Raw genomic sequence first — 72,089 nt, 5'->3', positions numbered from 1 at the left:
GTTTCTGGCCGTGATCTGGGCCTTGGAACATTTCCGACCCTATGTCGAAGGCTTACACGTAACCATTTACACTGACCACAGCAGCCTCAAGTGGTTGATGTCTCGACCAAATCCCTCTGGCAGGCTTGCTCGGTGGTCTCTTCGCCTTCAAGACTTTGACTTCAGCATTATCCACAAACCTGGAGAACGTAATAAGGTGCCCGATGCCCTTTCACGTAATCCTCCACCAGATGTGGGTGCCCCTATTGATCTTCTCCCTCCCTATGCCGTGATTAGGAGCATGGACCTTCGTGCTCTGCCTTCTGTAATTGTTTCGGACTGTCCGCATGTTCGTCAATTGCAGCTTGAAGACCCAGTCACAGGCTCATTGCTCAATCAGCTGGAAAGTGACCAACGAACTGGGGAGGATATTCAAGATCTGGAAAAGTACGTTGTACATGATGGTCTCCTCTATTTCCTCGACCCAAAAACGAAATGTGGTCTCCACCCTCTCAAGCAGCTTAAACTGTTTGCTCCTACTACACTCCGTGGTTATCTGCTCAAGTATTACCCCGATCATCCTACAGCCGGACATCTGGGCATTGCAAGAACGCTGGCACGCTTGCGTCTCAGATTCTTCTGGCCACACACGAACTCTGACGTGAAAAAGTATGTGGTCTCATGTTGTTCATGTCAAGCCACTAAGCCAAGTCAAAGAAAAACAGCAGGCCTTATGGTCCCTATCCAGCCACACAGACCATGGGAGTACGCTGGGGTGGACTATGTTGGCCCACTGCCCCGCACACAAAGAGGGAATGCTTATATCCTTGTTTTTGTGGACTATTTCTTGAAATGGATCGAGGTGAGCGCTGTGAGAGAAGCCACTGCTCAAGTTGCTGCGAACAAGTTCATTACTGATGTAGCATCCAGTCGAACTGAGAAGGCCAGAACTGATGGTTGTTGAATGACCTTTATTATTCCTTGCCGTGTATCAGACAACGAACCAACATAAGAGCTAAACAAACAAATAAAACAATTACCATGTTATTCATGTAACACTATTTCACCGCTCATTACGCTGGTCTAACCATTTTTTATTAAACTATACAATACATGTCATGCAGTTCACATTATTCAAATTCAATCATGTATATTACAAACCTTGTTCCCCTGTCGACTGTAGCTAGAACCATTGATTTTTATACAGTTTAACCGTGTCCTTCTCTCCCTTTTCTCCATTAGCATTAGTTTTCCGTTTTCTTCCGTCTTCTTGTACATCAAGCTAGTTACCGTCACAACGTTCACTTCCGGTCACACAGGAAGTTACCAAAATAAAAGCACATACATTAAATTCCGTGTACATGAGCTAACTTTACATATCCGCCGTTACACTCCCACCAAATTATTTGCTGTTACAAACAATATAAAACACAAATAATTTCTAAACAGGTAACTTAACAATGATAATACCTTTGTATATGCAACAACTAATATTCATTGCACTTTAACTTCTTAGAACATCTTGCTTTTCACAACTTCACAACAGCAGAGCCAATTTATGAACTGGGCGTTCTACTGTAGACATCTTATGTAAACGTTCACCCTTTTTACTAAGGTTTCTGTCTGCAAAGGTTACTTTGACCTTTCTCACAAGTTCATCTTCATCTGTTATGGTGTCCACAACTCTACCAAGTCTCCATTGGGATCGTGGCAGTATTTCATCCTTGTCCATCACTATGTCACCTACTTGCATATTCCTTTTAGCAGCATGCCATCTCTGCCGAACCCCGATGTTGTGAAGATATTCTGTCTTCCATCTGCTCCAAAATTGTTCTGTTAGGTATTGCACCTGACGCCATTGCTTCCGAGCATACAGATCCTCTTTAACAAACTGTCCTGGAGGAGGCAAAGCTGTTGTGGTTTTCATAGTTAGGAGATGATTTAGAGTTATTGGTTTCAAACTGTTTGGATCATTGAGATTGTCTGTCGTCAACGGGCGGCTGTTTACTATTGCAGCTGTTTCATAGAGAAAGGTTCTGAGCGATGAATCAGTGAGTCGTCTCTTTGCGAGAGCAAGTGTGGCATTGAGGACGTTTCTCACAGTCCGAATTTGTCGTTCCCATACTCCACCTGCGTGACTTTTCTTTTCTTTTCTTCCTTGTTTGGTTAGGAATGGGCCGAAAACATCCATACCACAGTATGTAAAAGGGGGAGAGTGTTCGACTCTTTCTGTGGGGAGATCTTTCATTTTTTGTCCTTCTGGAGTTCTCCTTTGTCTCCGACATGTCACACACTGACGGATGTAGTCTGACACCTTCTGACTTAACTTAGGAATCCAATAACCGCTGGACTGTATTTCGCTCATTGTGAAGCTCTTTCCCTGATGATTTGTTCTTTCGTGACAGTGAGCGATTATGAGTTTTGTAATATGATGGTCTCTTGGAATGACAGTTGGATGTTTGAACGTGTTAGGAAGTGATGAGTGCTGCAGCCTTCCTCCCACCTTGAGCACATTGTCTTGATCCAAGAAAGGATCCAAGTTGTACATTTTGTTGCTCTCATGCCTTTCCTTTGCTTAATGTCTTTATCTCATCTGAAAATGTTAGTCCTTGTAAGTTTTTGATAATCACTATTTCAGCATTTTGTCTTTCAGTTACAGTGCTGAGTGACTTTGATTTGTCTCTGAGTAGGAAACGTTTGAGACGTGCTATGGCACTGACAGCGTGTGACCAGGATGAGAACTTTGTGAGACGGTCTCAGAGACGTCTGTGTTCTGTAGTTTGGCTGTTGAATGTTTGCACTTTTCTCACCTCTGGATCTCCCACCAAAAGTTCAATGGACTCTTTAGTTGGGGGATTTAACTTCTTTTCCCGTAAGAATTGAGGGCCTGTGAGCCAGTTTGATGATAGCAGTTCCACTACTGATGTGCCTCTTGATGCTATGTCAGCGGGGTTTTCACTTGTTGGCACATAGAACCATTGCTGTGGTGCAGTGTTGTTTCGTGTCTCACCTTCAGGTCCATTATCATCAGTCTCTTCAACATCAACCATTTGTATGATGTCATTCATGTATGTGATATAGTCCCCTTTGTATTTTTCATCACACATTAGTTTACTGTTGAGCTGAGTCTGCTCTCGGTGAGTTGTCTGTTATCTGGCATCTGTGGCTTTTCTTTAAATGGCAATGGCATTTCATGATGTCCCTTTTCTGTTTGTGTTATGCCTTGTTCAAGTTTCTCAAGAAACCTAAGGTCGCCTTGAGACACCATCTTCTCGTTTATTTCGTTTTCTTTAAAGTCCTTTTCTAGTGCACATATTGCATCTGCAGGAGTACATGGAGGCATTTCTTTAACAGTTATTCTGTGACAGAGACTCCTTGTTGTCTCTAATGCATTGCATGGCACTGAGTTGCCAACTATGCTCCATCCTAAATCAGTTTGGATGGCATATGGCTCATTGTCTTTGCCTAAGATCACTTGTCTGGGCACCAGAGCTTGGGGACAAGTATAACCAATCAGGAGACTCACCTCACAACCGAGGAGCAGTGGGATCTCATCTACGATGGACGACAGATGACTCCACAGTTTTGCCGTGTCACATGTTGGTATGTGTTCTCTATTTGCAGGTATGCAGTACTTTGTGTAAGCAGTTGGGAGCCTTAGCACTGTTGCTGAATTGTAACCTCTCACTAGAAGATCACACACCTTTCCGCTGCTTACTACTGCGTTTTTACCCATCATTGTGGTTAGTCTGAGTTTTACAGGGCACACATTTGCTTGCAGTTTCTGTGTTACATCCTGATCTATAAAAACAGTGTCACTCTGTGTGTCTAGTAGCGCATAGACTAGTTTTTCCCTTTGTGGATTAGCAGCCGTTGAGACCCATACTGGGACTATCATGGAGGTACTGACTGTGTGTTCTGCTCTAGCGACATTTAACGCCATGGCTGTTGCACTTTCAGATGAGTTCCCTTGTGTTGCGTTTTCCGTACTCACTTGATCTTGCCTTTCTCTTTGCAGACTAATGCTGTAGTTCTCATCGTGAAGAAAGGTCGGGTGTCTCTTAGTGCAGGTTTCACAAGTGAGGCGCCGTTTGCAGTCCTTAGCACTATGACCTTGCTTTAAACAACCATAACAATGCTTATTATCCTTTACATGTTTCTTGTTCATTTCCAGGGTCATTTGCAGGAAGTTTGGGCACTTTATAAGTGGATGCGACTCTTGGCACAGTGTGCCTGAAGAATTGTTGCGCGTTTCAATCTTTGCATCTCGTTCGGTTGTGTTAATGTTGAATACACTTGCCTTGTTTCTTTTGACTTCTCTTGTGTTTCTTTTGTCATCATTTGTTTCCGTGGAGCGAAGTGCATGTATGGAAGTGACTGGGTTGCATGCTACTTCTACTTCAAGTGAGAGAAAGGAGGCAAATTCACTGAAGCTAGGAAATTCACCACCATCCATGAGTATCTTTGTTACATGCCTCTTCCATCTTGTGTTTATCCAGTCAGGCAGTTTATGCAACAGTTTCTGATTTTCTTCACAGTCATTGAGTATTTGCAGTCCTTTCACATGAGGCATGGCAAGTGTGCATGCATTCACAAAATCAGCAAAGTTCCTTAGCCCATCAGCATCTCTCGACTGCATTTTAGGCCAACCAGATAACTTCTCTCTAAATGCCCTTTGTAGCACAAATGGCTGACCATAACTTTGGTTTAACTTTGCCCAAGCGTCGTTATACGCTTCTTCATCATTTCTGAAGAAAGTCCCTTCAAGGCACTTACGAGCTGAGCCAGTTACATACCTTTTTAGATAGTACAGTTTATCTGCTGCTGACATGCCAGTTTGTTCAATAAGTGACATGAAAGTGGATTTCCATTCAATAAATTTTATTGGCTCACCACTAAACATTGTTGGTTCTGGCGTGGGGAGTCTATTTATTCTTATGCTGTCTTGTACCGCCTGTGCAAGCTGGCTGACACTAGGAGGGGCTATTGGTGCCGGTATGGTATATGATGGTACAGTGTGTTTGGGTGTGTGCTCTGGGTTCACCTTTTTCATCTTAACTGAATATGCATCATCAAGTTGTGATAACTCTCTGTTGTAGGCGTCCAACCTGGCGCGAGCGGCTTCCACATCCCTTTCCGCTTTCAGGCGTTCCAACTCTGATGTTTGAACTGCCATTTGTTTCTTATGCTCCTCTTCTAGAGCCTTTATCTTTTCCCTTTGTCTTTGTTCCTCTTGTACAATCTTGTACTCCGCTTCTTTTGCTGCTAGTTCTGCTGCTGCATCTGCTCGTTTTGAAGCAAGATGTGAGGCTGAAGACAGTTGGCTACGTTTCGATGCTGCAGTTGAACCATAGATGGATTGGGCATAATCATGTTCTAATAGTCTGCGTAGACGTTTTATTTCATATTCTGCATCAAAATCTCCATCTACACCGCTTATTCTTTCCAGGATGACTTTCATAATGTCATGAGTAACTGCTTCACATGCATCGGTTTTTCTTCGTATGTCTGATGAAGGTGCAATGTGACTTCTCATTTCAGTGTACAACTTTAGCAGCTCATCTTTTCTTTGCTCTACATCATCTGCAAGATCTGCCATTTCTTTCTCTGAAATGTCCAACTTTAATCTTTCTCTTGTTTCTCGCACTCGTATTTTCCATTGTTCATAAAGAGTTAATAGTCTTTTTTCTTTTTTACTTATCTCTTCGCTCTTTCTGAACGCCTTGGAATCGCAGAGTCACTTTGAGCTTTATCTTGCAGCTCATTTAATATTTTTTCTTTGTTTGCAAACTGTTCATTAATGTCTTCTTCTGAATCCTCCATTTTAACTTTATTTTCCTTATGCCTTTCACCGTTATATTCTCTGACCTGCTTCTGCCATCTGCTGGACGTTGTGGGAATTGCCGTTAAACTTTGAGCCCTCGTGGTGTAGTAAAATGGCGGCGGACAAGCTCTTACTGTAGCATCCAGTCGAACTGAGAAGGCCAGAACTGATGGTTGTTGAATGACCTTTATTATTCCTTGCCGTGTATCAGACAACGAGCCAACGTAAGAGCTAAACAAACAAATAAAACAATTACCATGTTATTCATGTAACACTATTTCACCGCTCATTACGCTGGTCTAACCATTTTCTATTAAACTATACAATACATGTCATGCAGTTCACATTATTCAAATTCAATCATGTATATTACAAACCTTGTTCCCCTGTCGACTGTAGCTAGAACCATTGATTTTTATACAGTTTAACCGTGTCCTTCTCTCCCTTTTCTCCATTAGCATTAGTTTTCCGTTTTCTTCCGTCTTTTTGTACATCAAGCTAGTTACTGTCACTTCCGGTCACACAGGAAGTTACCAAAATAAAAGCACAAACATTAAATTCCGTGTACATGAGCTAACTTTACATATCCGCTGTTACAACTGACATTTTTTCACCTCACCGCCTGCAGCGTTCACCTCACCGCCTGCAGCCGTCCCGCTGCCGTCAGGTCCAGCCTCTGGTCCAGTTCCGCCTTCACCTGGTCCGGCCTCCGTCTCTTCGTCCACGCCTGGTCCGGCCTCCGGGACATCGCCTTTGCCTTCGTCTGGTCCTGCCTCGTCTGGTCCTGCGGTTGCCACACCGTCATCGGTTCCAGCTCGTCCTGTGACACCTCGCCTCTGCCGGCCGCTTTCCAGGCCCCTGATTGGGCGTCATGGCGTGTCTCACCAGCAAATAAAGCTGCTGTTTAAGTTCATGTTTTGTCTCCGAGTCCTGCACGTGGGTCCAGCCACTGACAGCCACACAACTCATTGTGACACTACTATGATCTGAGACGTCGCACAGTCTCTTATGAAGCTGGAGACCTCGTCAGGGTAAAGTCGCACCCAAAATCAGATGCATCGTCCAATTTTTCTGCTAAATTGGCCCCCCTTTACACGGGTCCCTACCGCATCTCCAAGAGGATGTCTGATGTGAATTACTGTCTCACCACAGTGGACACTGGGGAGAAAGTTGGAGTTTTTCATGTTGCAAACCTGCAACCATTCTACACCTGGGCCTCAGCTTTATCTGGCAAGCATGCAAAGCTAAAGGCTGCAGCAGCTTTGGATCTCAATGTCCCGGACAGCAGCTTGCCTCCTGCTCTTTCAGTCACAGGCCGCAATGACTGTGACGCTGTTGACACAACCCCCATTGTCTCTAGCGACACCCCTGCTGAGACTGACTTTGACTGTACTGACACTGTCCCGCTTTTCGTGGACCAGAACTCTTTCCAAGAGCCTGCTGACATTGCTCTGGAGACAGAGGTTAACAGTTCACATCCTGCTGACAATGGGTGTGCTGTTAGAGGTTCTTATAACCTCAGACCAAGACGAGTTCCTAGAGTCACCGCTGACTGGTCGGTCAATAGGTGGACCAACCCTTTTCATACTGACAGATTTGACCTAAAGTGACCTTATTTGCTTTTTGATGTGTTTTATGTGGTCTACTGTTGTAACAGGACCGTGGTTTGAGTTTTCTGCAATACATGTTGGTAATGTTTTCATGTTTTCGTGCTGTGTTCCTGCTGATTGTTGCAGTTTTCGAAAAAGAGGAAACACAATGTAAAGAAAAAAAACACAGGGAATTTCATTCTGTAACTGTCCTGGCTACCCTAAGTTGTTTTTTTTCTATAACATTTATTTAAATGGACATTCACCATGTGGGACACTGTCATGTATGCCAGTTTGTCAATTTTGCACTGTACATTTCCCTGTTTTGGTTTTAACATCTTATCCTGCTGACCATGTATGGAGGCTGGTTAAGTCTGGCCTGTACCTTTGCTGTGTTCGGCTGGGGACAGCCTTTGTTTAACCCGGGGGGAATATGTAACAGTCACAATGGTGTGGTGTCCCTTTAAGACACTCAGGTCGAGGGTTGATGGTGTCATCAGTTTGTGCCATTGCACTCTCTCTCTCTGTGATTCTCTGGACATGTGCTTGCACGCTAGTGCATGAGGAGAGACCTTTTTCTTGTTTTTCTCTTTGTTTACAACGCTTGGGTTGTATGAACGCTGGGCATTATGTTGTTGAGCCGTTCAGCCGGGCTTTTATATGGTTTATATGGTTGTTGAAGAAGGCGCCTCTGTCAGTGCGCCCCAGGGCAGCTGTGGCTACAATGTAGCTTGCCGTCACCAGTGTGTGAATGTGTGAATGACTGAATGTAGTGTGAAGCGCTTTGGGGTCCTTAGGGACTGAGTAAAGTGCTATACAAATGCAGGCCATTTACCATATTAAAGAACCACCGTGGATTACCGATACCAGCGTGGGTGTGTGTTCTTCCGACTAGCCTGCTAGGTGTTTGGCCGCCTCCTCTCAACCACGCAGCACAACCCAACGTTACAAGGCCCTTAGACAGGCAGCCAAAATCATCAACGACCCCTCTCACATTCTTCACCCCGCATTTCAATGGCTCCCCTCTGGGCGATGCCTCTGCTTCATTTCTTGCAAGACTGAGAGGAGGAGAGCCACCTTTGTTCCCAAAGCCACTCTGCGTTTCAACTCCAGCCGATAAGAACATTTCCCACATCCATAAACTACACTCTTCTTACACTACTGACACTTTACTCAGTATGTAGTATGTAGTTTATCACTTTTAGTCACTTACAGATATTTATTCACCTTCAGTCACTTTAATTTTAAAACTGTGTAATTTTATAACTGTATATACTGTGTATTCTGTGTATTTATTTTTTCACTCCTATTGCCTGTTCTTATTGTCCTTATCTTCAATGTATGCTGCTCGGTTGTTTGTTAATTGCCCCTTGGGGATAAATAAAGTCTTCTGATTGGGATTCTGATTCTGATTAAATCTTGGAAACCCCAACACACCCTGTAATGGAAGGAAATGAGGTGACCCTTAATTGTACAAACAAGGAAACTCAGTCAGAACACATAACTGACTTCTAAAAAGATGGTGTCTCTATCGGTACCTGGTATCAAAGCAGCATGACCATCAATAATATCTCCGAGTCAGATGAAGGACTCTACAAGTGCAGCATATATGGAGCTGGAGAATCCCCAGAGAGCTGGTTAGCTGTTCTAAAAGGAAGCACAGGTTGTTTATTTTATCTTTTTAAGTATATGCCTGTGTGTGTGTTTTATATTCTTTAACATGTTCATGTTAAATATATTATTTTCAGCACCTTACACAGTGACTGATCTTTCACAGAGTCTCTTCCCTGAAACACTCATCCTGCTGTGGACTGTTATCTCTGTATTACTGGTGGATCTGCTGTTGTTGTTGGTGGGCCTGCTTCTTCAAAACAAATGCAAAGGTACAGAAACCATGTCTCCAGTACACTGTAAAAAAGAAAAAGTTGAGAAAACGTAAACTTTCAAGGCAACATGATGCAAGAGGTTTTTGAGTTTTCTCAAGTTTTGCCAACTCTTGTTGACTTAACTAAGATTTTCAAGTTCTGCCAACTTGGATCTACTTGTTCACCTAATTAGGATAATCCTGTAAGTCTAACAAAGAAATTCTGGCTTCAATGCCATGTATTTTTGCCTTCACCAAACAAATATATTCCTGTTGAATTGACATACAATTATTCCTCCAATGTCATGTATTCCTAAATTCACCAAACACAGATATTCTTGTTGAATAATCATACAATTCTTACTCCAGTGAGTTAAAAATTTACCTAGATAAATAAAGGAAAATGTATGCTGTTATCGTACTTGAAAAAACACTCAAACAGATATAGAATAAAACAAAGCACAACTGAATGTTATGTAAAAACGTATTTATTTTGTTCTACAGTGCTTTCAGCATATTTCAAAAGGTCATGGGTAGTGGGGTGAATTTCTGTAACAAAAAAAAAAAAGCAAACAAACAGAAAAAAAAAAACGTGTTGCCAGTTTCTTTTGGGTGCTTTGAGCACCCCAGCAGAGACATTAAAATTCCAGAGTCCAGAACCAAAAAACAAAAGTGTCCAGCAGCTTAGTCATTCATGCTCACACCCTGACTGTCTTGTAAAAGCTTAACTTAACTATTGCACACTAAATAGGGTAGTGCAACAAACAATTGCCTATGTACCCAGACATTGACATTTTACATGGGCTTACCATGATGAACTACAGAAGTTAAAAGTTATTAGAAATGTTACCATCAATGAACAGCAAACTATCAGGTAAAATACCAGTTCTATGCTTCAGGTGGAGTGAAAAACACTATAACAAATCTTTTAAAATCCTACAAGACAAAATTCCACCATATATTCTCAACAATACAGATTCATCTGACTAAAATTTACATTTCAAATAATCACTTATCCACTTCACCTTCATATTGACCAACCAGGTCAAAATGAATGATTCTGTTTTGACTGTTCCTTCATTTCTCCCTTCTTCCTTTCCTCCCTCTTTCCTTCACTTATTCCTAATTAATTTTAACAGTTCAAACACTAAATATGCAACTCTATGTAACAGGTGAATGATTATATAGAGGGAACGGGGCTGAACTACTGTTTTTTTTAACATGACTCTACAATGCATTTGAACAGGTTTAAGAACAAGTTAAACTCATGTCTGGCTTCCCCATTAACAGTCACAGCAAAAGCTTTGTTTTTAGAGACCTTATGTGCTGTGAGCATCGAGAGCCACCGAGCTCAAAAAAGATGGCCTGAATTGCTTCAATGTTGAGGACAGGTATGCCAAGGCAGTAGAGAGGTCTGGAATGTTTTGTAGCACGATGTCCCCTTCCAACACAACAGCATGTTCTCGCACAGAAGTATCGGCATCGTCATCTTGTAGGATGGTGAAGATGGCAACTGATGCACCGTTCAACACTGGTTCCAAAATGTCAGTGTCCTGAAGAGAAGAAAATTAAAATATGAATCATTGAAAGCTAAGAAAAATTAAAGACCAAATACATTTATAAAGATCTTAACTTTAACCTCTATACCAGGGGTAGGCAACCTTTTTGATGGCGAGTGCCATCTAAAATTTCCTCAAAGGTCAAAGTGCCATATCAACCGTTGCATTAACAAGAAATTTATTTACAACAATAACAATAACAATTGCATTAACAATATGTAACAGCATATCAACAGTTACACACCATAGAATAACTTTATAGAACTATATTTGCTGACAGATGTTAGCAAAGTGCAGATCAGCTATTTTCAAAAAACACTTTTTATACATAACAAAAACACCATAACAGCAAAGGAACTGTACAACAGAAAATGCAAATCCTGTTTATGGTCTCCTCACAACAGTCAAAAGAATAACTAAACTGGGCTAATATGACATTTGTTAATACAGGGATATGCATGTTAATGTGATCCCTGTCCCTGCTTTGTATTTGCCAGTTGTGTTATCTGGGGATCACATTTTGTAACTTTAAGGAGCACACAGGTCTCTGAGTGTCCAGCAGTCAGACGGCAACGGGAGGCGCTAAGGACACTCTTCATGTGAGAGAAAATTTGCTCACAGAGATAGGTAGAGCCAAATACTGTCAATAGGGCCTGTGCAATGTTCTTAAGACAGTTAAACTTGTCTGGTAGTGATGTCCAGCAAGTGTAGATGCAAGCTCCATGATCACGCGCAGCTGTGGATTCTAGCTGCGTTCGTAGTTCTGCGAACTTTGTCACCCACAGAGTCGAGCTTTTCAGTTCAATCAGCTGCATTTCCATGTCATCTGTGTCCAGCCATTTAAAAAGAGAGAAATCCAGCTGCTCATTAAAGCTTTCTGGCTTGATAAGAAAAGAAAACATCGGTCCATACGCCTGAAAGTCCCGAAAACGCGTTCTGAATTCTTTCTCAAGTCTTTGGACGTACCCGTGTATTTCCGTGGTGCTGATGCTGCGCTGACCGGACAGCTCCCTGAGGCGTTTGAAGTAGCGGAACGTGGAAGTTTCAACATCGCTGGTGTTAAAAACTCCCAGTTGTTTTAATCTTTGGGCTGAAGGAGGGACAATACTCGGTGTATATATGCTCAATCAACAATCATTTATTTTCCATACAATTCAACACATCAGAGCATAAGAAACGTCCGGACGGGAGAGATGCACATGGAGGGTCACAGCATGTCTCAAAATGGTGGTGGATTTCACAGACTCTTATAGCTTCTAGTGACCCCCACCTAGCTGTAAAAGCCTAAACATACACATGTTTTTCTCATTCTTAGCAAGCCTGACTCCTGACCTTGGCTCCCTGTCTTCATGCTCTAAGGCAGGTGGGGGTATGGAATGTGGTCTATCTTCTCCTAACTGCAGACATAAAGTCTCCTGCACACAACCTTTCTCTTCATGATTCAGCAGTAAAGCATGTCAAGAAAACAGTGTAACACATTCACAGCAGATCAAGGATACAGAGTGGTGCACACTTATCTAATGAACTACGTAATGACTATATTCTTCTAACCCAAATGTATGATGGGAACTTGACTACTCACACAGCACACAGTCTAAACTAAAAGATAATATATGTCCTACAGCTGTATCCTAATTCAACTATTTTGATTACAGATATAAGGTAACATATGATAGCATAATAATCTCACAATTCCCCCTTTGATCTCTCCTTACTGGAGAGATCACTTACCCCAGGCACTCCAGGGTCGCAAGGTCCACCAACTCCTGATCCTCAGGCCCATCCTTCAACAGAGGCATCATGACCCCCGGGCCCTCCGGCCCCGAGGCTATGGCCCTGTCAATAAGACGGATTACCAGTGCTCTGAGGCAGGGTATACAACAACAACCACATGTTGTTAAGACTGCAGTAAACACAGCCAGTGAAACCATGATTGACATAACAAACCCTTTCCATTGCCCAAACACAGAAGTCATCCACTCCTCCAGCGGGTTCTCAATACCTGAGTGCTCGTGCATGTTATGAGCCAGAGTTCGCAGCCCTTCCAGAGCCTTGGTTACCGAGCCATCTGGAGCAGTGTTATTAGGAATAAAAGTGCAACACATTTGTCCGAACATCGCACAGACTCCGCCATTCGCAGCCAAAACCATGTCTAACGCCATTAGAGAGGTAGGGCCTAATTGCTCTGCTAACCCCTCAATCGCGTCACGAGTCAAGTTCGCCAGCCGGAGAACGTTGTAATGTACATAGTTAATTCTATCTACATTTTTGTTGGGGGTGACAGGAAAAAAGGCAGAAATTATCGGGATGTTCTCAAACCCGGCCGCTATCTGATCCACTAATTTGTACTCATTAGGGACACCACGTGGGACACCAATAGAATCTATATAAGTGGGAGAATTAGCAGTGAGATCAAATGACCAAGCTGACCTTTTAGATAACATCTGACGTCTACGCCGAACTGTAAGTCGCGCATTCCCATTCGTCGCCACGGATTTAACCTTTTCCCCTATTATTAGTAGAGGTGCTCCTAATCTGACCATGGCACAGACACCAAAAGCGTCTTTTGGTATCCGTACATGTAGATTCCCACCTCCACAATAATAGTACAAACCAGCTCGAGCCCAGGTCCCAACGGTTGTACCACCCGCACGCGAGGCATTCCCTCTGGCTGGATACGTCACTGTACACCAGTCAGCCGGGATCTCTCCAGCGTCATACCCCCGCTCACCAGGCTCGTCTGCCCTAAAATTAAAACAAGTGTAATTAGCTTTCCTGGGTGTAAATGGTCCGGGGATGGTGTCATTATCTATAGGGGGAAATAAAACAGACAATGGAGCGCATTTTCCTGAGGATACTGCTTTCCGAGTGAGTCTGAGCATGCAATCAAAACCCCACTGATCCTCTGGGTGCAGAGGGGCGGGTTCAGTAAATAAATGTGGGCGTGCCGTGGCACATGCCACGCAATCAGACACATTTTGCTCTTTTGCATTTGCAATCAGCCAATCCAACCACAGGTTGCTATCAACGTACCCTGTGGCGCGAGACATCAGCTGTCGGGGTTTCCATTTTGTGTAGTCCATTTGTGTTACCTTAGAGACCGAAGGGGGGGCGCTCGCCGGTGTGGTACCGACGCCGGATCCATTGCTGGATGGATCTATAAAATTTATCTTTATCACGCCCACGGGGTCTCTTCCTGAAACATCCACACCTAACATCACGTAAAATACTTTGTCGGTTTTCCTGTAGCGCTGAGGTGTAACCACCCACCCACCAATAGACATTGTGATTGGATTTCGACTATTGCTAAAATCACGCTGAATGGCAAATCCCTCCCTCCATCTGCTCGGTGAGTCCCATCTCGGTGCTGTATATGCTGTCACCATATCCCACGTTGGACACGGGTTACGCCCCAGGCTAGTGGGATTACCTATAATACAAGCACCAGTCTGTTGTAGGTCATGACAGATCCAGACTTCATATCCCTGCCAACGAGTCTGATCATCCCCACACTTTATCACGGAACAAAGATCAAAAGTGAAGGCTGTTGTGGATCCTCTAACATAATCCACCTCTATGCCTCCAAAATACAACAAACAGGGATCAGTTGGCTTACTCACACCGCGCTTTGGTCGTATCACCTCAGGATCCGCTGAAGGAGGGAAAGTCGGATGAGTTCTGAACCTGGGCAGTTCACATAACAAAAAGATAGTAGTTACCACACCAATAGTAATTAAGGTTAACACTCCCATCACTCTCCCGTTCTCCCAGAGCTTTATTTTTGCATTATCACTTCCCACCCCCATTCTAGTACTACTTGATAACTTTCAATCTGAAGTAAAATTTCTATCAAAAAGCCTTTATTCTTTAATTTTAGCGTTAATTAGTACTACAACTATCAATAAACAGTCGGGTGATTCTCGACTTCTTTCTTCAACCTCCGGGGTTAGACTACCCTTTGGTCGTTGCACAGATCAGGGGATTATTCTGCCCCTTTTTTGCTAAGATCTGTGTGTTTTGGGGTCACGGACGTGTCCCCCTTTTTACCCAAGAGCCTCTCCGACCGCCTAGGCTCCTCTGCCGCCGCACACTGGCTCCAGTGATACCACGTGTCGCCTTTGCCTCTCAACTGGACCGCATGAGAGGTTCGAGTGGTCACCTCGAAAGGTCCCGTCCACCTCGGCTCGTCCCACTTTCGCTTATAGACCTTCAGCCACACCCACTTCACCTCCGGCGTGGTCACCTCCTTCCCTGTTGGGTCTCCCACCTGCGTAGTGAAACTAGAGACAAGAGCTTTTAGTGCTTTAAACTGCTGCACATGTTCAGACACATTTGCCTCCTCTCTTAACTCTCTTACACCTGCTGCAGGGCCGGGAAATTGTCTCCCTGTCAGCAGCTCATATGGAGTAAATCCGGTGCTCTGATTAACGGAGCACCTCACACTCATTAGTGCTATGGGAAGAGCATCAACCCAATTCATGTTTGTCTGTGCACATATTTTTGCCACTTTATTTTTAAGATTTTTATTCATTCTCTCCACTTTTCCCTGGGATTGTGGGTGGTAGACTGTACCATATCTATGTTGCAACCCCAGCATACATTCTACTTCAGCGAGATCTCGATTTTTAAAGTGAGTGCCATTATCAGATCTTACCTTTTCTGGAAATCCGTGCCAGGGGACGTAATGATTCACCAGACATTTAATCACTGTTTTACTGTCTTCTCTACGTGTTGGCCACGCCTCTGGCCAGCCGGTCAGAGCATCCACACACACCAACAGATATCTAAACCCTCGGACTATAGTTATCATATCAGTGTAATCAATCACAATTTCCTGGCCTGGTCTCTCTGGCAAAGGAAACTTACCCATTTCTGGTTTCACGGTGGGCTTTGGATTAAATTGTCCACAAATCAGGCAAGTTCTCACGTGTTCCCTCACCATGTTTTTCATGTAGGGATGCCACCAATGACACAAGTCCCTCTGCATTTGGGCTACTCCTACATGTCCTAGCCCATGAGCTTCTTTAATTTTCTCCTGAGCCATTTCTGCAGTAAGTACTGGCCGCCCGTCGGGTCCTCTCCACAATCCTTCTGATTGTATGGCCCCTCTCTCTCGCCACACCGCCTTTTCCTCAGGTGAGGCTCCTTTTTGCGCCTCTTCAATGTCCTCGCGTTGTTGGGCTGGCAGGTTTCCCCATTCCATACCCATACTTACCATTTGTTTTCCTTCCTGATAGCCTGCCACCCGTTTTGCTTCTTCGTCAGCTGCTCTGTTTCCCTTTGCCACCCAAGTGTTGGAATCATCATGCCCTTTACACTTTATGATGGCCACTTCCAGAGGTCCTTTCAGAGCGTCCTCCAACTGTCTCATCTCCTCCTCATGTTTGATTAGTTTGTTTGAGGCTGTTCTAAATCCAGCCCTCTTCCATTGCCCCAGTTCCACATGTGCTGCTCCAAACACATATGCTGAGTCTGTATAAATGTTAACTCTTTTTCCTTTTCCTAATCTTAGAGCTTCTATTACTGCAATAAGCTCTGCTCTCTGTGCTGACTGAAGTCCTTCTAGTGTTCCTGATTTCTCCACATGCAGCTGGTTTCCGACTCCTTTCACCACTGCATAACCTGTTTTCAATCCTTCGCTTGGATCCCTAAAACAACAACCGTCTGTGAAATAATCTTCTGCTTCATGCACCGGTTCTGTTCTCAAATCTGACCTCACTTTCTCCTCAACCTCTACTATTTGTGCACAGTCATGAGGTGTCCCCCCTCCCATCTGGTCTGCCATGTTGATCCCTTCATGTGTGAAGGTCAAATTTGGAGACTCCAGGATCTTAGTCAGTCTCTGTTGTCTCAGTGGGGTCATTGTGAATACTTGTGAGTTCACATAGGCCACCACACTGTGTGTGGTTAACACTTTCAGTGGGTGCCCTTTCACAACGTGTGCCACTTTCTGAATTATTTTTGCCACCCCTGCCGCATGCTGTGTGCACGTGGGGTGTCGCTTTTCCATGTTATCCAGACCAATGCTGATATACATCAGCACACGTCTCCTTCCCCCTTTTTTCTGAAACAAAACTCCATTCACCACGCCATTTGTTTCAGAAACATCAACAAAGAAATCAGAGTTATAATCGGGGATTGCTAAATCTGCAGCACGAGACAGGGCCTGTTTCAGTTCAATGAAGCGCATTTCAGCTTCAGTGGTCCAGTTCAAAGTGGCAGTGAGATCCCTCATGCCATGTTCTTTCACCAAATCCCTCAATGGTTTGGTTTTGCCCACATAGTCAGGAATGTAGTGTCTACTATAACCTGTAAGTCCAAGAAATGACAACATTTCTTTGACTGTCCGTGGCTGAGGGTGAGACATAATTGTTTCCCTCTGGGATGTCAACATGCCCACCGACTGCATCGCCACCACACGACCTAAAAATGTAACTTCAGTTCTGACAAGTTGAAGTTTGTCTCTACTTACTTTAAAACCTGTTTTGGCCAGCTGACGAAGCACAGTCATTGTTGCTTGAAAGCACGCATCAGCTGTTGTAGCAGCAATCAGCAAGTCGTCCACATACTGGATCAGTGTGCATCCTTCAGGCAATACACATGGAGAAAGAGCATTTTTAAGTACCTGATTGAAAATCCCCGGTGAAAGGGCAAAACCCTGAGGCAACCGAGTGTAACGCAGCTGCCGGCCCCTGTAAGTAAATGAAAAAATATCTCTTAAAGATGGATGCAGAGGGAGACAAAAGAAAGCATTTGCCAAATCTATGCATGTGAACCACCGCTGGTCTGGAGATAAATTAGTCAGAGCTGTGTAGGGATTTGGTACAGGTACTGTTGATGTCTTAAGGACAGCGTTTATTGCCCTAAGGTCATGTGCCATGCGATACTTGCCCGTGCCTGATTTTTCAACCGGGAGGATTGGAGTGTTCCATGCAGAGGAAGACTGCTCCAACACACCCACCTGCAGCAGCCCTGTAATTGTTTCTGCAATGCCATTTTCTGCCTCTGGACTGTGTCTGTATTGTGAACGCCAAATAGGGGTGTTATCTTTTAACTCAAACGTGACGGGTGAACAACATGTTAAACCCACATCCGTGGGACCTTTAGACCACAGAGTGTCAGGGAGTTCAGCTAGGCCTTTAACGGCTTCCTCATGATCTGATTTCTCCCTGCCATGTGTGCGTTTTAAATGTTTGTGTTCTAAAACACTGTGGTCCGTGACCTTCACTGAAATCCGATACGTTTTACAACTGGGTGAGTATGAGACATCAGTGAGTTGTGTTTGCTGCCAATCAGTGGCCCGTATGGCTGCTCTCACCATTGGGCCTAAATCTTTAGCTTGATGACCCTCATGTATTGCCAACGACACGTGGGGAACCGCTTCATCTCCCATTCTATACCAGCTCATTTGATCTTCAGTGAGTGCCACAAACGCTGCCACTCCAGCTGAGCCAACATAGATGTCCTGAGAGTTAAGCTCCCAAGTTTTCTCATCTAAACACTCATAAAATAGATTTTCAAACCACTCAGTATGCTCGCGATCGTAAAACAGGGTCACGTGGTAGGGGTCACGCGGGGGTGAATAAACAGACATGGACATTATCCAGGGGCGCCAGAGTTGGTACTGTGCCAGAATGCCATCCGATGTGGTCAGTCGCGCCCAGTAAATCTGTGCTGCATGTTCACAGTCCTCTGATAACAGCCACTGTCCTCTCATTCCTGATTGCAAACAGGACAGCTGTGTTCCATCTTTTAAAGTCACTGTTAATCCATCAGCTCCACACATGATAGTAGCTCCAAGCTTAATGAGCAGGTCCCTGCCCAACAGATTAACTGGAACTTGTGATGAGACCATATATGAGTGTGTTAAGGACTGCCGTCCTATTTCAGTCTTTAAAGGGGCGGTTACTGGCAGGGTCATGGGTACCCCAGAGAAGCCGATCACACTGATGTTGGTGTCAGACAGTGGAATGTCTTCAGGAGCAGTACGAATGGTGGAATATGTTGCTCCTGTGTCCACTAAAAAGGGCAGGTTACGTCCTTGAACCCTCAGTGGCACCAGGGGGTCTGCCCCTCCCCCTATGCCCAGGCCTCTCTGTGGGGTGTGTCAGTATTGTTCCTGCTGCCAGTACTCCACCGGATATTGCCCTGGAGGAGCCATCTGTTGGTTTGGGGCCGACAAACGCCCATGTCCCCTTATGGCTGGACGTGGCATATTGTATTGTTGAGGTGGTTCAGGGCACTCTCGAGCCCAATGTCCAGTCTGACCACAGTTAAAACACAAAGTTCCAGGCACATATCGACCCCCCCCGGCGCACCCCTTTGTCTGCCCATGCCGCCGCCTCGTCCCCGTTGACCACCACGTGAACCCCAATTGCCTCTACCGACCCCACGGCCACCCCAATTTGGTCCCTGCGCGGGTCCCTGAGTGTCGGCTGGAAAAACATTAGGATCTAAACCTGTACCCATTTGTGGATAACCTTGTGCCACCATGGTTTTTACTGTTTTATCTTCCTTTTTTTTATCATTTGCTTTTTGTCTCGCCTCACCCAGCTGTAATTTCAACAATTGCTCTCTCATTTTATCTGTGTCATCATCTTTAGCCATAACTTCATCATGAGCTTTCTGCAGGCGGTGCACCAGATGCTTCTCCCACACGTGAGACTCCGCCCCTTCCATGTCGGGGTTATCCAACATGGCTACCCTGACCTGCTCGGGCACACCTTTCAACACAGCTTCTCTGAACCACAATTGTTGCATCCCTTCTCTACCAGGATGCTGGCCAGTTCTAAGGGCCCACGTGGCTTTAGCCTGTTCAATGTACTCCCTTGGAGTCTGATCAGGCTTCCACAGCAACTTCAAAATCTTAGCAGCATTTGGAGTGGGATATTGTTCACGTAATGCATTTGAGATCACATTCACGACACGACAAAATGGGGTGCTATCAATCATCAATGCTGTACCTGCTATCTTCTCTATGTCATCCAGAGCTGTGCCTTTGACACATCTGGCAACCACAGCTCTGAAATCTCCCAGAGCCAATTGAACACCAGTTGTTGCTCTATCAAACTCTCTCAGCCACCCCGCACCTCCGTCTGTAATAGGAGGTAATAATTCTATTAATGCAGTAACGTCTCCCACTCCATATGGCTTGTATTTCATTCGACCCCCAGCGGTCACCACCAGGGGGAACTCACCAGCTAAATCAACATTGTCCTTATCTTCCTGACTCCGACGCACCATGGGATGAGGTATGTTTCCCGGTTTAGGCCTGACTACTCTGCCTCTTCCTACTCTCTCTCTAGCTGCCCTATTGTGAAAGGCCCCTCCTAGCTCTGGCCCTGCTTCAAATCTGTGCTCCCCACAGGCACCCACTTTAAGGTGGTCATCAATTGTGCCTGATAACCACCCCTCGTATGCGTCCTCAGAAGGGCCGCACACCTCAGCTTTCCCCACCTGTGGTGCAACAACAGCTCCACTCCCTAAATCATCACCCGAAAGTTCATATCTTTTCTCTAATGTTGATATAACCTGTTCAACCAGTCACACAGCTCTATCTTCTTCACACTCGTCCTGCAGGGGTGAGTGTTTCAGGGGCGGGGTTTGTGCTCCGCCACAGGCTCCCTCCTCACCGACAAAAGTAGAACTTTGCTTTAATTTTCCACTTTCCGGTGTTGGAGTTGGCCGTTTGGGCTCTTTAGATATTTCACAATCCACATAGCCTCCTGTAACCTCTAACACTTGGCCATCCCCACCAGAGAGACAGCCCTGTTCTACTCTCAACACAGGATAGAGGGGGGCGGGAGCCTGATAGGGAGGAGGGAAGCCAGTGAGCGATGACTTCACCTGGGAAGCCGGTCGCATTAGCTTATCCGGCTCCTCCTTTCGCTCCCTCATCCAATGCTCCACCCCCTGGCATGTCACTGCCCACCTTGTTACGCGAGCCCTCTCCTCCTGTATTTCCTGCAACTGGCTTTTCAGCCTCCGCCTCCCCCAAACAGAGGCCTCCTCTATCTCCGCCTTAATCTCCTGCTCTTCTCCCTGCCGCTTCTGTGCTATTCCCAGAAGCACTTTTGCCAATGAACCTCGTAAATCTCCTTTCACTCCTTCTTCAACACACAACTCTTTAATCTTTTTTGCCACCGCAACCTCTGATTTTTTCTCAGACGCATTCCCGGGTCGCATGACCCGTAGCGCCCTCAGCAACTCCTCTCTCTGCTGGTCAAAAGTTTTCCACTCACCCTTCATTTCTCCTTTTTCTATGTCAGATTTAAGACCCGACATGTTTACACCGCCACACACTTCTTACACACCTCTCACTCCTTTTTTATTTAAAATTACACCACAGAGTAATGCACCCAATTATGCCCGTCTATCTCTATGTGGCTCCAAATTCCCTCTTTATTTAATTTCACGTTATCAGGGGACAGGCACACAACAATTTTAACCACTGAAACGTCACTATAACGAGGACTCTAACCTCGATTTTAAGAAATGAGGACTCTAACCTCGGTTTTCTTTTTTTTGACTACTATAGAACTCAACCTTAGATGTCAAAGCATTTTCTTGTTCTATTCCAGAATAAATGTGAACCCGTGATTACACGGCCGTTCCAGTGTTATTCTGTAGCTATGCGGGAGTCCTCAGTTCCCAAGTCGCCACCTCGGCACCCAGACGACGCTGGACCGGCCTGTGCGTCCACAGACAGGAGGGTCGCCACACCATGAACAAAATTAATTTCCACAGGTACACTAGGCGTCAACCTTAGATCTTAAAGCATCTTCTTCGCGCTAGTGGCCTCCTAATCACACATCAACCGTCACTGTTACTGCGTTCACGCCGCACACACACAGAAACACCCAGAGCGCGCCTTACACACACAGCAGCACCCAGAGCGCGCCTGACACACACAGTTCACCAGCAGTATGACACACAGAGAGCGCTTTACATCAGCGGAAATTTACACAGAAACCTCTTAAGCTCAACTGTTAGAACTATTCCGAAGCACAACCGCACCATACACCAAGTACCCCTGTCACTGCGCTTATGACCGCCACAACGGGGCAAAATCGCATCATAACACAAAAGTGATGCATACGTCCCCGATGCTCAAAACCGACACCATAAACCAGGTCTGCTTTACCTTTAATCGGGGTGAAGTAAGTTTTTTACTTATAATTTTATGGCCGCAACCCTCGAGGCTTAACCGACACCACAAACCACCGTCTAACCTCTATTCAATGTGCTGAAACCAGCTACCCCTCACTACTGAACTTATGACCGCATCACCAGAACACGCCGTATCATAAACCAAAACCTACGGACGCGTTACGCATCCTGCGTAGCTGGCGCTTAACCGACACCATAAGCCAGCATCTGCTTAACCCGAATCTTATACCAATTTCATGACCGCATCAACGAGGGCTTATATCCGACACCATAAACCAACTTCAAAACCTCTCTTCAATGTACTGGAGTTATGGCCGTATCAACGAAAAATTCTAATATCTATTGCTACAGAAGCCAGTCTTAGACTAAGTTAAATGTGGAAGGTAAAGTGGGCTGCAACTAGACTCAACGTAGTATGTAATTAGTATCTTGCTAGAAGCAGTTTAGCTGCAACTAGACTCAACGTAGTATGTTATTAGTATCTTGCTAGAAGCAGTTCATTTAACACACTGGAATTCAGCCTCAACTTATGTTGTTAGTATCTTGCGCCAAAAACCAGACACCGACAAATTTAATGTGAAAATGCGTGTAACTCAGCGAACAGATTAATTTGGAAAGCCCAATATGCACATTTGGTATTTATAATACAACAGGCTGTGCTTACCTTTCTGTGTGGACCGGTCCGTTCTGTTCGCCTCGCCCCACGATCTCACCAAAAGGCCAAATCTGCACCTTCTCAGCACGCCAAAGATCCGGGTCACGAGGCACCAAGTTGTTAAAAACTCCCAGTTGTTTTAATCTTTGGGCTGAAGGAGGGACAATACTCGGTGTATATATGCTCAATCAACAATCATTTATTTTCCATACAATTCAACACATCAGAGCATAAGAAACGTCCGGACGGGAGAGATGCACATGGAGGGTCACAGCATGTCTCAAAATGGTGGTGGATTTCACAGACTCTTATAGCTTCTAGTGACCCCCACCTAGCTGTAAAAGCCTAAACATACACATGTTTTTCTCATTCTTAGCAAGCCTGACTCCTGACCTTGGCTCCCTGTCTTCATGCTCTAAGGCAGGTGGGGGTATGGAATGTGGTCTATCTTCTCCTAACTGCAGACATAAAGTCTCCTGCACACAACCTTTCTCTTCATGATTCAGCAGTAAAGCATGTCAAGAAAACAGTGTAACACATTCACAGCAGATCAAGGATACAGAGTGGTGCACACTTATCTAATGAACTACGTAATGACTATATTCTTCTAACCCAAATGTATGATGGGAACTTGACTACTCACACAGCACACAGTCTAAACTAAAAGATAATATATGTCCTACAGCTGTATCCTAATTCAACTATTTTGATTACAGATATAAGGTAACATATGATAGCATAATAATCTCACACTGGAAAAAACTGCCAGTTTTTGAACGAAAGCTTCCCACGTGTCGCGCATATCTAAAACAGTTTGTCCGGATCCCTGCAGTTTGAGATTAAGCTCGTTGAGGTGTCCCGTTATATCAGCGAGAAAGAAAAGTTTTTCAACCCACTTCTCGTCTTCGAGTTCGGGATGGCTTTGCCCCTTTTCTGCCAGGAATTTTTTTACCACATCAAAACAATCCACAAATCATTCCAGAACCTTTCCACAGCTAAGCCATCTGACAGCACAGTGGAGCGGGATGTCTTTGCATGAGCTATCCATCTCCTCGAGCAGAGACTGGAATTGGCGGTGAGTCAAAGGAGATCGCTTAACTATAAAGTTCACGACTTTTGCCACTGTGGCCATGACTTCATGAAGATCTGAATTTGACATCTTGGCACACAGGTTTTCTTGGTGTATTATACAGTGTAGTTTCATGATGGGATGGCCAACTTGTTCCTCAATTAAGGTAACAGCGCCCCTGTGTTTCCCAACCATAGCGGGCGCACCATCAGTTGTCACAGCAAAAATCTTTGTAATGTCAATGCCTCGCTCATCAAAACACTCCTTAAAAACTTTGGCAATATCCTCACCTCGCGTTGTTTCAGGCATCGGGGTTAAACAGAAGAGTTCCTCTTGTACTGCCACATCACAGTATCTTACCATAACAGCCAAACGTGGAACGTCATTGATATCAACGCTTTCGTCCAAAGCTACACTAAACACCTGGGCTTCTTTCAAACCAGCTGTTTGTTGGGCTCTGACATTGTCACCCATTTCCTGGATGCGTCGTTCCACAGTTCTGGCTGATGCAGGTATGTCTTGTATCCTTTCTTTAATTGCATCTTTGTTTGGAAGCCCAGTAAATAACACTTCTGAGCTTGAGAGAAAAGCCTCCTTAACAAATTCTCCGTCTGTAAACGGCTTTCCATGTTTAGCAATACAGTGTGCAATACGATAACTTGCTTCAGTTCCATGATGTTTTGCAGCTGTAAAATTTTTTAGAGTACTTGCTTGTTTAGCATATCTTGACACAGCACGTGTAATTGATTCAACTTTCTCTGCCTCATCCTTGAAGGATTTTTGATGTTTTCGTCTCAAAATGACGTTTAACACTGGAAGTCCGGCAAACAACACTCTCGAGGCAAAGGGCACATACAGCACGATCTTTCTGTTGCACAAATCCCCATTCTTCCGTCCAAATTGGCATAAAAGACCGGGAATCATCTTTTTTGGCTCGCTTCGAGGCCATAATTCACAGGACTGGCTAGCTAGCTACATCCCTCTCGTCTGTGTAATTTTTAGCCAGTTACAAGTAAAACAAGGAGGTGGGGCTTTACCGTTACAAAAAAAAAAAAAAAAATCATCGGGCCACCGAGCAAATGCCCGATGGCCAGTCCAGCTATGGTTGTGCGTGCCATCAGTTAACCCTTCGCGTGCCAACGGTGGCACGCGTGCCTAGGGTTGCCGACCCCTGCTCTATACCATGATGGTCATTTGACTCATGGAGGTTTTGAAAAGAAAAAGCTTATTTTCCTTTAATTAATGGCACAATATCTTTCACCAACCAACCTTGTGATGAGTTTTGTACAAAAATATTTTCTGCTGTTAAACACCCACTAACAATGCCCAGGTGCTCCTCAGCAGAAAAAAAAGCAGCGAGAGTTATGACAACTGCAATCCTCTCCATAAAATTATCTGGACTGCACTGAGGAGATGTACATTTCCATTTTGGATTAAATCATCCATTAAAAACATCTCATAGCAATTAGCTTTGCTTGCATTACTTTTTTGTACTTACTAAGCACTTCAGGAAAACCTGTGTTGCATCCTCTCTGAGGAAAATGGGCAGGCCTCTCAGTCCTGCTGTCTTTCGGTGGGACACAATGTCAGATGTCTAAAGAGTATTCAGTGGAAAACAAGCATTTAAATTAGTATAGTAACGTGGTGTACTTACACACAATGCAAAATCAGAACTCTTATAGTAATGAAAATAAAGTACAGATCAGACCCAGCAACACGTAAAACTTAAAAAACAAAACACCATGTTAACGATTGCACTTTCTTTTTACAAATTAAATAAAATACTGCCAAATAAAAACAAAGTAATGACTGATGACATTCATTTCCATTGATTTGTTTTGGCTGAGGCCAAAAATTTTTTCTGTTACGACAAAGGTATACTCTCTTCTAAAAATGTCAGGTAAAGGAGCACTTACCTGTTTATCAAGTTTATACAAGAGGTCTTTTGTGTCCTCACCAAGAGCTCCCTTCTTAGACCGGTATAGTTTCAGCAGGCCAGGCACAAATTTGTCAAGGGATGCATTGAAGGTCCCCAGGAGGTCTTTGCTTGTGATCCGATGAAATTCTTCAGATATCTAAACAAGACAATAACCAAAATATTGCCATTTATTCAGCACAGAAAATTCCTGAGTAGCTGTCTTGTACGGTCTGCACTATGTTATATGCCTGATGTGTTATCAACAGCAAAACCTACTTCAAAAATATCTCATGAATACACATTTTGCACAGAAATAGAAACACCCTCCACAAAAAACAGTATCAATATGCAAATACATATATTCTACATTGCACCAAAATCTGTGATGAATCAGATTATGTGACCTGCCTTAGTATTCTATCCCTAACTATCTCAGGCTATAGAAGTCCTATTTCCAGCACTAAAAGAAAAAAAAAATACATGCTAAGTCAAAATTATGAGATTGACTTTCTGCTTCACAGGAAGAACAATTTCGATTTAGCATGGGGACTCTTTTCTTGTACTGGCAGCAATGTTCAGGGTAAGAATATTAGGACAGGTCAAAGAATCTAATGGGTCACAGATTTCAATGTAACATTGGCAAGGGCATTGAGTGGAGTGGTTGCACAAGGTATAATAAAGTTGGCCAGTGCATTACACCAGCAAATACTATACTACTTCAATAATAGTCCATCTGGTATAAATTATGCCCAATTTGAATAATAATTAAATTATAAATAAATTTGGACACTCTTACCTCCTCAGAGGAAAACAGCGCAGGCCATCTCTCCTGGACCTCAGATACCATAGGTTGACACTCCACAACCTCTCTCCGCCTGAGAGAAAATGTCAGCGCCATCTTCTGCTGTATGACTTTCAAGTTCTTTTGTTTGTTCTTCATTTCACTGACCAGAACACCTCTTTCCTCTTCAAGAGTAGAATCAACATGGTGCTGTGGATAATCTGGGACATGATTGACCTCTCCACGTCTGGGCTTTTTAAGGGTGAAAGGACTGCTGGCTTCATCTTCTCCTTTCCTTTTCCTGTTTACATTTACCTCATTGCAGCCTGCCCGACGAAGCTTTGATCTGTAGTTTCCAAGTTTGTGCTTGATACTTGCTTTCCATCCCTCGTAGCCTGTGATGCTACCTGGCTCCTTCAGGCATGGAAATTTGAGAACCAGTGCAGAAGCCACTGACTCAAGCTCATCTTTCTCAGGGTAGGCTTTAATTTCAAAAACTGCCTCTGCAATTTTATCCAAAATCTCCATCTTCATGTCTCTTGTCACTGCAAGGCCCTTTTTAGATTTTTCATATGTCACATTAACCTTACACAATTTCAGTTCAACACCATGTGAAAACTTGGGAATAGAAAATGGAGAGGGCCACTCTGACACATGCCTTAAGTTCACCTGGATAGTATCGGTCCAGCTAGGCCGGAAATCATCAGAGTGAACACTTATTGTGTCCTGGGAAGAGACCGAAGCAGAGGACACTGAAGCAATGGATTGGTTAAGTGTAAATGAATCACAGTTCCACATTATATGCAGGACTGCATGCTCAGCTGGTAATTCAGATATTCCTGTAAGATTGCATACTGCATTTCCGAAATCTGGATCCTCAAACTGTAGCGAGAAATCACCTGCAAGTTCAAGTCTTTCTTTAAGTATATCAATCAATTGCCCCACAGATGCTGGTACTTCAGGAAGCTGAACTCGCCGGGCTTCTCTGGAGGAAAGAACTACCCGAAGTAACAAAGTCTGAAAAGAGGAGAAAGAAGAGGAGAAAGAAAAGTTGGCAGAAAATCAATAGCCAAACCCAATTAGAAGACAGTTGACACCTATACCATACAGCTGCCTTTTTCCAGATTAATCTGCTGATTACATTTGACCTGCAAATGATTTAGTCTACAAATGTAAAAAACAAACAAACAAAAAAACCATTAAATAAAGTTGAAGTCTATATCCAAGTTTTCATTTTCTTCAGCTACTGTACTCAACTGGCTTATACTTGGGAAACCCTTCAATTCATTCAGCACAAAACTAATGCTTAATTAGGAGAAAACAAGGGAGAGAGAGATAAGTTGGTGAGGATAGCAGAGAAGAAAGAAGTGTTTGGAGAAGAAAAGAAAAAGCAAGGGGAAAGGGGTCTTGAAGTAGAGGACAATAGAGGAAAAGAGAGAAAAAGGGTGGGTGAGAGGAGAGATCAGAATAGGAGACAGTGGGGGGAACATACCATTATAAAGTTGCTTTAACAGAGAAGGTACGTCCTTGGGGTCACCATCAGGTTTCCACCAACTGTGTATGCTGTTAGAGGGTGATAATCTGTCAGCACATCTGGATCCAACACAAGAAGGTCTGCACAGGTGTGTTCATCAACAAGCTCATAGGACCTGAAATGTTCAATGTACCAGGAACTCAGTCTTTTACAAATGAATGTCACCTCCTCTGCATTGACAAGAATGGTCACAATCTTATGGAATTCTGGGAGGCCACAGCATTGCCCAGCAGATAAAATCATGCCCGCCACATACTGTGTCCCAAAAAGATGAACGGTTTTAGACAGAGACACACTGTCTAGATTTCACATTGTCAACATAGAGCTTTGGTTTTAAAAGGTTCCCACTATCCAGATGGTATGCCATCATCTGCTGGTGTTTCAAGGAAAGAGTTAGCAGCACATTTTTCCAGTTGTGAGTGTCATGGACCACCTTTTTAAAGAAGCTATGTTTTGCTTCAAATCTCATCGTCCACAATTCCACTAACGGCCCATAGCAGCGTATAAGATGTGGGTAGTGGTCAATGAAGTGCTTCCTCAGTGAGTCTGTTTGAGACAACAATGCCAACAATTTCCTTGAGGTCCACTAAAATCTCCCAAGCTGGCTCCTGTTCTGGTATCTTACATCCAATTATAAAAGGAAGTAAGCGCAGCAGTGTCCAATTTTCATGTCCATTACCAAAAGCTGTTCCTTTCTCAAAGCTTGTTTTTGGAATTTTTTGAGGCTTGTTTACTTTGTCTGAATATTTGTAGGGAAATTATTTTATGAAGTTGTTTAATGTATCAAATGTAATGAACCCTTTTGAGATCAGATTTTTTAAACATAAGGACAACTCCAAAGGAATGGTGCCTTCAAAAAGGTCATGCAAAATATCTGGAGGAAATCCGGTTATTGGGTGAAAGAATAGTAAATGTTTGCCCAGTACACATTCCCTTTTTTACCCCATTAACACTTTGAAGGTTGTCAGTTTGCCTAAGCTCTTCCAGAAATGAATTGTGTTGATCAACACCCCTCAATTGGAAGTCATTAACTTCAGTCGTTGCAATTTGGTCCCGACTTATCAAACAAAAGCGACAGAACTTGTCAACAGTAAAACTTTCATAAAAGCCTGCCAGACCATGAGCACCAAGGTCATCTGCGCTCACACAATACACAGTGCCCTTGATAAACTGGCTTACAACTTCCACAAAAATTCCCTCTTCTTCTAGACACCTTAGATCTTTAATCAGTGGCTCAAAAAACTTTTCATAACCCTATTGTTTGACATCCACACTTTTACCTAAGAGAGCAAGCTGAATTGAACAAAGATTAGATCGAAATCTGGGTGGTAAATTAAGAACTACCCAATATACTGCAGTAATCTTATGACGTTTTCTAGAGGTTCCCAGTGTGTTACACACTTCAAAATCATCAATATACAACCCCAAACTGATCCATAAGTTTTGTTGTCCCAGTAACTTATTGCCCTTGTAGTACTTGCCGTCTTGAAATGACTTAAAGTGTCCAGATAAAGCTTCTTGATTAAATACAATTTGGTCCAAAAACTCTGCCCGTCCCAGTAAAGTCTCAAGTATCTTAGTGACAGATATATAAACAAAAGAGTTTTTATGAGCTGTGTTGTACAGATACTCTGTGGGTTCTACAACAGAAAACTGCTCTTTGAAATTGTAGATTGAAAGAAATTAGTTTACTGCTGGACTGTATATAACCATCATCTTATCGTTGCATTAATTATCATTTCATCAAAGCATTTATTGAAGCTGTTGGCATTATGTTATAATTTGTATTACAGGGGTTATCATAATCAAATATTAACATGTTTATTACAGGTGCAGTTATAACCACTTTAAAATGATTGAGTTAAATATATATATCAAAACTCATATGCTGAGTATATTGTTACAGTAAAATAGGAGCTGAGCAAAGGCCTGAATGTATTCAGCTTCTTGTTGCATTTGAGTTTGCCTAGTTACAGGTGACAGAAGGAGGACAAGTCCATGGTGACCTCAAAGGCCTGAGATCATCACCATATTCGGAAGAGGATGCCAGAAAGAGGAACTTCTGTGTCTGCATTTATCTCTTAGAATTGATCATTATCTGAAGAGGAGGCAAATAATGTTCTTAAGATGCAAATTATGTGACTGTAAACGCAAGAGGGGGCGTTACAATACCCTGATGTTATAAAAGCAATCTGTAGTGTATTTTGGGTAGGGATGTACAACTGATGTCTTGCAGTTTGCATCTCTCCACGCGGCGTGCATTCATTAAAATCAATTGTTTGACCGACCTCTTCTGGACTATCATTGTTTTACTCTCATCCTCAATTTCGAACCCGTAACAAAATATATATTCCTTCTGTGATCTGTAGATAGGGGACCTTTCTCCGATGTTGTTAAAAGCAGTGGATTAGTTTGAACTAGGGCATTAGAAATGTCTTGCAAAATACAATCATTTACTTCTATTTCATGCTTTGAAAGGATCTCTTTGACACTGGTGAGAGTATGAATGTTAGAAAAAGAGAGCAGGTTATGGAAATCCTCTACAATCTTTTGTGTTGCAGCTCGAGAAAGATGCAACACTGTTTGCAACCCGTTCTCACTCCCAAATCGTAACATTTTACGCTAGGTGACAAATCGTCAACATATTACGTTTTCGGGCACCCAAGGCATTCCTACGTCACGACATCGGAAAACTGCCGACACATGAGAACCGTTTGGACTCAATCTACACATCTTCGCTTTTCCCCTTAAAATCGCTTTAGAAAACACTATTTCACCTCATTAAAGTGCTGGTTAAGGTTAGGAATAAGGTTATGGTTAGGTTTAGCGATAAGGTTAGGTTTAGGCTTAGGTATACGGTTATGGTTATGTTTAGGCATAAGGTTATGGTTAGGTTTAGGGATAAGTTTAGGTTTAGGCATAGGGATACGGTTATGGTTAAGGTTAGGAATAAGGTTATGGTTAGGCATAAGGTTATGGTTAGGCTTAGCGATAAGGTTAAGTTTAGGGCTGCAATACAGGGCTGGACACCGCCGCGTACCATAACAACGTGGAAGGTCACCTTTCGCGTTCCTCAGGAACGCCGCGGGACGTGACAAAACGTCGGGATGTTACGCCTCGGGAGTGAGAACGGGCTCCTGTTTGCATACACAGAAAGAGAGATGCCAGTTTGTGTTCAAGTGTCTCACAATCCACATCCTTTACAATCTCGTCAAGCTCATCTGGTCTCACAAAATTATAAGCTGATGTTCCTGCTTCACAATCAGATTGCTCACTTTCAATTATCTCATTTTCAGAAGCAGTTTTTGCAATTGAATTCAAACAATTCTAACTATATAAAAATAATACCATCTGTAACACAATATACATCAACAACACACAATCATTCCTTAAATATTGTCTCCTTCCCCATTATGTAAAAAAGCTCTGAAAATGTAGCAATCTTATAATGCAGAGCATGAAGTACAACTTTAATTTGCGTGTGACAATTAACTTACAGTACATTAGCCAATCTTACACCAGCTGACAAACTGTCAAGTCAGCTTTAATCATTACTTTAAAGTAACAGTGCTGCACCTGATAAACGATGACTATTGAAAAAGTGAAAAACAATATTAGACAATATGCAAGTTACTTACATCACTGTCATCTAATTGGTTCACATATCCTACACCGACCCATGAAAGCGTCTCCATGACAACGCGTGCTTGCCCCAGTTTGTTGGTCAATGTTAACATAACGTTTTCATGCAAAGATAACATTGACACTGATTACAAAACGGGTAAGAAGCTAATAAGTTTTACCATGGTAGAAGTGCTGTAAAAAGCCAGTGTGAGATACCGTCATTTAGTGATGCCCATATGGAAAAGATATATATAAATCTTATAAAGTTTGTATCTGTCTTGTGTCAAACTTGTATGAAAGTATACAAGAGTGAAAACACATATAAGATCCCTTGAAAAATTATATAAATGAAACTTGTATGTTTTGGATACTTACTTTTTTTTTTTCTTCTTTTTTTTTTTTTTTTCTTTTTTACACCTGTCCCGTTTGGTTCTTTTGCCAACAGAATTATTGTCTAAAGGCGAAGAAAGATGCCCAACGGATTTACTTTACCAAATGGACCATCCCAGCCTTGCCGTAATGGTCCATTTGATTTACCTTTTATTGTTTATTTTATTTTATTTTTTTTACTTGCTAGATACGGGACAGGGGAAAAGAAAAGGGAGAAAGAAAGAGGGGGGAAAAAACAAAACAAAACAAACAAAAAAAAAAAAAACAGCGGAGAAGAGGGACGGGGATAAAGGGCAAAAAACAAAAACCAACAAAATAAGCAGACAAAAAATACATATATCGATCACCTGGATCACCTGTTGAGAAAGAAAAAAGAAAACAAGCAGAAGAAAACGAGAGTAATAGAATAAACAACATCACAATGATATATGGGAATATAACACTAAATACTTAATATTAAACATTATTGTGCAGCACGTAAGATCGACAGCGCACAGTGTGCTTTGAGGTAGGAGCCAAAAAGGGTGTAGTTTGTGTGTGTGATCACCTGTGTGTACACCTGTGAGCATGAGCGCGCTTGTATTTAAAAGGTTCCTTAATGTAATGATCTGCTAGAGGGTGTGGGGGGCCACAGTCCCATCCTCCAGGGCATGAAGCAGGTATGGAGGAGATCAAAACTCCAGACATCCAGAGGCCCCCAGAACACAAGAGACCAAGGAAGACCAACAGAGGGGCAGCCGCGCCACTGTCCCAGAAAGAGCTGAGGAGAGTCCCAGATGAGGGATCACTCAGCAGCCGCGGAGCAGAAGCCAGGGGGGGTTGCAGTGACGTGCCCGTGAGCTCCGCCGGCAGCCAGCTGTGCCTGAGTGACCGAGCCCCAGGCCGAGAGGCCGAGGGCACCCCACCCCCGAAGTGGCCCGAGCGAGCCCCAGGTTCCAGGCCCGGATAAGCAGCCACCAAGGAGTGAGCCAGTGTGTACCTGGACGCCCACCCCCGGACACAAAGAACCACCAACGCATCGATGTCTGATGGCGTCTGCCACCGGCAGGGGAAGTGGTGGGGGGAGATAGGCCTCCAAACCTTGGAGGGCCTGAGATGTCCCCAGAGAGGTGGCGTCTGATACCCAACCTGACATATAGACACAGACATACAGGCACACTCAAATACAAACATCCATTCCCACCCTCATGCTCTCATAGGCAATTACTCCACACTCAACCAACATGGAGACAGACATAAAGAGACGCTGTACACACAATCACACTCCCCAAGCGTACTCTAAGAACCGGGTCTAGGTACCCTTGCCCCTGGAGGGGGAAACTGCACCCAGACCCAGGTGGTGTTACCCTTTTCCCTGCAGTGGGGAGAAGCAGACTGCCCCGACTCCGCAGCAGCAGGGAGGCCCCACACACCAGACCCCAGTCGGACGGCCAACTCCTCCTCCTAGCCCCCCCGCTCCAGCAGGCCGCAGAGACCGGGGGTGTGAGAAGACTCCAAACCTCCCTCTACCCGCTCATATGTAGTGTTGATGTATATGTGTTCTAAGGTGCAATTAAAACCCAGGAGGGCATGGAGCTACCTGCCAGAGAGCAGCAGGTAAGCGCATAGCCCCTCCTGATAGCCCTCAATGTCTACGTGTATTTAAAATTGAGAGGTGGGCAACGACGCCAGGGGTGCGGTGTACACCCTGATGGTAATTTGGAGTCCGTGTTGTGAGCCCACCCCCAAGATCCTATATGTATGTGTTATGAGAGTGTGAGTAATGTGAATGTCTAAGTTGTGAGATAAAATTGAGGCAGAGGCGGCCAGAAGGGGACAGAGGGGGGGGATGCCTCCTCTGCACCCTGGTGACACACCCCTACCCCAAGGCCCTGCATGTGTGGGTGATTGTGGTGGAGCGGGAAGAGGGGGACAGCTGGTGATGGGGAGGGAAGAAAGGGAGGGGCAAGTGACCCCTCCCTGGGGCCAGCTCCCCCGCTGACCCCAGTAGGCACCCCCATGCTCTGCAACCCGCCAGGGAAAGGGGGCCCAGGCCCATCCGGACCAGGGCCCAGTGCAGCAGCGCCGCCCGGCCCCACAGAGCCCGGGACAGCCCACCCGACCCCACTACAGAGAAAACTGCACCCACCCCATCATCCACTCATCTTCCAGACTACACAAGACAATAGACGCCCAGGCTGAGATCTTCCTCCACCTCTCCTATATCTCCCCCTCCTGCAGAGAGAATTCCTGAGGAGAGGAAAGCTCCTGCAAGATGTGACAACCTCCCCCACCAGTTGAAGAGTCCCCCAGGTGGCTCGATGCACCGGCGGCGCCCTGCGCCAGGACTGGGCCCCCATATACCCACCCGCCCACAACCCCAGCAACACACCAACCAGGACCCGAGCCCCCGAGGCCCGACCAGGGCCCCAGCCCAGAGACGGAGCGTCCCCAGAACCTCACGCCTGTCCCAGACCCACCCAGGGGCAGCCAGGCTACCAGGTCAGTAACCCACGTCCGTCAGCACAGACCCTCCCCTAGCCCCGCTGCACGCAGCCACGAGGAAACCGTCGCCTAAGAGCCAACAGAGCCCTTAATTGGCCATGACCGCTACCGCGGGTTGAGCCCCCCAAGGAAGATGCTCCTGGGGAACCCTCCGATGCCCTAAGCCTGTCCCTACCCCCACACCAATCACAACAGTGAAGGTGGGACCAAACTATGACCCCCCACCCCCGCTAGGTGATGGAGCTGATCAAAGGAGCCCAGAGCAATTGATCTGATGTGGTGGCAGAGGCTGTATCAAGACTAATGTAATCTAATAGATAATTTCTATACTGGTTAGAATTAAGATTATTTTTATTTTTCCAGTTCATGAGGACTGTTTTCTTGGCTATGCATAGGGCAGTGAAAACCATGTGGGCTATATTCTTTTCTGAAGTGACATTATCTAAGCTGCCCAACAAACACACTAAAGGGGAAGTTGGAATGTTACATTTCAGACACTTCGATAAGTCTTCACATATCTCACGCCAAAACTTCTGAACTGGTGGACAGAACCAAAGAGCGTGGATATAATTGTCCGGTGAATTGGTTTGGCAGTGTGAGCAGTTGTTGGTAGACGTAAAGCCCATCTTGAACATCCGATGACCTGTATAGTGCACTCTATGTAGTATTTTGCATTGAATTAATTGAAGACTGGGATTTCTAATTAGATGAAAGGTTTTTAAGCAAATCTGAGACCAAAAGTTTTGGTCTAAGTTAACTGATAAATCCGCTTCCCATTTTGCAATAGGAAGTGATATTGATTCATCTATTTTAGAAAGCATTCTGTATATTTTGGATAGTAATTTGGGGGTTTTAAGAGTAAGAAATTGAACCACACTTGGTGGTGTTTGTAGTTCAACTTGACCCGGTTTAAATTTCTTTTTTACTATGGATTTAATTTGTTGATATTCTAAAAATCTTTTCTTGTTGATCCCATATTGTGTAACTAGTCTGTCAAATGAAATAAATTCTGTTCCTTCTAGTATATGTTCTAAATATTTGATTCCTTTACCACTCCAATCTGAAAAGTTTATCATATTATTGTTTTGTAATATGTCAGGGTTGTTCCAGATAGGTGTACGTTTGCATGGGATTAATGAAGACTCTGTCAACTTCAGAAACTCCCACCATGCTGTCAGAGAGGAGCTAATGTTGACGCTTTTGAAGCATTCATGTCGTTGAATGTTTGAGCTGATAAATGGTAGATCTGAAATCTCTAGATTATTGCAAAGTGCTTGTTCTACATCTAGCCAAGGTTCATCTAAGAGGGTATGTTTTAGCCATCCTGAGATAAATTGGAACCTGTTGGCTAAGAAGTAGTGCTAAAAGTTAGGTAGTTCTAATCCTCCTTTATCCTTGGTCTTCCGTAGTGTTTTTAAGCTTATACGTGGGGGCTTATTTTTCCAAAGGAATTTGGACATATATGAATCTAGAGATCTGAACCAATCTTGTGGCGGTTTAGTTGGGATCATTGAGAATAAATAATTTATTTTTGGTAAGACCATCATTTTTATAGCGGCAACCCTTCCCATGAGTGATATGGGTAGACATTTCCACCTAGCCAGATCGCCTTCTACTTTCTTTAAAAGTGGGATATAGTTTAATTTAGTTAGATCTGCAAGCTTGGGAGAAACATTAATACCTAAATATTTTATATTTCCCGATTGCAGTGGAGTAGAAGAGGAATTATGGAAGGAGCAATTAATCGGAAGGACTGTAGATTTTGACCAGTTAATTGAGTAATCTGATATTCTTGCAAAAGAGTTTATCAATTCAATCACCCCAGAGATATTGGTTTGTGAATTTTGGAGAAAGAGTAGCACATCATCCGCATAAAGGCTGATTTTATGTTCCACGTTCTTGCATTTTATGCCCTTAATTACTGAATTCTGTCTAATTGCTGCTGCTAGTGGTTCAATAAAAATTGCAAACAGTGAAGGGGAGAGTGGGCATCCCTGCCTGGTGCCCCTCAGGAGACAGAAGCTGGAGGATGTCTGGTCATTTGTTCTGACACAAGCTGTTGGGGAATGATATAATATTTTTAACCAGCTGATGAAAGAAGATCCAAAACCAAATTTGTGTAAAGTTGCAAATAGAAATTTCCAGTTAACTCTGTCAAACACTTTTTCTGCATCTAAAGAAAATATTGTAGTTTCAAGGTTTTTACTGTATGAGTAGTCTATCAAATTAAGTAATCTACGTGTATTTGTTGATGAGTGCCTACCTTTTATGAAACCAGTTTGGTCAGGATGAATTAAGAGGGGGGTTATTTTCTCTAGTCTCTTCGAGAGAGCTTTGCAGATTATTTTAAGGTCTACATTTATAAGGGATATTGGACGATAGCTTGAGGGATATACAGGGTCTTTGCCTGGTTTTAGCAGGAGATTAATGTTTGCAGAATTCATATTTGATGGGAGTCTGCCATTTTCTTTGATTTCCAACAGCGTTCTGTAAAAAATTGGGGCTAAAATCGTCCAGAATTCTTTGTAGAATTCTGCAGGAAAGCCGTCTGGACCTGGAGCCTTATTATTGGGCATACTTATCAGGGCTTCCTGGAGTTCACCTGGTGTCAGTGGCGAATCCAATGCCATTGCTTGAGAGTCTAATAATTTTGGGAGAGTTATGTTGTCTAAAAACTGATCAATTTCCTTTTTAGATGGGTTTATTTGTGGTGAATACAACGTTTTATAGAAATCCCTGAAGATGTTGTTTATTTGTTTCGGGTCATATACTGTATTCCCAGATGAGTCTTGAACAGCACATAGAGTTGTTTTTTCTTTATTTATTTTTAGCTGGTTTGCTAGAAATTGACCGGATTTATTACCATGTTCATAATTTTGTAAGCGTAGTCTTTGTACTAAGAATTTTGTTTTTTTATCAATTATCTCATTTAATTCTAGTTTTGTTTTGCGTATTTTGTTCAGTGTTTCCTGATCTTGGTGGGACGCATAGGCTTCTTCTAGTGATTTGATGGTTTTTTCTAATTCCTGGATATTTTTGTTTTCTTTTTTCTTTTTATGTGATGAGAAAGAAATTATTTTACCTCTCATCACAGCTTTCCCTGCTTCCCATAGAACAGAAGCTGATGTTCCGGGAGTGTCATTAAAGTCTAAATATGAAGTCCACTCTTTTTTAAAATATTTAATAAAGTCTTCATCTTTAAGCAGTGATGTATTAAATCTCCAGTTTTTACTAGGCGTAGTATTATTCTTGTGCATTAGTGTTAAAGATACAGGAGCATGATCGCTGACAGCTATAGGGTGAATCTCAGTGTCTGAAATGTCCCTCAGCAGTGAGCTGCTGACCAAAAAATAATCCAGACGAGAGTAAGAGTGATGGATATGTGAGAAAAAAGTATATTCCTTACTGGTGGGGTGAAGGGAGCGCCATGCATCGCAAAGACCAAAGTCGCTGTGTGTGTCGCTTAGACAGGTGGAGAGAATACATCACTTGTTCGTAAATAAAAAGAGGGGGAGAGAGAAAAAATGTGTGGTGAGATGCTCCCTGAGTCTGACTATGTGTGTGCATATTTACTAATATGAGTACGCTTGGTTTAAGTGTGTGTATCCTATACGACTGTGTGCGCTGTCTGATGTAAATGTGCTGCCGTTGAGCGCATGGCTGTGCGTGATCGTGCTGTGCGTATGTGTCCAAATAAAGGATGTTGTTTGTGGATGAGTGTGGAAGCAGGTGATCGAAGCAGTGAAAGAAAGTAAAAAGAAAGAAAGAAACCAAGGACAAGGGTGAGCAGCATAAAAACAAGAGGGGGAAAAAAGAGAACAAAAAACGAGAAGAAAAAAAAAAAAAATCCGGAAACATTCCAATCAAACCATTGACGGAGAGTGACGGTGTTTACTTACTAAAACAATGTATGACATTAACCTGACATATATTATCATAAGAAGAAAAATGTAATATCATACTAATATAAGTTCGACAATCAAGAGTGAAATTAAAACTAACTAAACTAACTAACTAAAATTGTGTAAGTTTTTTTTATAGAGAACAAAAGATTTACTTGTGTTGTCACAAATAGGAAATAACAATTAACATTGAATGACAATAAGATGTGAGGGAAAGCCACAAATTTTGCTTTGAACATGTGATTAAATAAAACCCTACTACAACATTAGAATTTCCGTCTGGGGTTGATAAAAATGCTTTTCATTAATTTGTGTAAAGTTTATTTATTTCTTTGTTTAGCATTTTTGCAAAACTAGGCATCCTATTCCTGACTTTCAAATAATGTTTTTTCCCGTTATTGCATTGTGACATTTAAAGAACAAACTTCTCCAGTAAGTTTGACAAATAATTAAATCAACACAGTAAAAATCAAAATCCATCCTGAATGTATTCTATATAGACAGAAAAGATGGAAAAGAATATTCATACTGTAGAAATATTTTTTAATTTTGCGCAGAATCAGCAGATTACACAAAGATGTAGATAAAATACAAATATATTTTTGTCTTTTTACATGACCCAAATTCATTATGACAGTGCTTTAAGGACCATTTAAACACCATACCACTAGCCTGACGGAATTACATTGAAATACATAAATGATGATGATTATATTTATATTACCAGCGGATAAGGGAAGGTGCACCGTAGTCCTAAACACAACGGATTACCACACAAAAGATCACTACTCTCCTCAGTGACAACAATACCTACGAAGCCTTAAAGCGAGACCCCACAAGCAGCTACAAAAAGAAAGTTATAGCTTGCCTTCAAGACCTTGAAAGGGACAAAATCATCGACCGCCTCACATATCACCGCCTTTATCCAGGGGATGCCATACCCTGCATTTATGGACTTCCTAAGATCCACAAGGAAGGTGTCCCTCTCAGACCCATAGTCAGTAGCATAAACTCAGCCACTTATAACATTGCGAAACACCTTGCTACCATCCTTGCACCTCTGGTGGGGAACACCCCACACCACATCAAGAACTCCACCGACTTCACCGACAAGGTCCAGAAACTTACCCTGGATCCAGATGAAACCATGGTGTCCTTTGATGTAGTCTCCCTCTTCACTTGCATACCCACCACAGAGGCAGTGGAGACTGTCAGAAAACGATTACAAGAAGACAACTCCTTGGAGGACAGGACCAACTTCACACCCGATCAGATTTGCACACTGTTAGACCTCTGCCTCACCACTACATATTTCAAGTACAACGAGGGTTTCTACAGACAAAAACATGGCTGTGCCATGGGCTCCCCCGTGTCACCTATTGTAGCCAACCTTTACATGGAGGAAGTGGAAAGAAAGGCTCTTGGCTCTTTTAAAGGGAGAGTACCCAGCCACTGGTACAGATATGTAGACGACACCTGGGTCAAAATCAAAACACAAGAAGTGGAATCCTTCACTGCGCACATTAACGCCGTGGATAAAAACATCAAGTTCACCAGGGAAGACACAAAGGATAACTGTTTGCCCTTCCTGGACTGCGCTGTGCACATTGAAGAAAACGGCAACCTCAACATTGAAGTTTACCGGAAGCCCACACACACGGACCAGTACCTCCTCTTTGACTCCCATCACCCTCTGGAACACAAACTTGGAGTAATCAGGACCCTACACCACCGGGCAGAACATGTTCCCTCTAAGCCTGAAGGGAAAAAGAAGGAACACACACATGTAAAGGAAGCACTCAAAACATGCGGTTATCCCAACTGGGCGTTCATGAAGTCAGCAAAGATGCACAGAAAAGAAGATCAGACACCAGCAAGGGAGGATAAGAAAGACAGACACAACAACGTTGTCATCCCCTATGTAGCCGGTGTATCAGAGAAACTCAGGAGAGTTTTCTCCAAGCACGACATCCCAGTGTACTTCAGACCCAGCAACACACTCAGACAGAAACTGGTTCACCCGAAAGACAAAACTCCAAAACACAGACTTAACAACGTGGTGTATGCTGTACAGTGCAGCGAGGAATGCCCAGACCTCTACATTGGAGAGACCAAACAGCCACTTCACAAGCGCATGGCACAACATAGAAGAGCCACCTCCACAGGACAAGACTCAGCAGTCCATCTGCATCTTAAGGATAAAGGTCACTCTTTCGAGGATGCCAATGTTCACATTTTGGACAGAGAGGACAGATGGTTTGAAAGAGGAGTGAAAGAGGCCATCTATGTCCACTGTGAGCGACCATCTTTGAACAGAGGCGGTGGTTTACGACACCAATGGTCTGCCATCTATAATCCAGTTTTGAGATCCCTTCCCAGACGCCTTAACGCCCACTCACATTCTGGGCCATCTGACCTCAGGAAATCACATGATAGGGTGGGGCCAGGTTTAACAATGAGCTCACCCGAAACCCTGGCTGATTAGGTCCCACACCCGCTTTCACACCTTGGCTCATGTGATTAGAGGATCACCAGGGGGTCCTTTGTCCCTCTTTGGGGGGATACTCCCACTGGGTTTAAATCTGGGACTCTCGGCCATTTGACCTTAGAACTGAAGAAGCTTCTCGGATGAGAGGTGAAACGTCTTCAAGCAACTTTAAGAAGTCCAGACGCTTTTCTTTCCAAGCTCCTTAGACTGTGTACTTTTATGTGTCTCTGTGCCTGATTGTTAGGATGCTGCCACTCAAAACCAACTTGAGAAAGATTTGCACACTCCTCGACAAATGGTTTAAAGAAGCAGGACACGTCTGGCTTTTTGGATCCAAACCATAAAGCACATAGAAGTACATGTTTGTCTCTACTCTCCGGTGGTATCTCATTAATGCAACACAATATTGGCCAAATACTAAATTTGGAAGACTGAAAAACTGGTACACCATTACAATTAAAAGTGAGGGACAGAAAATCATCTTTACATTTAGACTTTAAGGTCTGATACAAGCTGCCTTCACTTATTACACGGCTACCACTGGGATCACCTCTGAAACATAGATCATGCACATTGTGGTTCTCAAGAAAGTCTTTTAGCTGATCTTTTAATGATATACTAATAAAGAAGTTATCTTCCTCTAAACTGGCTTTCACTGTTGTGAATGAAGAACATGACACACATTTAAGTGTTTCTTCCAAAGATTGTGAACACCCAATGTACTTAGTACAAACTCTACAGTAATGATGTCGTTTAAACTGGTTTGTAATTACAGCAAAGGGTTTCTCCAGAATATACCAGCTTGATGGAACTACAGTAGTCCCAGCAGAATGTAACTTGAGCAGTTTCAGCAAGTCCTCCATTAATACACCTGTAGTGTTGTGTCTCAAAGCAAAGGAGAGGATTGAGATGATGCCTTGATTTTCTGTTAGTCCACTGGAGCAGTTCACATCAACTCCTGTTTCAGGGGCATTCTCCTGAATGGTTGAAAAAGAATTGTGTTATATTTGAGCAGGTTTCACTTGTTTTCATATGTAGCCTTGTTTTTTTGCAAAACAAACAGCAGTCATAGCGACGTTTGTCATAGTTAAAAATGCAATTAACCGAAAGTCTTACCTGTACCATTGTGACCATTTCTATTCTTTCCTCCTGTCTTTGGGTGGCATCTTCATTGTTTCCCTGAGAAGTATACAAATTAACTACTCTTTAAAGAAAAGAGAGCCATGGAAGGGGAGCACATCTTGCATTTGTTTCTTACCAGTGAAACCGTTTGTGGTTCTGGTATCTGCTCATCTCTTTGGGCAGCATCTTCACTTTCCTGTGAGGAATACAACCCAAGTATTGAATATTGAATAGATAAATGAATTAAATATCCCAATGATATAGTCCAAAACAAGCAGTGAGTCTGTCACTGACATATTTAAACAGCTTAATGGTGAGCTGTACATTTCACTTTTACAATGTGATGGAGTAGCGTAGAAGAGACTTGGTGTGCAAAGGATAACATAAGAATGAAAGTAATGCTTTATTGTGGCCTTTTTTCTGTATGTTGCTTTTAAAAGGAGAGAGAAAGAGAGAGAGAGAGAGAGAGAGAGACTATAATAATGTATTTTTATTTACCATTGGAACTGTGAAAGTTCTTTCTCTCTGTCTGTCATCTTCACCATTGTACTTGAAATGATACATTTAGCACAGCTCCCCTGAAAACAGTCGGGATGAAATTTTCCATTTCCATGTTGTTATTATTATCATTGTTATTATTCTTAATGTTTTTATTGACCTTTAAATAAATGCAATGAAAGAGGTTGGCTTTTAAGTAAAAACCTGAATTTTTTAGCACTTCAAGTAGCACTTCAGATTACTTTCACTGCAGAAACATTATGAATATAGTCTAGATTCTCAAATACTTCGCATTTACTTATCATAACTAACCTAAACAGAATTCATCAGTCATTTGGCAAACACAATAAGTGAACTGAAATCTTCCACTTAACCGAAGTATTAAAACCCAAACACTTTTAATCAAGTGCTACTATGGTAGCTGATAAGACATTAACGATATACATTCACTTACGTGTTGTTGTGTGGTGTGCTGTCCGATGTCAGTCAAAGCTCTGTCGATTTTTCTAAAAAAACCGCCAAAAACAATAGCCGGTAAATTCTTGTAGCTTTCATAATAATGACAGAAACTGACAACTGTATTAACTTATTGGCAAAGGTGCATTTATGCATTTACCGTTTTTTCCATCTGGTCCAAGTACGTGAAGGAACCTTTTCCGCATCCAGTCTATTTCACTTGTGTCAGATCTAAAATGTTTTCTTTTCGGCATTGCTGTCTCTTAAGTTACAAAACTCAGTTGGAATGTCAGTATAGTCTATAATCTGTGAAAAACAGATTCTACCGCCAAATAGAGAAAATACTGACGTAGAGCATGAACTCAAAACTTTGTTTTCAGCTGTGACTGCCATGATTGGTTAAGTATAAGGTCAAATATGAGGATACACCAATCAAAGGCAAAGTAGGGCGGGCCATGCTATCACCGCAAGACCTCACACGGTCCTCATCAGGTAACGGCTTCATTACGTAATTTAACAACAAGTGGGAAATCAGTCTAATAAAGTGTGTCTTGCAAAGATGGAGACTACAGAGACGAATAAAACTAATATCAGAGGTAAGTCGCCTTTTTTTTTTTAATTTGAATGATTTAGCTTAAGCTAATGGCTTGCTAAAAGTGGTTTGATGCTTTACGGGTCACATAGAAACAGTGACCAGCGTGGAAATGCTCTCTTCAGAGAATTGTGCATACGACATAGCACTTGGTGGCATTAAAATGGTTCAAACGGGAAACGTATGCCTATAGAAACCATGTCAAATAGAATATTTATTGATAAGAAACAGCCTTTATTAGCATATAGCCAGTAGCATTCTAGCTAGGAAATAACAATTCTTTTTTTCCTCCCCCCTTAATTTACTACAGAACACAAGGAGAGGAAGTTTGCAGTGGTGCAGTGGAGTGAAGGGGAGGACTATGGAAAGCTTAGTGAAGTAAAAACTGTTAACATAATGGGGTATGATGACTCCAAGATGGACCAGCATGGGAATCCCATTTCCACTTACTCGGCCGTTATTGAATGGCGACATGGGAAGAAACAGCGAGGAGGGTGGCCACACTACAGGGGCACTGTTGTTTTTTTCTGTGGTAAATAATTGTTAGTATGATTTGAAATGTAGAATGTCCTTCTCTACTTGAAAATAGTTCTCTAAAGAAAAACTGAATTCCCTTTTTCAAGTCATGTGCTTACTTCATTTTGCCAGGGAGCTGAAGACTGTACTACATGTTTACTTAATATACATGATGCTTAGTTAATCTTAAAAAGTCGCAACAGTTTTGTATTTCATCACTCGTCTTTACTCTGCTCTAAGTAAAGGTTTACATATTAACACAGTAAATCTCCTAAACGTGGCTCCTACTCCTTTTAACCCTAACCCCTGACTAATGAGATGGTTGCTTTTAGATGTTGAATAGTTGTATATTTTATGTTTCACATGGATGGAAATTCTGTGAAATAGGAATTGCTTGTTTTTTTGCTAACTACACTATGTGAATCACAACTCAACACAAAACTAGGCACTGATACTGCAGTCTTCTTCTCTTTCTCTATCCCATATACAAATGTTCTCTTTTCTTTGTTAGCTCTCTCTTTCACACAGGTAGAAGAACCATTCCAGTGTTCAGTTGCGTTTTTAGTCAGGAGTAAAAAATAACATTCATCTGTGCAATTACCTGAAAACACAACATAGTCTGGTGATTAAAAAAAACAAAAACACCTGTGGATTGTTGTAATGTCTTTTTGTTTCCTCCTTTGTGCTCTCACTACTCGTTTTGAGGCAGCTCGGAAAATTAATGCACTGCTGAAGGAAAATGAACCAGCGGACCTCACCAAGAGGGTATCTGTCCATCCTGAAAACTATCAGGATGATTCTGATGACTCCGATCTAAATGAGACTCAAATTCTGTCGCAGCCATTGCAACTCAAGGTGACATTTCACTTGGAACCGTTTTGTAGTATCTGTGTTTTACATGTTATCTAAACACTCCATCTTTAAATATTGGCTTCTGGGCCAGTGCCAATCATTAGGAAACCATTATATACATGTTTTCATGTGGAAAAGGAAACATTTTAGGTGATGGCTCCTTTAAGTGGTTGACACCATTGTATTTGTACTTCTACCATTGGATGGAGTCTATGCAGGCTACAGCCATATGAAACGGGACAGTGTAGCCTGCAAGTAGCATTTCTTGGTTATGTCTGAACATCCTCACCGTCTTTCTATTATGTTACACACCATTTCTGTCACCAAGCAATGACTGTAGTACTTCTCTTTCCCTAAAAAAATATATTTTACTGATTTTTACCTTTTTCAGATCAGATATAATTTTAAAACTGAAACGTATTTACATTTAAGAAAAGGAACTCCACCAGGGGTCCCCCTATTCTACTGCACACAAAGGTCATTTGTATACAATGATTGTCAGGATTTGTTAAAGGAAAAAAATCACTTGTAGCCTCCTAAATTGAAGAATGTTACTGTATGTTGTTACTGTATTCAAATGAGCCCAATCTTTGGAACATGCCTAGTTACAGTTCTGTGATGTGCAGTACCAGTTAAAAGTTTGGACACACTTTCCCATTATATTTAATTGTAACATGTGTACAAACTTTTGACTGGTACTGTATGTGGCTAGGAAATCAGCTCTTTGAAGTATGCAGCCTACACTTTGGGGCACAGCTATTGAATCTGTTGTCTTTACACCTTAGATTCATAACTTTTAATTGCAGCTTTGAATTTTTTATGTCAATTCCTCTTCTCTCTCGCTATCTTTTTTCATGTCCAGAAGTCAAAGGCTCCTTCAAAGAAAGACCCTGCACAGGAATTCCTTGCAATGTACAGTCATTCACTGCCTTCAATGAAAAAGGTGATTAATTTGGCTGAACCTCTTGGCTGAAGAGATCCAGTTTGGAGCTTCCCCAGATTTCTCCGCAGTCCACGCCTGGTTCATCATCAGATGGTTCGCTGCTGCCCCCTCCCAAATCTACTTCATCCTTCTCAACACCAGCATCTGTCATTCTATCAACAAAGGAATCCCAGTCATCAAAGGTAATGGAATTTTAAAGAATAAATGGATGAAGTGTATAAATTGGATCTACTGTCTTTCTAGTTACAACCTTGAACACAGTACCAGTAAAAGTTTGGACAGACTTTCCTATTAGATTTAATGGGGAAATATGTCCAAACTTTTAAATTGGTACTCTACTTATAAGTATGACAGATCTAATTCAAGTGTTAAATTCATTGACTGTGTTTGTGCTGTGAAGTGTCCCTTCTTACCAAAGGAGTCTATGGGGATTGACTCTGTTTTAGAGCCAGCCCCTGGTGGAGCAGAGGCAAACTATAATTTTTCTACAAAAGCTTCACTTTTGCATGGGAATGGCTATGCGAGTAACAAGTGATGCAGAAAAAAAGTTTTGAAATGCAGTAGCTTAGCATCAGGACATTGCAGGTGAACGACAGCTCCGGGAATATACATAAATGTCACTGCCTTCAAAACACGACGAGAAACAGAGTTTTAAGTCTGGAAAGGTATGTACAGTAGTTGTTCTTTAAGTCTCTTACATTGATCAAAATGTCTTTTTGTTGGAACAGGTGGAGATTCATCCTGGGACTGGAGTCATGGTAGAGAAACTGGCCTGGGCCTATGCTACTAATGCAAATTCAGCTACAACCTTTGTGAGGCATCTGCTCACAGCAGTCTTCCGGTGGAAATACTTCTAGTGAGCAATCTTCGAGGGGGAAAACGAGGCAGAGGAGATGCACGTTTCCCGCTCGACAAAAATAAATTGGATGCCATCTACAGTAAGTTTTTAGCTTTTTATGGCATGTTTTCACAGTTGTCCACACTTCTGTCATTTAAAGATAACAAAGGACCAATGAAAAAGAAGGGCCACACGTATGAAGAATATCTTCTTAACATTTATGCATATATTATTGTTGATGAAGAAAGGCCTCCACCAAATAGAGGACTCTAGTTGATCTTTTTTTAGTTATATCCAGATTTTCATTATTTTCATGACATACTATTGTAGGCCTTAGATTTCTCTGGTGTTTCATTTCCTTTATGGTGCATTTTGTTTGTCCAACTTCAAAGTAACAAATGATGGTAGATAAGTATTTCGCATTCTGAATATTCTTGCATTTGATGTATTTCAGTGACTGCGTTTACATGCAGCCGATAACCCATTCAAAACTGTAATGTTAGCAATAACCCGGTCACACATGGCATTAAAATACCGGCAGAAACCCAAATATGCTAACATTTGAGTTTTAAAAATCCGAATATAAGTCTTGGAGTTACCCTTTTCTCACCAAAATATTTGGTCATGTAAAACCTCTATCAGCATATTGCCATCAAAATCAAAATGGATTTGTGTTTTGCACATGTTCTATTCCCACGGAATCCTGGTCTTTTGAGTAGAGGCACTTTGTGTATGTGCCGTCTGGCTCTCTGCAACTCTCTCGTCTCATGCATGTGAATGAGTTATTCCGAATGTTTCAGAAACCTGAATAGTGAGCCTAACTCGACCATAACCTTAATTGTTGGCTGTATGTAAACGTAGTCAATGTAGTGAACCTCTCCATCCATCGCCTGCAAATTTTAAAGCTGGCACCATTAGATATTAAGACTGATTAAAGCAGGATCATTGCACTATTGGTTAAGATCATTGGGTTCTTTTACACTACTAATTCTGTTCTTATCATCCCCCCCATGCATTTTTGTACTTATATAGATGCAACTGTTAAGGGTTCAGAAATTGAGGAGGAAGACCAAAATAATGACCACTGATCCTGCCGGGTGGAATTAGACGAAGATTTATTTGTTACATGCATGGAGTTCAACACTGAGCAGATTCAGCATTGAACTATCTGACAATAAGAAGACAAAGGCTTTATAGGGGTGAAATGGTACAGCCCCCCCTTCCTGTTGCCAGGCAGATTCAATACAGCATATGTCAATCCAAAACCACAACTGTTCAGTTAACTTTTGACACAGTTTAAAAGAACATTGTCTCGTTTCCATCCAGGTATTGTGCCCACAAGCTCGCTCTTATCTTGATGACCTATTTAGCGTCTTCCTGTTTCAACTGACAGCCTCGGCACACTTGTGGTTACAGCAAAAACACATCTCAACTTCTAACCTACTAAAATGATTCCACTACTGTGTTTGTATGTGGGTGTATGTGTATGTGTGTGTGCTGTGTGTATGGTGTCATGACCCCTTCTGTACCTCACACCTACAGACATCCTGAGACAGAAGGCCCCTGCACATACACAGCTGAAACATTATGTGTAATTTCTAGACTAAATGTCACACTCAAATGATGCTTCTAAAAATATGAACTAGACTACTTAACTCTTAAAACTTAACTCTAAAGAATCTAAGTAATAAAGGATGATAACATAACTTGAGAAATATGTCATGTAAGCAGGTGTATTGCAATTCCTTTTCAGAGCCCCTGTCATCCTCACCATGTATTGGCTGATCATAACGTCTGCCAAGAATTTCTGACCCTCACTTGACCAGGAGCCACAGCTCCTTTAATAAGCACAAATGCAATCATGTATAAAAGATTAAAATCATTTTCATTATGAAGGGGTTTTCCCAGACTGCCAATATGTTTGCTCCTGTCACTTACAGTCAAACTGTTGAAAATTACAATAGTCTGCATGCTCTTTTGGAAGTTGCAAATTATATCCTGACCAGGGCATCTTTCCTGAACTGACATTCTGATCTTCACCTTGAGAAGTGGCCTGGGACCCATCCTTCCAGGATTGGTACTACAATCAATGCCAAGATGACAGAACTCCGGGCCAAAAATAAAAATGTCTCTGTCACAGCATCCCCATAACTTGACTTTCAATGTCTCGTTTGGCATGTTTTTGTTATTATAATGCCAATTCATGTTTTATCTATTAAAGATAGTTTTTTTTTGTTTGTTTTTTTTCTTCAGTATTACAATACATTGACTGCCGACCTGTCAATGTCAAAGAAAGTTATGTTGGCTTTGCATTGCTAGTTTTTAACTGATGTTGGTCAACCAGGGGCAAATGATACTGTTGTTTTCTGATAGATTGTGCGATAGATTTTTTTTCTAGTAATGTCAATTTGTATAAAATGAATAATTAAGTAATAGGCTTTTTATGAGCTGAGATTTAAGAATTCTTAGAAGAAAAATGTAAAAAAAACCAAAACCATAGTTTACTATAAAAATGTATTGCCTGAACATAAAGAGAAGACATATGTAATCTAACATATTCCTAGAACATATGTATAAAAAGCATGTAAAAAAAAAAAAGATTATTGCCCTGCAAACTACATTTACTTTACATATAAAAAAACAGATTTTGTTCATATATGTAAAGCATATGTCTTTATGACAAATATGTACTAAAAAAACTGCAAAAATTAAATGGAACATCTATAGAAAACATACTTTGACATGTACTTTCCTTATATAACTCATACTTAGTTTTAACATGATACTTATGTGATCCTCTTTATTATCATGTATGAAAGTAATCCGAAAGTGGCCACTTTCATGAGTATGTCATATAAGCCTTATATGATTCCCTATATATGAAGCAAACTAAAGCTGATGCAAGTCTTTTCTAAGTTTTTTCTATTTCTTTTCCATATGGGTGTCTGTCTAAATATCAGAGTGTTTAACATTAAACATTACTTTTTGCGCTGGGCCGCTACTCTGAGCTAAAACCTTAGTAGGTGAAGTAGGTGAAGGCTGGAAATGTTAGGGATGCCCAAATTCAGAGGTTGCTTGTAGCCCGATTACGACACAGCGGCGCGACGAACGCTGAGCTTTATTAACCAGTAGTGGGATACAACATAACAGAAAGGGGGCGAGGAAAATAACAGGTAATACACTAAACTGGGAAAACTAAAACTAACACAAAACCTGAACACGAACGAGGGTACCTTGCAGGGAGAAAGACCAGGAGCACGGAGAAAAATACACAGAACGACAGAGGGGAAGAACACAGACGAACCAGCAATGAGGACGAGGTAACACACACTATAAATACACACGCCAGGAATCGGGGGAAGGGAAACAGGAGGGGAACACACCTGGAAGACATCACAACTGACGAGGCAGGGGAAACGTAAACAGAACACACTGACATAAGACACAGACCTTCACAATAAAACAGGAACTACACATACAAGGACACACACGGGCCGAACATAGTAACACAAAACAGAGGAAGAACAGAACCAAAATCACACTAAATAGAAAAACACAAAACGCTGGGTCAAACAGACCCAGGATCATGACAGTAATAGTCGGCAGCTCACGCACCTGTCCAAAAAGATTATACACTCCAACTGCAGAAGAGAAAATCCTCAATGGTCGAAAAATTGCAATTTTCATCCAACTCTGGCCACGATGGTTCAAATTTTCTTAGCAGGTTCTTAGTCCAGAACAAATGGTAAACCACTATCACACAGCTCAAGTCTGCTCAGGCTCAGTTGAAAGTCCGTTTGGTCTAGTTCAAACTTGTTCAGACCACATGTGCTAGTCATCTACGCGGTTTCCCACTGATTCCCAACTTGACTCAAAAACTCTGCTCAAAAGTTGATAATCTTTGTTATGCTGTCTAGAAAATCTTAGTTAGGACCACAATGAAAGAAATTTGTTGGGTAGACAAGCTTTTTTAGGTTGTAAATGGAAAGTTTTATTTCTAAGTCAATTTAATTTAAAAAATTTAATGAAATCAACAATTACTAGTTATCGTTTTTACAGTGTACTGAATTCTGTAAGAGCTGTATAAAATACAGCAATGCATAAGTGTTTTGAATGAATAGAAATGTGACACATGAGAAGGTGTGACTGTTCCTGTATAACTTATTTTCGGACTAGTCGACAAGTTATGCTCCGGCCATTGATGTTACCCAGATGGATGTCCTTTTGTAATATAGTAAAATTTTCTTTGTACAGTTCATTTATCCACCATCATACATTAAGCCAAGAAGAGGTCATTATACTAAAAAAACTGGTATAAAGTTTTTTAAAAAATTTAAAAACTGGTATAAAGTCCACACTTTTTCCATCAATTGTTCCGTCTGTCCTGCTCACATCTCCAATGGTTGTACACGTTGTCATTAACGTGGCTTCACTCGACATCAGCCACGCCGCTTTGCCAGCTAAAACACTGGTGTTGGCACATAAAGACGCTGTCATAGCCTGTCAATGAAGTTGATTGGCTGCTTATATACGCATTATTGGCTGGACAATGAGATAAGGTGGCATCGTCCTAATCCCATATGGGAGCAGCCAGTCACTCACTGACTAACACTGCAAAATAGGATTGTTGAAGTATTAATTTTAATTTCAATTCACGTTAGATTTTTTTTATGCAGATTTTTTCAATGCAGATTTTCTGTGCACAGAGACCGTGCCAGCAGTGCGCAATTGCGCACGTGCGCAGCTTAGAGGGAACATTGCTAACAAGAGGTATCAACACTGGGCCAAAGTTCAGCACGTGGTTAAAGTTTGTAATCCAGCCAGGGTGTAAATATCACTCAGCCAGAACTGAAGCAGGTAGCATCAACACATAAATCTACTCTATCCAGCTTAAATCACAAGAGCACCTCTGACCAAAAAGCTGATTTTTCTCGTTTGCACAAATTAATTCAGATTCACTAATTCTGTTCTGTTCTGCTCCAACAAAATGAGGAAGAGGAGGGAGAAACACAATTAGATTTAATTACAATTGGATGGAAGTCGAGGACAAGAAGAAGGAAGCTTAGGATGAGGAGGAAGAGAAGCAGCAGGAGCATCTTTAGGGATTTCTATGATGTCATTGAGGTTTGTTTCATTAATATTGTCCTCTCACAAAGAAAGATGACTTGTTTTAGTTCACCTACTTCCTGTATTAAATAGTTATTTGCAAAACGTTGTGGAAAACCACAGAGCAGTCACGTATAGTGCACCTGCAGGTAAATGAACATCAAATCTCTCAGACTAAAAATCTGTATTATACTTTTAGTCTTAAAAACACATGTTGTATATTTATCACCCTTATGATAAAACCCATGTCAGTCATTGGTTTATGACTTTGTATTTAGAAGCCATAACATTTGCTTTATTGCTATGTTGGTTTTTATGAGCCATTTGGGACCATATTAGGATGAGGGATCAGAATCTGGAGTCGTGCACACTACTGTTCATTTAGTGTGTATCCATAAGATTTGTACAGCAGATCCAAGTTGTGCCTTGAAAACAGGAAACTCGTCTGCATAGAGGAGAACTTTAATAGCAGGCTTGTATAAAGTGAGGCTTTGTGCTTTCATTTGCTGCAAACACTCGTTTTAATTCTGTTACCCTGTTTTGATGCAGAATTCACGTAAGAACGGGACTTTTTTTATAATGTGTTCTTGTGAATTACTTGTGTATTGCATACATTTGATTTGACTTTCTGCGAGACAACAGTCGTCTGCTGGCTATAAAGGTTTTCCAAATACTTCCACGTGATCAAGCCTGGATTTAGAAAAGAACAGCAAAAAAAATTTGCACCTCCTACTTCACATGCAATAGCTAGGTTTCATTTGACGTAGACGTGACGTCGACGTAAAGCGCGAAATTTGACTGGCAGTCGGAAGTGAAAAAGATATGCGCAAAATCACAGACAGACAGTACGCAAAATGCCTATGTCCTGTTGTGTTTACGGATGCTCCAGTAGGTCGACCAGAGAAACCGATAAACGGTATTTTAGGGTACCAAAAATAGCCCAAAGAAGAGGAGAAAAATGGAAAATTCTAACCGAAAAACGTAGGAAAAAATGGATTTTAAATTTACGTTTACAGTCGGGGGGAGCAGAGTCTGCCAATGCCCGTGTCTGCAGCGACCACTTCGTCAGAGGTAATGTTATGTTTGCAAACGAACTTATTAGCATTAGGTTGTCGTTAAATTCTCGTTTACTTAGTGCTTTTAAGTTAGTAGTCTAATATTGACTTGATTGGGACTATAGGCTGCCCAAGTGCTTTGGATGACGAAGAGTCGGAGGACTGGGCTCCGACGGTCAATCTCGGCTACGAACGAAAACCCAGATCGGAATCAGTTCTCAAACGAGAGAAAAGAATGAAGCTTAAGGCAGAACAGCATCGATGTGCAGAGGCGATTTTGGATATGCAACAGACGGCTGAGAGCCCGGATTTGAGCCTAGTGACAGTGGAGAACCCCGAACTGCAGCTTCCAGCTGAGAATCCACAACCAGAAGACTTCAGTGTGAATGAGACATTCACTTATCCAGGTAAGATATTGTGCTGAGATGTAAAACAAACAAGAATCATGTCAAAGAGAAAAAGATGCCATTATCTGTAATGATTATGGTCCAAGTTACATATTACATGTTTGTGATTTTTTAATCACAGAGTAAATCCATACCATTTTATTCAGAAAAAAAGAAAAAGTGGCACTTATTACCGTCAGGCACACACCACAGGTTTTTGTACACTGCTATGGTTCTTATATTGCCAGATTCCAGACAGTCTCCTTTCACAGATAAGTAAAGATATCCGTAATGTAAGGTTTCTGTGGTGAGAAACATATAAATATATTTTTTGTTTAGACGCAACATGTTTTTTTGTTGATTAAAAAAAATAATTACATTAAATTAACATAGTGAATTAAACACATTACACCAGATTCTAATAGCCCACTAAAAAACTCCTACAGTGAAAATGAGTAAAAATTGAGGTTGCCTCTATTATGCTGATTATGCTCCCCCACTGTTATATTGCAGGCTGTGCGGCTGCTGGATGCCAGACAGAGCTGACGATGGATGACATCGAGAAGATGGAGGATGTTTTGAGACAGAACACAGCAGAGCTGGTTGATCTTCGGAGCAAGGCTCTGGACACACAGTTCAGCCAGGAGGCTTTTGAAAAAAATGAAGACAAGACAAAGTTCTACACAGGGCTCCCCAACTTCTTAGTTTTAATTCAGATTTTTGAACTGTGCGAGCCCTATATCACCTCGGGACCTATGTCTTTGTTGTCCAAATTTGAACAATTCATACTAGTTTTGCTGAGGCTGAGACTAAATCTGCCCCTGAAAGATTTAGCTTTCAGGTTCAATATTTCTCTGTCCACTGCTTCTAGAGTTTGGCATAAAGTAATTGACATACTTCATAAAAGGTTAGAGTTCCTAATTGAGTGGCCAGAGCGACATGTTCTTCAAGCTACGATGCCACTGAGTTTCAGACAGGCATTTGGATGTAAAGTGGCTGTGATTGTTGATTGCTTTGAAGTCTTTATTGAGAGACCATCTAATCTTCTTGCACAAGCTCAAACTTGGTCCAACTACAAGCACCATCACACTGTAAAATTTTTGATTGGTGTTGCCCCCCAAGGCTACGTCACTTACATATCTTCTGCCTGGGGAGGGAGAGTTAGCGATAAGCAGATCACAATAGAGAGTGGCCTCCTAAAGAACTTGTTACCTGGAGATATTGTCCTTGCAGATCGTGGGTTCAATATTGGCGATAATGTGGGGTTTTACTGTGCTTCACTACAGACACCGGCATTCACTAAAGGGAGAAAACAGCTGTCAGCCTATGAAGTGGCAGAGACAAGGAAAATAGCCAATTTGCGTATCCATGTTGAGCGAGTCATAGGTTTAGTCAGGAGGAAATATCACATTCTGCAGGGCAGGGCTATGCCAATAGAGAACATGTCCACAAAGCCAGGTGAGACACATGCATTGATCGACAAGATTGGGGTAATTTGTTGTGCCTTATCAAATCTCTCCGAGTCTGTTGTCCCACTGGAGTAAGGGGGGTGGGTGGTAATCAATCAGTTAAAAAAAATTAAATGTCTTGTCACTGTCACGGCTCACAGAAGGGGGTGGAGAGGAAGAGTAGTGTCCAGTATCTGCTGCTTGGCTCTGGTGATAAGTAGAACAGGGTAGAGTAATAGTAGTACCTAAGTCCTGACTCCTGATTAGTCTGTAAATGTTTTCAAATGAAATATTTTTCTCCAACTGTCATATTGTGCTGGCAGTTTGTACAGTATTATACTGTGAGATGGATTGCAATCTATTTTGTTTATTTGTTTAAAAGTCTAATCTTGTAAATAAACCACCAATGTATTATTATGCTGCCTCAATAGCATTTAATCATTGTGTAGTGTTACACAACACTTAAATGACACAATTAAATGTACAATAAAATTAAATGACAATTTGTGCTCTAATGCTACGTCAGAGCAAATACAATAGCCAGAACTCATAATGACTACCATCAGGTCATAACAATATTCAAAATGTCATTATGTTGTCGTCCTTTTATCACATTACACATGTATGTTTGTAACTTGCTGTCCCAGTATTTCTGGGAGTATACTGTTTCTAAAAAAACACTCAACTTTAGGAATCGCATCATCCCAAAACTCAAGGTCAGGCAAAATCCTTTCAACAAATATGTCATTGCGGTTCCACACAACAAAGTCACAGTACTCTGCATTTGCTATGTGAAGCTGTGCCTGAATTTGGTAATAGTAGTCATGAGTTGGGTCCAGTGTGACATTATCCCCGTCACTGATGAGGCAGAAGCCCTTCTCCCCAGCACGCATGCGCAGGTTGACCGCATCTTTCTGAGAGTGTGGGCACTAAAATCACAGTGATGAGAACAACAATCAAGATTTATCTGATGAAACAGTGAAGAAGCAAAGATGATGGGTGTGGTCTGTGTTATCATAATCTCTCATTGCCCAAAACAAATGTCTATTTGAGACAGACAATAAAGCCTCATCTTATCTTAATTGAACAATCGATTAGAAATTAGAAAAGGTATTTCCTGCATTTTTACTCAGTTCACTGATTCTTATGGAAAGATGTCACACCTATGGCCTTGACTACAACAGAGTCAATACCTTAATCTCGCAGATGCCAGTTCCATGACAGTCACAAGTGACTATCCCATCAGGGGAGGACCCCATGTATGGCCACTTGGGGTTCAGCCAGAGACCGCTGTCCATACATGAGAAGCCTGCATGCTCCTGGCTCATAAGCTTCTCATATGCTCCTCTGGCTTGTGCTTCATGTTTGCATCCATAACTATAAACAGTACACATGCCAAACATGAAAAGGAAATTATTACTTAGTATTGGATGTGTAAAACAGTAAAGTGATGTATTATACAATATGCCATTACCCTAAACTATACTTAGTTCTTACCCTGTATAACCCTAGCCGTATAAGCCTATAACTAACCTCCATCTTCATAACACTTTTTTAGTTACAGTTATGGACAGTTTCATACCCCAAATCTTAACTCTGCCTTACCCTACATCAAACCCTAAATACCTTGTAGCAGCTGTGGTGAACCTATATGCCTCTGGATAGCATATGGCCTTGATCAAGCTCTTTGATGGTTGCTGGGGGTTGGTCTTAAGAACTTGTTTCAGCTTAGAGGCAGTTACGCGTCCAGCTCTTTGCCTAAACCAAATACTGCTTGCACTCTGACTTCGAGTCGCCCTCTCTACAGCCTGGACTTGGGACAGGGTGAGCTCTTCAAGCTGGAAGTCCAGGCATAGCTCTTCAAGGTCTTTGGGGGGGAGCTGCAGTGTCTCTGGTGTTCTGTACTCAGGCACAGTTTTAGGAAGCATGCTAGACTGGGGGACAAATTCTTTGTGGTAAGGTTCCCTAGACATCAGTGCTGCACTCCTTGGACAGTTTTTGCTTAAACTCTCAAAAAACCTACAGTATGTCTCTGAATCTCTCTGCACTCTTGGGCATGGAAGTGATTTCCCAACCTTTTGTGTACTTGTGCAGCCATCAATGGAACACTCAAGCTTTCGTTTTTTTGACTTTGCTGAAGAGAAGTCAATCAGAGTTACTGGGCAAGCAGGAATCTGGAAAAATTAAGCCAAAGAAGATCATTAAAATTTAAAAAGCTCTTTTCCAAAACGCTATATATTCGTTTCCAAAAATATTCGAAATTGAACAGTGATGGCAGTGGAGTGAGTATGTGTGTTTTAGGCTGGGTATAGTGGTTGGTTGGCAGTGAAGTGTGTGTGTGTATGTTGGGTGGGGATGGAGGTGCCATGTGCTGGGTATAAAAGGAGTGGAAAGTAAGCAGTTCCATGTTGATGAAAATGTGGTGTGAGGAGTTGTGAGTATTGAGGAATGCATGAGAAATGTGAATATATAAAGTGCTGCAGTCAGGTGTGTGTGTGCGCAGAAAACAAGTGCTAGGGTGTTGAGGCATGCATGAGAAGGGTGTGATATACAGTATACGGTTCTGCAGTCATGGTTATGTTAGTCATGAAAAAGGAAATGGCTTTTAAATGCTGTTATAGCGTTTTGGAATAGAACTCTTCATTTATTAAAGTACTGCCTTTTGTCTGACCCCTCACCTGCAACCTGCCCGGCTTGATTAGATCTACCAGGAGCTTGAAGCCCCCGCCGGTATAGCCTACAGGGTCATTGAGGCACTCAAGCTTCCCCACCACGACAAGGTAGCAGTATAGGGGAAGATATTTTATCCTACTGTCACATGAAGTTCCAATATAACATTCTTTATCCTTCATTTTGCTTTTTGGCTTACCTTTTTAACATGAGATGGCATCAGCCACTTGCACTGCTCTGATGTGCATGTCGCTCTCATTTTCACCCCAGCTTCAACTGCAAAAAGAACAGCTCCAATGTGCGAGCATGATTCTGATAGTCTGGAAATAGAGCACATAATCTTTTTAACATGAAATGCAATATTTACAGTACATTTTGATGATGCATAGCTTACTAATACTAATGTGCAATGGCACTTTATTTGAAGTAACATGTTTATTCATTAACTCTTTCTCAACAGCCTATAGAGAAATCATTATCTAGGTGATGACATGACTGAATAGTTCTACCCTCTATCTGAAAAATGCATCTGAGTGTCATGAGGGATCTAAGGCAATCACACAAATTCTTAGCTGATGAATTCTTAGCTAAAAGAAAACACTCTCTCCCCACTACTACTGAAGTACACCTGCAAAATGCTAGCAGTGCCCTATGCGTATATGTGTGTGTGTGTGTGTGTGTGTATGTGTGTGTTCTCATTGCAATAACATCCTACTTAATTAGGCTACTAACCCTGCCATACAATTGCAATGAGCTGCAATCACTTCTCCATCCTCCTTTGCAATTACCCAAGTCTTCAGAGGTGTCTCGTTAGACCTCTGGGAATGGTTTACCTTGAAACAAACAACTGTCACTCTAACGAAGTCCTAAGGATGTGGCATGTTTGTTGACGTTAAAGCCGCTACCGCTAACTGTTAGCGTGTTTAAGATAAAGCAATATAAGAACAAACACTCACCCTTGCAAACACCAAACTGTATCCATCACGGAGACGTTTTGTTCCAAGGTTGTGGACCCACCCGCTGACAAAAAAATTGTACGCCTCCAGACTCTTGAAAGCTTTCATTTGCTGCCTAGTGTAGTAAGAAGTCTGGAGGACCAAGTAGTTGGTGATATCCACAGCCTCGATAGTAGGCAAATCCTTTACTTCTGTGGTGTATTCGGACATTTTCAAAGAATACGGATCACGTCCGATATATTTTTTAACTATCTGTTTATATCTCTCCCGAGAAACGGGGTCTAAAGTTGCACAATAGCTGCTCTCCTGACTCTCCACAGTGTCCTCCATGTTTACTTCCGCCCTCCACTCAAAAATCGCGCTGCCTCCGCACGTCATCAGAACCACGTGACCGCAACCCAACTATTTGTGTTTGCGTGTTCCGAGGTAGAGGCGGGACCTCGACTCATCCAGCTGGAGCGCCTGATCAGGAGGCGTCGAACATTAACTCTGCTCTTCCAGGGCATCCTGCACACTCGGCTGCTGGCAACAGCGAAGGAGTGCGGCCGTTGCTGGGATGACATGAACGCCAAACAGGAGTCCATCACAGGTCGACTGCAGGTATGCGAGTCAGACCTTCTGAGGAGGGTTTCACTTGTCTCTCTTCTTTATAATTGACCATTGTTTTCTCTCTCTCAGCTCCTTGTCTCAGAGTGGGAGGGATTTGAAGCACAAAGGGAAGACCTTGTCGTTTGTTTGGCTGATATGGATGTCCACCTGAGTGAGGTTGACCAGCTGACAGGAAACACCTGTGAAAAGCTGAAACAACTGCAGGTGTTGGGGTTGTTTTGATATGACAAAAACTGGACTAACAAAGAACCATGAGTCCAACATGAAACTTACCTTGCATAAGGTATACTCTGGGGGGATCTAACCATTTGTTATTTTAAAAAGTGACTTGGGATTCACACTAGTGATGGTCGTTTTTACTGAATTGAGTTTTAATGAGTCACTCACCAAAGTGAATCGGGTTTCTTCAGTCATTTGAGTCACTGAGTCAGTTGACCAGAGAGTGCAAAAGTGTATATTTTCACTCAAACTTAATTTGTTTATCTTTTAATGTAAATCCTACTGCTAAGATGAATGATTGTAAAAGAAAACAACTATTTTCTTTAGAGCAAAAAAGAACAAAAAAAAAAAGGGAACATTTATTAATTTTTATTTTATTTGTATTTTCCTTAAATGTGTCAAGTATATATTTTCTCATCTAAATATCCACTGAGCTGTGAGCCAGGGGGCGATAAAGTGCCTTATAGTGATGGGATTTCCGGCTCTTTTTAGAGAACCGGATCTTTCGGTTCCGCTCACTAAAAAGAGCCGGCTCTTTCGGCTCCGAACCGGGTCTTCAGGTTGTTTTGTTGCTTTAATTAATTTATTATTAACAATAATATAAAATTATGCACAAAAGAAATTACTAATGTAAAAAAAAGTGGTTTTATTTATATATAAATATATGCGGTGGTCCCTAGAGAGAAAACACGTACAAACTCCAAAGCACATGTCTAGCATGAACTGAACTTCCAAAATAGAGCTACTTAGATCACTTAAATTACACAATTGTTGTTTGTGTATTTATACACAAGCACTCACATGTAATCAAATAATTTTAAAAAAATGTTCATTTACCTCTTACTACCACACACCAAATCCGGTCGTTAGTACTTGCTGGCTTGTGTAGCCACTAGGTAACAAAAGCTCAACACTGCGCCTAGCATCCTGGAGCACTTCTGTTTTCTTTTGTACGCGTTTTGGAGTTTTTACGTGGTACTGAGTTTTTACGTGTTTTAGAGTTTGTACGTGCTTCGGGGTTTGCACTTGCTTCGGAGTTTGTACGTGTTTTGGATTTTTTACGTGTTTTGGAGTTTGTATGTGCTTCAGGGTTTGTACGTGCCTCAGAGTTCGTACGTGTTTTGGAGTTTTTACATGCTATGGAGTTTTTACGTGTTTTACAGTTTGTACGTGCTTCGGGGTTTGTACGTGCTATGGAGTTTTTACGTGTTTTGGAGTTTTTACGTGCTTTGTCTCTTGGGGTCACCGTAGATATACTTTTATTTATTCACTCCACATAAAATGTAATAAATAAATCATATAATACAAAAACCAACTAGTCACATTTCAACTATTTAAATTTTCAGCTTTTTCCTTTTACAAATTTAAACACTGCAAACCACAACACAATTAAATATAAATTAAATATAAATTAAAAAATGAAAAACAAAAAGAACATGCATATTCTCTGTCATATGTGCCTGCATGAATAAACTTTCTGACTCCTTTATCATCTGCAACTGAAAATAGTTGTGGATGATTACTATACCTTTCTAATGTGACGTTGTTGTCCCTGGCTCTCTTTTTCTCTCTCTCCCTCACGCTCTGTTCCTCTGCTACTGAGTGTAATTACCGCCCCTCCCCCCAGCGCAAAGCACAAGACTCGCATGCAGAGTGAAGCGGAAAAAAGGGCGAGAGAGGGTGAGAGAAAGAAAAAAAAAAAAACGACGGCTCGCGATAAGGAGCCGGCTCGCGTCGTTCACTTCAAAGATCCGGCTCTAAGAGCCATTTCGTTCGCGAACGAACTAGTGCCTTAACATTGGTTGCCAACCAAGAAGAAGAAGAAGAAGCTGTGAGCCTGGAGGGAGGGGGTGAGTCAGTGATTCGTAACAGGAAGGGAGGGTGTGAGTCAGTGAGTCAGTGATTCGTTCAACTCGTTTGAGCTGTGAGCCAGAAGGGAGGGGGTGAGTGATTCGCCTTACACTATGATTAAGCACAGCGAGGGGGTGAGTGATTCAGTGATTCGTTCAACTCGTTTGAGCTGTGAGCCAGGCGGAAGGGGGTGAGTGAGTCCTGAGTGATTCGCTTATGCTATGATTCAGCACAGCACGGGAGGGGGCGAGTTCCTCAAATGTGCTGTTAGCATGCTAGCTGAGCGATGCTACTGTGAACCGAGGAGCTATTGTCTTGATGTGAGCTTCTACTCAGGGTTTTTTCTTCCAGTTCAGAGCAGAAATGTTTTTGCTAATAAACTGGCTGTTGTTTTTTCACCACAATTTTAATTATAAGCTAGATATATTTCTACCAATCTACTAATTTCTACTTAGTTTGCTAACAGCAACAGGGGTGAGTCAGTGAGTCAGTTGGGCTTGTGAATCATGATTCACGAGTCAGTAAAGTGATTCTCGAGTATTGAACGATTCGTTCACGAATCGAACATCACTACTATGAGCATCATTCATTATTCTCCACCAGTAATTAAGTTTAGGATAGGTATTTTTTTTATTCCAATCCATTCTTCTTTTGCAGCATTTAAATAACCTTTATCAGATTTGATGGTTTTGTTACAAACTTTAAAAAAAAAAGTGTTTCGCTTTTCTTTTACAAATGTGGGGATTAAATTGTGTTAAAATGTACAAACCAGTGATGTCATGTTTTGCGACGAGGACCCAGGCACAGAGAGACTTGATGAAGTGAAGAATCTTATGATTTAATAAAAAAATTTGCAGACTTGTACAGAGATGGTAAAATTATGATGACTGATAACGGAGACGAAGACAACAGACGACGAGGACAGGGAGGAACAGGGGTTCAAATCCACCAAGGAGACAGAGACAACTGGACTCGGGACAACTGGAGACATTTAAGGATGCAGGGACTGACAGAGACAGGGAAGAAGTCTCATCGTGACGTGTAAAGTTTATCTTGCCTGGCTGGGCAGCTCTCTGGGTGCTCAGCACCCCCAAACCTCTGGTCTTAGATTCGCCCCTGCTTGATAATCTGTTTTTATATTTCTTTATATGAATACTTATGCAGAGTCCCGCAGAGCTTGGGCTTGTAAAAACCGCTGCCCTGCAATAACTCGGCTCACTAAAAAGAGCCGGCTCTTTCGGCTCCGAACCGGCTCTTCAGGTTGTTTTGTTGCTTTAATTAATTTATTATTACAATAATATAAAATTATGCACAAAAGGAATTACTAATGTAAAAAAAGTGGTTTTATTTATATATGTTTATATATAAATATATACAGTGGCCCCTAGAGACACATACAAACTCCAAAAAGCACGTACAAACTCTAAAAAACATTTCTAGAACTTCTAAATTTCTGAACTTCCAAAACAGAGCTACCTAGATCACTTAAATTACACAATTGAAAGCATATGTATATTGTTTGTGTATTTATCCTACCGCCTACTGGTGTTGGCCAGAGGGGCCGATGGCGCGATATGGCAGCCTCGCTTCTGTCAGTCTGCCCCAGGCGCTTTGGGTGCCTTGAAAGGCGCTATATAAATCCAATGCATTATTATTATTATTATTACACAAGCACTCATATATATATTCAAATAATTAAAAAAAATAAGTTAATTTACCTCTTACTACCACACACCGGTCGTTGGTACTTGCTGGCTTGTGTGGCCTCTAGGTAACAAAAGCTCAAAACTGCGCCTAGCATTCTGGAGCACTTCTGTTGTGTTTTGTACATGTTTTGAAGTTTTTACCTGCTTCTGAGGCTACGTCCACACGTACACGGGTATTTTTGAAAACAGAGATTTTCCGTTTTCGTTTTAAAAAATAATCCCGTCCACATGTAAATGCAGAAATGAAGGAAAATGCTGCTAGGAGCATGCGAAAGCAACAGGTGCCGATATATTCCTAAACATGTAGAAATGTTGGCCTATCAGAAGTCTAGAAGCCTCGGTGGGAAATGGGGTATAGAAGCAGAACCAAGTCGTATGTGTGGAGAGACAGTAACTGTGTGTGTATATGTAATCATTTAAACACTGCAGAGAGTACAATTAACATTAACAGTATAGTAGAAATTCATTTCACCGAAACAAAACGTGGTGCACAGTGTGACGTCAAAAAAGGCGCACATCTTTGACGCTGCGATTTCTCTGTTTTCCTCATCCAGGCGTAAATGCAAAAACTGAGTTTTAGATAATATCCACCCTGGATAATATCCAGGCATTTTTTAGAAATCTCCGTTCAAAAATACTGGGTACGTGTGGATGTAGCCTGAGTTTTTATTTGTTTTGGAGTTTTTACGTGCTTCTGAATTTTTACGTGTTTTGGAGTATGTACGTGCTTCAGGGTTTGTACGTGTTTTGAAATTTGTACGTGCTGCTTTGTCTCTAGGGGCCACCGTAAATATACTTTTATTTAGTCACTCCACATAAAATGTAATAAATAAATCATATAATACAAAAACCAACTAGTCACTGTTCAACTTTTAACTATTTAAATTTTCAGCTTTTCCTTTTAAACAAATTTAAAATGAAACAACACAAAACACTGCAAACCACAGCACAATTAAATATAATTTAAGATATGAAAAAGAAGATGCATATTCTCTGTCACATGGGCCTGCATGAATAAACTTTCTGAATCCTTTATCATCTGCAACTGAAAATAGTTGTGGATGATTACTATACCTGTTTAATGTGACGTTGTTGTCCCTGGCTCTCTTTCTCTGTCTCTCCCTCCCCCCTCTGCCCAGCGCAAAGCACAAGGCTCGCGTGCAGAGTGAAGCGGAAAAAAAAGTGCGAGAGAGAGGGTGAGAGAAAGAAAAGAAAAAAACCCACGGCTCGCGACAAGTAGCTGGCTCGCGTCGTTCACTTCAAAGATCCGGCTCTAAGAGCCATTTCGTTCGCGAACGACCCATCACTAACGCTGGACAGGCTCTCAACCACCAGGTGGTTCAACACATTAGACCTTGCGTCAGTCTACTGACAACTTGAGCTAACACCTAGAGCCCGTAGAGCCACAGCATTCTGCACTAGGACAAGCCTCTTTGAGTGGAAGGTCATGCCATTGGGACTATGTAACCCCCCGGCTGATGGACCCCGTCCTGGCTGGCATGCAGTGGGAGTCCTCCCTGATCTACTTGGACGACATCATTTTGGTGGCTAAGAACGTATTGGGGATGCTGCAGAGGCTAAGCCAGGTGTTCTGTAGACTTCAACAAGCTAACTTAAAACTGAAACCTGCTAAATGCTGCCTCTTTTTCTCCGCCAGGTAGCCTATCTTAACCACGTGGTATCTGAGCATGGTCTGGCTACCGACCCCAGCAAGGTCCAAAATGTCCAGACATGGCCTAAGCCTACATCTATCCAGAAGGTTAGATGCTTCATCGACCTGGCATTTTATACCATAACACTCTTACCAGCACAGATGTTTCAGCACAAACAACTCTCGCCAACACAGACATGTCACACCAGAATATTACCTCTAATACACATGCTGTAAAGCTGACTGAGAAAATATATGTGACTAAAACCCTTGATATTGCTTCGTTTCATGGCTGGACCATGGGAGAGTTCAGCCAAGCCCAAGACACTAATGCAGACATTGCACCCATACGCGCCTGGATGGAGGCCAGATGTGAGCGCCCCCCATGGACTACAGTTTCGCCATGCAGCCCAGCTACTAAGACATACTGGACTCAATGGAAACGCCTCTATTTCAGAGATGGGGTTCTGGTCCATTGCTTCCACTGCCTTGACGAGACCCACTTCTACCCCCAGATCGTACTGCCATGCAAGCTACAAACAGAGCACATGAGCTAGATTCATGAAGGGCCGGTGGGCAGACATTTTGGTGTAGAGAGGACTGTGGCCAGACTGCAAACCTTATTCTATTGGTATCACATGAGGGAAGATGTCAGCTTCTGGTGCCGTATGTGTACCAGCTGTGCATCCAGAGTCCGACCGCAGAAGACACAGCAAACTCCGATGGGAACTGTTAGGGTAGGAGCTCCAAAGTAGCGTATTGCGATGGACATTATGGGACCACTCAACGGGATGGAGCGCATAAACTGATTGTGCTGACTGTGTCCCTGATTGTGATACAAGACTACTTTAAAAAGTGGGCTGAAGCCTTTCCCATCCCTGATGAGTGGGTGGTAACTGTCGCTGAAGTCATTGCATCTGAGTGGGTGTGCCGCTACGGGATTCCTCGAGCGCTGCACAGTGACCAGGGACACAATTTCGAGTGTTCCAAGGGATGTGCAGTTTTGTTCGTATAGACAAGACTCACACAATGCCATTTAGACACCAGTCAGATGGCCAGGTCGAAAGTTTCAATGCCACTCTCCAAAAGATCCTGGCCTCCACAGCAGAACGTTCCCATTGAGACTGGGACCTGATGATTCCGGATGCTGTTATGGAGTACAGAGCGACTAAGCACAGTGCTACAGGTTTCTCCCCAAACTTCATGATGTTTGGCCAAGAAGTGAGTAAGCCAGTAGATCTAGTCGCAGGTCTACCTCCCACTCCAGACGACAAATCCTCAGCTCCAGAGTATGTGCAGCGGATGCGTGAGCGGCAGGAGCTGGCTCACCTCATCACCGGGGAAGCCCTCCGTGAGTCAGTCACACATGCAAAGATCCAATACGACAAGAACGGTTGACAGAGTACAAGGTTGGAGATCCTGTGTTGTGTCTTATCACAGGAACACGCCACGTCAGGAACAGGGTCAAAAAGTTTCTTCCATCATATGAAGGACCATTCTTTGTCCTGGGACAATTAGATGACCTAGTTTATCAGATCCAGAAGAACCCAAGGTCCAAAGTGAAAGTCATCCACCATGACCAGTTAAAGCATTATCGCTGCTGCGAGCCCCTGGACAACATCTGGGCCCTGGACCAAGCTCATTATTGGTCACCTACAGAGGTTCCAGCACTAGCTTTAGAGGACTCAGCAGACCGGGATCTGGGCGTGCACAGTCTGTTCTCCACTGCACCTGACAGTGGCCAGCTCCTCCCAGTCATTCATTCCAGCTGCAGCTGGTCCCACTCCAGTCGTGCTTGCCCCATCACCCCCCCCCCCCCCTCCCCCCCTCGCTTCTCCTTACCACTGTCAGAAGGCTGTCGTTGAGGAAAGGTTTAACCCTCTGGATTTGACGGATGCGCTGGTGTGTCAAAATCACATGACCCATTTAAGACAGCACAGCAACAAGATGCAGCGACCTAGAGTCTCAGTTTCAACTTGTGTCGAAAGCCCGGGCTTTAAACTATATACCAGTTTTTAAATCATGTTGATTGACCACAAAAAAAAGAGTTATGATCAAAAATAAATGCAATGTTTTTTTCTGAATAACACAGTGGTGTTTACAGTGGGAAGAAATGGTAAAAACATTGGTTTCTACAGAGAGCGCTAACACTCTCCGCTTGCAAGTAAAAAAGAAAAAAACACCCCTTTCGTTTCCTATTGGTGTTAAAATCTACCATGTCAACCAATCAAAAAATTATATGGCAACGTGACATTTGGTTGTTTAGTAAGAGGGGGAAGTTTTAGGAGCGACACTGGTGAGCGAGCGAGCTATGGAAAGACAGAGAGCAAGTTTTCACACGTGAGAGATTACTGACGTTTAGTGTGTTTGAAGGGTATAGTTAGTGTGCAGTGTAGTTGTTTTGTTTTGTATATCAGTTATAATGCTGAATGTCACAGTTGGTGCAAAAAAGCCACCAAAGACAGACTACAATTTAAACCCTGTCTCCAGCTAGAAAATTGGAGGAGTGATACACCTCCTGCTTTCAGACCTGCAGGGTTTAGGCTTGTGGTGTTCTCCTCTGTCTTATAGTGGACAGAAACTATTTTTTGGAGTTGCATAAATAATTTATGTGCCTTCTTATTTGAAACAGAAAACCTGATTGTACTGTAAATAGTTTTAAATGGTTATATAAAAAAAAACGCCTGAGACCTTGGCTGCATTCTTAGGTAAATAGTGCCAATCATATTATAATTGGCCGTTTTTGACTACTTTTGTTTTTACTTCTATATTTCATCTTTAAAAACTGTTCATCTTGCCTTGTTTGGTATCATTATTTTCAACACATCCTGAAATACCTGAAATTGGAACATCTTGATGCATTCTCAATAATCTAAGTAAATCTCCAAAAGTTGATTCTGTTCATCTGAACGTAGCGTTTTCAGTGGAAGAAACGTTTGTCACTCATCCAAGTGACTTCTTCAGTCTCAGCTGACTGCAGGTTTCCCCAATCTTATAAATAGTACATTTGCATAATGACTGAAACCAGCCCACTGAAGGAACAATGAGCTGGGAGGTCAGTTCCTTAATCATAATTATGCAAATTTCCCATGACCATTGATCAACAACCACTGATCAAGGCCCACTGATCAAAGACCACTAATCACCATTTACAGAGAGTTGGGGAATGGCTGCAATCACAGCATTGTAAGATGGTGAAAGATGTACCCTTAGGCCCTGTCCTTGATTCAGAGATAGTCTTTCCCTTTTTACGTAAATGGCCTCCTTGACTCTGCGCTAAAACCAGCGGTCCTCCCTGTCCAGGATGTGTACATCCTCATCACTGAAAGAGTGTCCACTGGCCTGTAGGTGTAAATAGACTGCAGAGTCCTGGCCTGACGAGGTAGCTCTTCTGTGTTGTGCCATCCACTTTGCCTGAGGTTGTTTGGTTTCCCCGATGTATAAATCCTGGCAATCCTCCTGGTACTTAACACTGTATACTATGTAACTCTGTTTGTGTCGCGGGACCCGATCCTTGGGGTGGACCAATATTTGACGCAGTGTGTTTTGGGGTTTGAAAGCCACAGAGACACGGTGTTTAGAAAAAATGTGTCTCAACTGTTCCGATACTGCTGACACGTACGGGATCACTACAGTAGGGAGCGGTTGTCCTTCTTTTGGCGCCAAAAGAAAGATCGAGCCATTTTTGGGGGCATTTCAAGTTGCTATACGTCAATACACCTGTTATAGCCCAAATTTTAATAAAGCTATATGTGGAAGGAAACTGTGACCTAGGACAAGCTTATGGCATAAGATGTAAGTACAACTCCGGTTTCATATGCAAAAAAAACTTATTGCACTAGCTTACGTGGTTCCGGTTCTACAGGGATTTAAAAATAGTTACGCATAATGGAGCGTGTCTGCTCCGACCGGCTTTAAAGGGTTAATTAAAAATATTAATAGAATAGAATAGAATAGAATAGAAGAATAGAAAAATCCTTTAATTGTCCCACAAGGGGAAATTTGGTTGTAACAGCAGCCAGAAAGACACATATACAAACAAACAGTACACAGGACACAGAACAGAAACATACACATTTTTTCTTACATATTTAAATCAAGGACAATGGTTACTATAAACAGAGTACTGTACAGTTATTAAATTAAATATAAATAACTACAGATAAGAGGCAAACCAGGTTGTAGTGTGAATCAGTTAATTAACTTATTGCAGTTACAGCACTGATGTTGTCACGGGGTGCCGAGGCAGGCCGTGTGATGATTAGTAATGGACCCAAGATGCAGACTGCTTAAGTGGAGGGTGAGCTTTATTAACCAGTAGTGGGATACAATATAACAGAAAGGGGGCGAGGAAAATTACAGATAATACGCTAAACTGGGAAAACTAAAACTAACACAAAACCAGAACACGAACGAGGGTACCTTGCAGGGAGAAAGACCAGGAGCACGGAGAAAAATACACAGAACGATGGAGGGGAAGAACACAGACGAACCAGCAACGAGGACGGGTGAACACACACTATAAATACACACCAGTAATCAGGGGATGGGAAACAGGAGGGAACCACACCTGGGAGACATAATAGCTGACGAGGCAGGGGAACGTAAACAGGACACACTGACATAAGACAAAGACCTTCAAAGTAAAACAGGAAACATACACGTAATGACAGACTCAGACGTGGACTAAACACAGAGACCTGCTACACTAAGGGGGTGCACAAGCAGGGAAGACACCACACAGAGGGAACACCACAAAACCCTAGGAAACCCAAAACAATAGTCATAATACAAAACTATCAAAAGTAATAGTACATAACCAAAAACACTGGGTCACCGACCCAGGACCCTGACAGATGTAAACATCTATGATTGTTGGTAGCAGTTCTGATTGTACAGTCTGACAGCCACGGGGAGGAAAGACCTATGGAAACACTCCTTCATGCATCTAGGATGCAGCAGTCTGTCACTGAAGGAGCTTTGCAGTTCAGCAATATTTACATGCATGGGGTGGGAGACTCTATCCATCAGAGATGTTATTTTGGCCAGAGTCCTTCTGTCTCCCACCACCTGCACTGGGTCCAGGGTGCATCCCAGAACAGAGCTGGCCTTCCTGATGAGTTTATCCAACCTCTTCCTCTCAGCTGCCGATAAACTGCTGCTCCAACATTCAACACTGTAAAAAATGACAGACGCCACCACAGAGTCATAGAAGGTCTTTAAAAGCGCTCCCTGTACTCCAAATGACCTCAGCCGCCTCAGCAGGTAGAGTCTGCTCTGACCCTTCCTGTAAAGAGCATCAGTGTTGTGGCTGCAGTCCAGTTTATTATTCAGGTGAACACCCAGGTACCTATAAGAGTCCACTATCTCAATGTCCACTCCCTGGATGTTCACCGGTGTCAGTATGGTGGGAAATCCACCACCCACTCCTTGGTTTTCCCGGCGTTGATGAGCAGGTGGATCTGCTGACACCAGTGATGAGGCCGACTATGGCAGAGTCGTCAGAGAACTTCTGTAGGTGGCAGCGTGGGGAGTTGATGGAGAAGTCTGCAGTGTAGAGGGTGAAGAGGAACAGTGCCAACACAGTTCCCTGTGGGGCCCCCGTACTGCAGACCAGCATATCAGAAACACAGCCCTGTGACCTCACATACTGTGGACATTCTGTGAGGTAGTCCAGTATCCACTGGGACATGTGGTGGTCCACTCCCGATAGCTCCAGCTTGTCTCTCAGAAGTCGTGGCTGGATGGTGTTAAAAGCACTGGAGAAATCAAAGAACATGATCCTCACAGTGCTTCCAGGCTTCTCCAGGTGAGTCAGAGCTCAGTGCAGGAGGTAGATGATGGCGTCCTCCACCCCAATGCCAGGCTGGTAAGCAAACTGTAGTGGATCCAATGAAGACCTCACCAGGGGGCGCAGATGGTTTAGAACCAACCTCTCCAGGGTCTTCATCAGATGCGAAGTCAGGGCTACCGGCCTGTAGCTGCTGAGGTCCTTGGGATGGGAGGTCTTTGGTATCGGTACCACACAGGATGTCTTCCACAGCTGTGCTACTTTCCCCAGTGACAGGCTCAGGTTGAACAGATATCCTAGGATGCCACACAGTTCATCTGCACAGCATCTCAGGAGCCTGGAGCTGATACCATCTGGACCTGCAGCCTTCCACACCTTGATTTTGCGAAGCTCGTTCCTCACTTGAAGTGCTGAGATAGAAAGAGTGGATTTTGGGGGAGGGGGGTGTATGTTGGAGTCCACAGGTTTCGTTTTTGTCCTGAGATTGTCTTCAGGCTGTTCCAAACCCCTCTGATGTTGTCCTGTTGCAGCTGCTCTTCCATCTTCCTCTTGTAGTTTCCCTTTCCTTGCTTTATCTTCCATTTCAGCTTCTTCTGGACAACTCTCAGCTCCTGTTTGTCTCCAGAGCTAAAGACTCTCTTCTTCTCCTTGAGGAGAGCCTTAATTTCAGGATTTATCCATGGCTTTTTGTTAGAAAAACACCGTACCTTTTTGATGGGTACGGTGTTGACCACACAGAAGTTCATGTAATCCGTAATGCAGTCTGTGATGCTGTTGAGGTCATCCTCCAGGGGGCTGCAGAGGTTGTCCCACACAGTAGAATGAAAACAGTCCCTCAGGGCCTCTTCAGTCTCTGCCGACCATTTCCTTACTGTGCGTTTCACAACTTGTTCTCTGTGTACTAGGGGTTTATACACAGGCTGGAGATGAACCAGGTTGTGATCTGAGCCCCCCAGGGGAGGGAGAGGTGATGAGCTGTATGCCTCCTTGGTGTTGGTATACAATAAGTCCAATGTCTTATTGTCTCTGGTGTGGCAGGTAACATACTGGGTGAAGGTGGGGAGAGTGGAGGACAGGGAGATGTGATTAAAGTCCCCAGAGATCAGGAAAAGGGCCTGAGGGTGCTGTGTTTTGGAGTCTGCTGGTTACAGTGTGCAGGAGAATGTATGTACTCTAATTTTGATTTCATTAAGGACTACTTGCAACAATTTTCTCACCCCTTTAGTGTTATAGCCATCACTGAAACTTGGTTCAATGTTGATAAAGGATTTCTGTTTGAATGGATATGATATTTAAAATACATGAATAGATTAAATAAGGCGGGCGGCGGGCTTGCTATATATGTTCATAACTCTATAAAATATAATGTTGTAACAACTATGTCTATGGCTATTGATGGAATTTTGGAATGTTTGACTATTGAGATCATGAATGAAAAAAAGAGAAATGTTATAATAAGTTGCATATATCGGACACCCAGTTCAAGTATTGACACTTTTAACGAATGGATAGAAAAAATGTTTGCTTCGGTGAACCAAAAATTACTATTCATCTGTGGTGATTTTAATATTGATTTGTTAAACGCAACAAGGTTAAAAGCCATTGATGACTTTACTGACATGATGTACAGCTTATCACTATATCCAACAATAACAAAGCCAAGCAGAATAACATCACATAGTGCCACTATCATTGACAACATTTTTACTAATATCATGGATTTCCAAATTAATAGTGGCCTGCTTGTCTGTGACATAACCGACCACTTACCAGTTTTCACTTTGTGTGACTGTGATTTAAAAAAAATAGACATCAAGATTACGATAGCAAAGCGAACAATAAATGAAGAAGCAATTCATGCCCTCAATTTCGATTTCGCACAACAAGATTGGAGTTTGGTGTATGAAGAGTCAGATGTGGACAAGGCTTATGACAATTTCCTAGATATTTTTACTATGTTGTACACATGACAAAGAAAAAAAAGATAAAAAGTCC

General features: G+C 42.4%; 2 protein-coding genes and 1 long non-coding RNA gene across 3 annotated transcripts; 1 reads left to right on the top strand and 2 right to left on the bottom strand.

The window, feature by feature from the left end:
• Nucleotides 1-6,396: 6,396 nt before the first annotated feature.
• LOC135932657 (uncharacterized) lies at nucleotides 6,397-21,099 on the bottom strand. Its single transcript, XM_065470199.1, has 7 exons — nucleotides 20,365-21,099; nucleotides 19,360-20,271; nucleotides 19,134-19,250; nucleotides 14,863-18,910; nucleotides 12,763-12,883; nucleotides 12,547-12,678; nucleotides 6,397-6,661 (listed from the first exon to the last, which is right to left on the bottom strand). Exons 1-7 carry the CDS (start codon nucleotides 21,097-21,099, stop codon nucleotides 6,397-6,399), a joined length of 6,330 nt encoding a protein of 2,109 aa, XP_065326271.1.
• Nucleotides 21,100-43,464: 22,365 nt separating this feature from the next.
• LOC134623793 (uncharacterized) lies at nucleotides 43,465-54,737 on the top strand. Its single transcript, XM_065470198.1, has 5 exons — nucleotides 43,465-43,501; nucleotides 43,808-43,875; nucleotides 52,769-52,823; nucleotides 52,933-53,214; nucleotides 53,707-54,737. Exons 1-5 carry the CDS (start codon nucleotides 43,465-43,467, stop codon nucleotides 54,735-54,737), a joined length of 1,473 nt encoding a protein of 490 aa, XP_065326270.1.
• Nucleotides 54,738-55,449: 712 nt separating this feature from the next.
• On the bottom strand, nucleotides 55,450-57,057 carry LOC135932555 (uncharacterized). The gene is made up of 3 exons (XR_010573552.1): nucleotides 56,717-57,057; nucleotides 55,835-56,018; nucleotides 55,450-55,570 (listed from the first exon to the last, which is right to left on the bottom strand). It is a non-coding gene; the product is annotated as an uncharacterized LOC135932555 (long non-coding RNA).
• Between the last annotated feature and the right edge of the window lie 15,032 nt (nucleotides 57,058-72,089).

This window comes from Pelmatolapia mariae, linkage group LG3_W, assembly GCF_036321145.2.
Source record: "Pelmatolapia mariae isolate MD_Pm_ZW linkage group LG3_W, Pm_UMD_F_2, whole genome shotgun sequence".
Classification (NCBI taxonomy): Eukaryota; Metazoa; Chordata; class Actinopteri; order Cichliformes; family Cichlidae; genus Pelmatolapia; species Pelmatolapia mariae.
The sequence above is the reverse complement of the archived record's forward strand: the minus strand, read 5'-3'. Positions and strand labels throughout refer to the sequence as shown.

Bases quoted from the DNA above. Each gene is read 5' to 3' on its own strand.
- LOC135932657 (XM_065470199.1), bottom strand. From the start codon at position 21,099: ATGTCGGGTCTTAAATCTGACATAGAAAAAGGAGAAATGAAGGGTGAG. The intron at 20,272-20,364 runs GTGTGACTGGTT...GTTGCACCACAG, and splicing joins AGTGTGAAGAAGATAGAGCT to GTGGGGAAAGCTGAGGTGTG. The intron at 12,679-12,762 runs GTTTGTTATGTC...ACCCTGCCTCAG, and splicing joins GTGTTTGGGCAATGGAAAGG to AGCACTGGTAATCCGTCTTA.
- LOC134623793 (XM_065470198.1), top strand. From the start codon at position 43,465: ATGGAGACTACAGAGACGAATAAAACTAATATCAGAG. The intron at 43,876-52,768 runs GTAAAAACTGTT...TTACGTTTACAG, and splicing joins ACTATGGAAAGCTTAGTGAA to TCGGGGGGAGCAGAGTCTGC. The intron at 53,215-53,706 runs GTAAGATATTGT...GTTATATTGCAG, and splicing joins TGAGACATTCACTTATCCAG to GCTGTGCGGCTGCTGGATGC.